Here is a 60,948-nt window from a genome sequence, read left to right on the forward strand (position 1 = left end):
ATATATATATACACATACACACACACACAAAGGCGTCCGAACAATTTTCGCCACGTATATCTCAAGGAATTGAAAGTTTGGAAAGAGTTGGATAAACCAACAACTCCTTCAATGACTAATTAATGGTTCATCAACTTTTGAGGAGTAGATTGGAAAGCAATCGATTATAAAATCAATCAATTGTTTGGGTTACTTGTACATCTTTCAACAACACACGCATCTAAATTTTAGATTCAATAAATGAATATCACTTCGGTAATAAACAAGAAGATAAACACGATAGAAAACAACTGTATCAAAAATATATATAATCCTCGATTAACGTGTTGTTTGGCTAATTAAAATAAATTTGGAACTCCTGAAATTCCAACCTTTCCCTCCTTCAATTCACATGATTCAACATATATATAACATCTATAATTTAGTATTCAACAACCAAGAATTCCCTACATATATGATAATATAGAAACATTTCAATAATTAGCAATATTTTAACTTTGAAGTATTCATGTGTAAAAATATGTGCAATAAAATTTAAATTAACATGTTAGTGTTGAAGTGAAGAAAGACGATTTAGCGATTGATTATTCAAAGATTTATTCGATTAAACTAATCATTTTTCAATAGTCTTCAAAAGTTTTTGATGTGTTTTTTTGTTGAAAGAAGCAAAGACATAATTTTTGTCGACGCTTAAAACCCCAAAAGCTCGTTCCTCCAAAAGATTTTTAGATATATATATATATATTATAATTTCAATGGATTATTTTGAAAAATCCTACTAACAATTATCCCACGTCAATAATCAAGATGTATTTGTTTGACAACAAAGATGCAGTGAATTCATTGCACTACTGCTCCATATACTACTACGTAACCATCGTACCACACAGTATCCCTCTTGAATGTGGACGCAGCAGGGACATCCGGCGGGAATAATATCGTGTCTTCAACAGCTACGGCACAAAGTAGCAAACGACAGGTATCTATGTTGTCATCCTAAACAAAGAAAGTAGATTCTCTAGAAAAATAACTTATGACTTCTTCAAGTTGAAGACAAGATGCAACATTTCCACCCCCATATCGAGTGCAGAATTAAAGATCTCTCTCTATTCCAAGAATTTTGATAACCATGTTTGATTACAATACTGGAGATCCAGGAAGGGGTGTGGACTTACCGAATCCGGGAGAAAGTAGCACCTCATAACCTGGTCCTTGTCGCCAAATGGACGAGGCACACGGTTGAAGTTGAGTCTTTAACCGATGTACAGGGAAACTTGTTCGGATGATGCCATTTAGCAACATTTTTTTGGTGTACCATTTGCCTCACCTCGTGTCCTAAGTACTGGTAAACTACCTCTCCTAGAGTTATGTTAGCATGATATTATATATCTTTGTAATCATTCACCATCATAATTTATTGACAACAGTAAATATTATTTCAAATTATGGGTTACATGTCAATAAATGTGCAATTTCAAGTGGATTGTCAGAAAGTTTCAGGGCTAAGAATAATAAAGTTGTAAGTATTCGGTATGGAAGATAGCTAATAATATATTAGCCATCAAATTTTTGTACATTTACAATGTAAAAACATGAAATAGAACTGCATTTACCAAGAAAAATAACATTGAACGCCCGGAGAAGCCAGGAACTATGCCGTGTTAACTTTTCAAATGTAGAGCTTAAAATTCCTTGAGAAAATGAATTTTGTACAGCTGCGGACGATTTTCAGAAAGCACCCATTCAAAAAAGTTTTATTTGAACGTGTTCAACAGAAGAAAACACATTTCAAGCTAAAACCCACAAATTCAAAATCCATACCTCATCATTTTACGAACGTACTAGTCGTTTGTCGCATGTCAAAATCCTATAACTGGCATGAGGACCCTCAGATGTATCCCTCATTGATACATGCCAACCCAAGGCTGTTCCAATCTCTTTAAGTTCATCCATTATAGCGAGAGTATCACGAATATATACACGTCCATCAGGCCTCAAAATTCGATCCATTTCAAGCATGATGGTGGAGAGATTGCATCTGATGTATGGATATCAATCAAATATAAGGGTATAACATGTCAGTGTGGTATTCAAGGCCTATATTGAACGTAAAGCACAGAAGATTATGATAGTATCAATTTTCTAACTGTAAAGTACCAAGAATTGCAAACGTGACATACTCTAATGCTTGTGTCAACTAAAGAATGCAAAAAATTCAATGACATATAAAGCATTATGTTCTCCATAGTAACACCAGAGAACGTTATACAACATAAATGCAGCAGAAGCGAATAGAAAAGATGCAAGGTTGTGCTTAGATTGATGGATCTAAAATGATGATTTGATTTCAATTTCGACTTGTTCAGATCGACAAAATTCAAATGAATTTCAAATCTACTATATATTAAATTACTCGACCCAGTAGTAGTTATGGAGAATTTCAAGTACATCCAAGATGAGTGACATGTGAAATCCATTTCTCAAATCATCCCCCGTCATCCAAACCAAATCCATCAATTCAAGCACAATCCAAGGGAGATATGTGATACAAGTTAGGCGTACCTTTTTTGCTCAACTGATAGAAGTCCAGAAGCATGAATTAAGTCATATGTTCTCGGATATGTGTCGAATGGCTCACACCTGACAAGTTGAATGTATTTTCATCATTCATTATAGCTAAAGTTTAATGTACATTTTTAGCTTTATTATCAGATGCAGTTCACTGCAAATACAACTCATTCCACAGTTACTCATCATTTCTTTACATGGTATTCATTTATGGAAGGAGGAACACTACAGAAGAAAGTTAGCAGGCGGGTATGTTGTAAAGAAACTGATTTTTAATTAATTAACATGTATCTGATACATGTCTTAGTTAAAGCGATGGAGAAAAAGTATGGACATATTCTTACCAATCGTGCATAACTCCTATGAGGCCACGATCATATATGACAGGCAATGTATTGTGTCCACTAACTGGGACAACATTGAGCACCCAACAATCCAACTGATTTTCAATTAGTGCTGCTGCAAAACTGTCGGTAATTGAACCATTAGTTTGTCTAAAACAAGTGGCAGTAAAACGAAGATAAAAATTCAAGTGTAAAAGATTACCCTCCAAAGCCTGCTCTCATATCCAACACATTTCGAAGTTTGAACTCACGCCAATGTAAAGCGCGTACATAACCTTCAATTGTTTCTTTCCAATATCTTGATTCTGCCTTGAAAAGCTCTTTCCTTGATATGTATGCATCAATTTGTATGCTCTGAAGCCTATCTGGAGGGTTCTGCAAGCGTTCTGGCCAAGCGGTAACATTTGATCCATATCCTTCTTCAGGCAAACGTGTTATGCATGGCTTCAAATCAACATACCTAACATAAAATGGAAAAATAATGAGAATTTAAATACCTAATTTTGTTCACTTCTCACTGATTACTCTTATGTCAGGTCATAATATAAAAGGCCATTTAAATCTATGTGCAATATTTAAAATCACTCCACTAGGCCAAGCAGTTATCCTCCAATGTAAAAAGACATTCCTCTCCCACATCATATTTTTCGGTCCCTCGTTCAATAGGAAAAATTCACATTAACGAACATTATCTCACAATAAAAAACATGTGCCAACCTAATTTCTTTAATCGTGCCTCTCACTGAGTGACACACATTACTGCAGTAACAAAGTAAAATCTTCATGCAACAGTCGCAAATTATCATAAACATTCTCAGATTCATACCATAGCCTATACATTCTGCCAATAACATTATATTTATCCACCCTTACATGTGTTTAGAAGGATAGAATGTAACAAGAAGGTAAAACGACGCTATCAACAACATATTACAATCTCCTGCTGTTAAGTTGTTTATCTCAAGGCAGATGCACTTTGTATGAAAAATAATCTTATAGCAAAAATTTAAACCTTGACTGCCTACATTTCTTCTACAATGACAGTAAGAGAAAACCAAAATGTTCGGATTTGTACCAAACACTATCTGGATCATCATCAGGTTCACACAAGGGTGGTTGGGTTCCCTCCTCGCGGCTCAAATAGCAGCTGTTATTCAAGGGCTTCTGCCATATCGCAATGTAACCCTCCTTCTTTACAAGTTTCCAACAAAGACGACTGGTAAGGTTAAGCATCTCTGGGAACAACAAAAAGTTAAACGGGATTAACAAAAGACTGCTCTTTGCTCATATATGATAGCCTGGAACCCTGAGACACAGATAAAGCAAGAAGACATCAAATATTAATGTCTCCCACAAGCACTAACAGTGTTACCAGTTTAGTATATAGCAAATAATTTTCATACACAGTTAATACACCAAAAGTCAATGAACTGTCGGATTCTATTGGAGAACATGTTTCGGAAGATTTCAGAATGGGCGATGATTCAAGTTCATATCAAAATTCCACATAATTTACCTTCCCATTGTTCTTCAAGGGCTGTTTCATGCTTATAAACAGGTTGTGCAGCCCAAGCAAAATATCCACCAGCTCGAAGCATCCTATTGACCTCAAGTAGCAAGATCCCATCTACAAAGCGACAAATGTATGATAGAATAAAACAAACGAGAGAGTAACATTATTGACTTGGGTATCCATAGAAAATCTTATGACATTTGATATTTCAATGAAGCACATTTTACAGATAGCAATATTACTACTAGGGTGGATGTAAGTCCAATGAGGCAGTAAATCCAAAGAAAAACTAGAAATCAGTAACTTATATTGCAAAAGATAATGGCCTAACGTACAGCACAAGACCACATAAATAGGTACCAACTATGTTCAAGCCTCCCATCCATCCCATCTGTGATGGTTCCTCATCTACAACGAGAATCATGATACAATCTAAAGCAGATTTTTTCAATTAATTTTACACCAGAAATTTATGGAAAAAGCTACTGCCTTAAACATAATTACATGGGTAAAAAATGCTAGTCATAAAGACGTCTAACAAAACCAAAAGGAACAGCAGACAGACAACATAAGCTAATCATAACAAGCCTTCAAACAGGCACATAAAATTATAAAACCTGTTAAATAAACTTCATTCTAGATTTCCCAATTTTTAAAGCATAAACATTCACTAAGCTTATGTGACTGGAGTTGAACATTATTTCAGAAACCACGAAAGCCCATCTTACAGAGCAAAATTTTACAACACTTACAATAAATAATAAATGTGTTGACAATCTTCACAAACATAACAAGTTATAAATGTAGATTGACTAAAAGATTCTTCAACAAATTCAGGAATGGAATGATATAGAAGCTAACTAATCATACCATCCCGAGTCCAGTTGATCCTACACCTGGAACAATGTATCAAGTCAAATGCCTGACTTGGATAAAGCAGCCGTCGAGTTGCGAATGCAGCCACCATTGCAGGTACTCCACGCTCAAGTGCAAACTGAATTTGGTTCTCATGAACATCTTTTGGGGCCACAGATAAGGTGGTGACATTCCTAGAAAATAAGTAAGCGCCAAAACTTGCAACGCCACAGCCAACATCCAGAACAACTCGAGTATGTCGGCCAAACGCAATCTCCGGGAGCATCTAGACAATATAACCAAATGCGAAAGTATTATACGTAAATTGATAGTTTCCTTCTTTGTTAAAGCCAATTAAATGAATTAGAAGTTTGGAAGCTACATAATATCATAATTTACTACCTTTTCAATCTGATCCAAGTACTGATCTGCTCCGTGAATGAACTGGGTACCACCTCCAGGAAACTTGAACTTGTCCTTGTCAATTGTGATCCAATTCTGACCCCCTTTATCCTCAGCTAGACGAGCATGAGGAACATTGCTAAACCACACCTATATAGGACAATAATTGGATTATAACTCCCATATATAGATTACTGATTATAGCTTGTGTTATCTAACCGAACTTCGATAAACTATCCCAATTTTTAAGCTTTCTAATCCACATAACAGTGCAATCACAGACTGAATAACATTTCTATTAAGTGTATTCTTTATAACTCAATTAGCACCTAGAACATAACAATTTTGACCCGGAAGTCAAGACACCAAGAGAAACAACACATCTGCACAGTGATAAATAATTCACGTAATTGAAACAAATAGCTTCAACATTATCGAAATCATGATGCTCGCAAACAATTAACAAACACGAGGAAAACACTAAAGGATAAAACATGTTAAAAGTATCGAAAAATGATAACCTCATCACGACTTTTGGGCCATGGAATGGGAGCTCTGTACCCTTTAGGAGCAGGGATCACGCAATTCAACTCCTTCCCCTTCTCGGGGCAATGCCGCTCAAATTTCTCACCTTTCTCCGTGGAATTCAGCTTCTTAATCGCCTCTTCGTTGTCCAAACACGGTATATATTCCCTCATTATCTCCGGACATATCTGAAACTTCTCAATTCTAACCCTAACCCTGTCATCTCCTTTCCCAACATTCGCCACACCCACACTCACGTTATCACTCCCCAAATCCTCCGTCACCTTCGGGTCATAATCCCCCACCTCAAAATCGTCCGTCATCTTCCCATTCTCATCCACCACCCCCGTCCTATCCAATAGCACCGGAGGCGGAGGCGGAGGCGGAGCCACGGTCTGCAACTGCTGTTGATTCCCATCTCTCGGCGACGAGGCGGTACCGTTTATAAGCGAAGAAAGATCGAAGCTTTTGTTGAGATTTGGAGAGAACCCAACTACTGCGGAATCCGGTGGCTTTTGGGATTGCGGGCTTTGGTGAGAGGAGAAGAACGTGAGCTGTAGAGAGGAGCCATTAGAGAAATGGTTGCCTAAGTAGAAGAACGCGAGTGAAACGAAGACAAATGCGGAGATTTTGATCACAGCTGCGGATTTGAATGGATTGGATCCTCCTCCGCCATAGCTCAATTCCTTCATTTTTCCGTAGAAATCTGCAGATCTCGAGTGTGTGTGAGACGTCATTCAACTAGTATCCTCCGAGTTTTGTTTCTTCTGTTGCCACGCTGTATAATAATTATCATTATTACCGTTGCATATATTTTGCACTTTTTACATTTTTTCTTTCATGTTAATTGTAATCATCTTAGTTAACTAATTTAAATTTTTTTAAAAGAACAACTCTTTTGTAAGACGGTCTCACGATTTTTTATCTATGAGAAATGTCAATCCTACCGATATTCAAAATAAAAAGTAATACTCTTAGCATAAAAAATAATATTTTTTCATGGATGACCCAAATAAGAGATATGTCTCATAAAATACGACTCATGACATCATTTCTCACAAATTTTTGTCTTTCTAGATTTATGTAGTACAGTAAAGGATTATGTTTCACTGAAAATTATTGATATCGATATCTGATATAAGTCATCATTCTCATTAAAAACTAAAATTGAAAACGAAATCAAATTATTATATTAACATTATATACTAATTATTATATAACTAAAAATGCAAATGTGTCTTTTTTGAACACAAAATGTAATTTTTTTTATATATAAAACAATCAGCTTTTATTTTATAATATCTTATCTTACCGTAGAAGTAAAGTTACTATCGAAAAGGGGTATATTAGAAGTTTAGGACAAACATTGGATAGTGATTTCTATATTAATATAACATCAATATTTGTTAACTTAAAAAAAGAAACAGAGTATTTTTTCCTTTTTTAATAGAACTTTTATTGAAACATGTCCTATCATTTTCATGACCAAAAATTAATATGGTGTGAATGTCGTTTAGAACATACATATTTGTGGTTCAGAGTATAAATACATTAATTCGTCTAGAAATGATCAGAAAATTTTAAATTATGCAAATAATTTGTTCTGAATATCAACTTATGGACTTGGGTATTGTTGCTTCTTATTATTTATACACCATAAAAAAGAACATGCTGATTTATTGGTACACATGATGGCAAACACGCAAGACAAAAACTTATGTGAGACGATTTCAACTGTCGTATTTTGTGAAACAGATCTCTTATTTGGATCATCCATGAAAAAATATTACTTTTTATGCTAAGAGTATTACTTTTTATCGTGAAAAAGAACAAAAACTTATGTGAGACGATCTCACGGGTAGTATTTTGTGAGACGAATTTCTTATTTAGGTAATCCATGAAAAAATATTACTTTTTTTATAAGAATATTATTTTTTTATTGTGAATACCGATAGGATTGATCCGTCTCACAGATAAAGCTTCGTGAGACCGTCTCACAAGAGACCTACTCAACATGCAATTACATCTCGCATACATACATACACACATATAATATATACACACACAAAAACACAGTTACTTTCCTATTCAAGATCTACCTATTTCTCGGAGAAGATGAACATGTTATCTACAATAATTTGTGTAAAAAATCTGAAAATCAAAACATGCAAGAACCAAGCTAACTCAGTGTCAGTATATCCCTCCACATCATAAATTTTCTTGTGAATTATAAGTAATGATTTCACGCCTCCTGAATATTTCGATGGTTATGTTCGCCTCCTGATCCATATTCTCGTTAATCTACATCGAACAACAATATCGTTTCCCTCCATCCCCACAGATATAGACGTGAACATCATATGCCAGGCGATGTGTCCACGACGCATGGATTAAATCAACAACAAATCATCAAGTCGCACTTAGAATAAGCACAACAAACATCGGTTACAAACCCGACAATGGCATGCATACAACAATAAACAAAATTCCAATGTTCGGAACAAAGTATTCGACTGATACATGTAAAAGTTAACTTCTATAAACACGATACAATAGAACTAGAGTTTTTTAGTATGTTTTATCAATATGCTTGCTTCACAACATTAGATCCGCCTACACAGCCGCCTACCACTAGGATTACCAGATTCTGCTACACCACCACCATCGGCAGCCAAATCTAACCCGAAAATACTGCTGCCACTGCGTTTCTTACCTGATACAAGATTTGACTTCTCATCGACTAATGCAACCGTTTCCAGCAGTTCTGATAAGAGCGAGGGGCAGCTCTCTTCTAAGTGCTTGAATCCTTCCGATTCCATGACCACTGTTACAAATAGTCAACGTTTTAGAAATGTTGTGAATAAAGACATTCTAATTCATCAAATTTTAAGCAATGGGGATAAAGGAGAAAAAGCCAACGGGATTATACTGCAAAGTGTATTCTTTATAACTCTATTTTGAAGCTTGAAGAAGATTCTGTATATACGTAATACTATAACTACATTCACACCGGTTGGATGCTTCGATTCTCTACACAAAACAATGCACAATCATGACACAACTCACAAAAAAAATATCATTAAAAAAAAATATCCACCGAACAAAAGAAATAGTATCCTTGATCAAACCTTTCTAAGAGAAATACACTCTCGTGATGTTTATCCAATCATCTATCTGTAAACTAATAATGGATTTTGCAAGTAAAGTCACACAAAAGCAAAAATTAGTAGAGAATCCGAAATTTAAATTATTTTACTATCCATCATAAAACCAATACCAGACATCTTTTTCTTAAACGCCAATAGTAGCAAACATTTTCCCAACTACAAAAAAATCCAGATTGGATCTAGCCTTTTTACAAGATACATACGAAGTCTTCAGCAACGAGACATATGATACCACTCATATCCAACTGTTGAACAGTGTTGAAAAGCTGTCGCAAAAAGATTTAATCTACCCCAAGGTATAGATTTCTGTTCCATGTTAAGTTCACAAGAAATGAAAGAGAAATTATTCACAACTCCCCTCCACCCTGGCATGGAAAATTAAAAACCACAGGTTTATATAGACACATCTTACCAAATAGATAAAATCGAAGCATACATTTCTAACACCATATAATAGATCAAAAATTTCCTAGGATCATGACAAAGCACCACTTGAATGCTGCAATGGTACACTAACAATTTTTCGTAACTTATTAGACCAAAACTTCTTCAGATAGATAAAACAAAATGCCTTTAGGATAAATCTTGCCAATCCCAAAATAAATGTTTCAAGATATACTTCATACGTAGAATTAAACAGAGCTAAACCACTTCTGCCTTTCGTTGGGACAATAAGGCAGAAATGCTGTTTCTACCAGCAATGAAACAACAGTCGCATTGTACAGAAGAAGGGATTACCAAATATGGCTCTACATAAGATTCTAGATCATACTACATGTACAGAAAATTGATGTTTGTGTCGAGTAACACATCATTCTCAAAGCTGGACATGACACTTGTAGCTTTGAATAATAAAGTCACAAACAAAACATGCTTGCGAAATATATGAAACCATACCACTGCAGAAAAACTCTATGCAGCCTCTAGATTTATAATGATAGACGAATCAAAAACTTTCAATTGTTATGATGTGCTTCGCATAAAGAAGAGCCACATTGCATTGGTTCTCTAAAATAATTTGGATTAGTTTGGAAAGATGCAATCACTCAATAGGACTTGTATGGATATTTAACTGAGGATTTTCCTCTTCATTGTCACATTCATGTAGAGGGATTGGATATAAGACTTCCTCACTCTATCAGATCCTTTTGTTTTACACATCTTTTGTTTTGCAATTTGAAAATGTCACGCATTTGCCGGGGCCATTGCAAATCCTCTGCCACCAGATATCAATTTCTTTGAGGATAAAAAAAAGAATATAAAGACGAAAATAACCCAAAGCACAAAGCACACTGAGACTTAGATCGATTAATAGAAATATGTATGGAAACTAAAGAAGTGTCCCATAGTGCTAGAGGCCCAGAACATTTTCCTTAGTCACACATTAGTATATTTGGAAACAAATGAAAACTATTAAAAAAACCACAATTGAGCTGAAATGTTTTTTCTAAAAAAGAAAACACTTTTCTAGCGCTAAAATTAGCACATCAAGTGTAAGATGTAAGTTTTCAAACAATTTCACCACAACCAGAAGCTAGAAGAACCTCCATAGACTTTTTTTTAAACCCTCCGTGGACAATTTTTATATACTATATATTAATTTAAGATAATTTAAAGTAGATGACCGAAAATACCACCATTGATGGGAGATTGAGCAACTTGCTTTGTAAACTAGTCTATCATTAAGTGTAAAATGTAAGCGTTCAAAATATTTCCAGGAAAAAGAACAAATTCCATGATATGTCTTCTATATACAAATCAGGGAGATACAAAAACACTTTCCAGACATTTAATAGCAGATGACTACAACAGTAGATGACCATAAAATCTCCCTAGTCAATGGGCATTCATGTCATCGCATCAAGCATACCTGCAGATAACAGGCTGAAGAATTAAAATGGCATAACCTGAAACATTGGACCACTCAGATCTACGGACTACACGCACCTCCCAAGTTTGTTGCCGCAAATTTCAAACATATGGACTTCAGCTGCGAGCAGTGATGCTGCTCTGCTAGAGAAAGAGTTGTCGCTACTGTATCAGCACTAACATCTTCACACAATTTTGCTTCACATAGCTGTTTCAATCTATCTAACCCAAAACGGTCTGCAGCAGCTAGTAGATGCTGCATCATGATTGCATAGGTGGACATAGATGTGGAGTCAATTATTTCATGAAAAATGGGAAGACTGTCAGAGTAAATGAAGTGTAGCAGTGCCTGCACAAAATTGGATCCTCGCAATTCAATGTAGTTCATTAAGAAAGACCTGATATTTCAGATATTTCACGGTATCAAACATTTTGAAATTTTATTTATTTTTGGGGGTGTTGGGAAGAAACAAATGCATTACCTTGAAAATAGAAGGTTCAATATCTTCGAGTTCTACTTTGTCACTATTAGGATTTCCAACATGACCAAAAAATTGTGCTCTAAATACAGGAGAACGAGCAGCAAGTATCAATTTATGGGCCTTGAATGTCTCTTCCCCAACTTGGAAAACTACATCACAGCTAAGTTCAGTATCCAGCAAGTACTTGAAACTCTGACCCATGTCTGATGGTGGGACGAGAACATTGTAAGATTTTGGTCCTTCTACACGAGTTCTAACAACTCCCACAGTACAATGCATGGCAAGACAATCATCCTTCAGAAAATCAGAAGCTTCTAACGAAGTCCTCCTAAAAAACCGTTTGTATCCCCTGCAAAGCAAGCAAGTAGAGCTTATTAATAGTTGGGAGCAATAAGCCATTCAAATAGATCAAAGAATTCGGTATAAGGAGAATCAGATAATTTTTTTTTCAATTCCATCCAATCACCAATTCCACACACAGTAAATGCACTCTCTTTACTTAAAAGAACAACAAAAAATTATCGACAAATAAGCAGAAACTTACAAAAAATTATCCAACGAAAAGTAATACTTCTTTTCCTGTATCAAATAACATCAATTTTTCTTTTTCTATTTTTTAAAAAAGTAATTGAATTCCAAATCATTGCAAGTGTAGTGCTGAATGAATGAGAATTTCAATGCTACTAACACTAATAGACACAGGTATTTGTGGGTTCTGTTGAGCTCAATAATTCTATCACTCCTCAGCCTCAACTACACTTCTGCGTAGCTAAATTATGAATACACAAACAACTCAATTTTCGTTTAGGATAATTTGATAAAATCAGGTGGTTAAGCAACCCCCCAGGGTTAGCACTCAATCGATCCACTTAGTTGGTAAGAGATCTTGGTTTATGAGATTACGTTTCAGAAAATCTCTTAGTTTTGGAGAACTGATAACCATATAGACAACCCACTATCAGAAATGTGCTAAGATGATCGTGATAATTTGATAAAATCAGTTTTTTTTTAGTACTTCTTGATCATCTTAAACCCACACGTCCTAAAATCATAGATCACAGTATCAATTAAAGATTTAAATAAAATCTAAATAGTATCGCTCCAATCCAATAATCTCCATTTCGCCAAAAAAGGGAGAAAGAAAGAGCCAAAACAATTTATCATGAAAATCACAAGAAAATCATGAACCCAAAACAAAACACATACAAAATCAAGCACAACAAGAAGATGCATACCACATGCTTCCCCTATATTTCAGAGAGTAAGGCCCGCTCTCCAGAGCCCGATCAAAATGACTGTGCACTTTATGCTTCCCTTTGCCACTCTGGTCCAAAAGAGTCAGTTCAAAGAGTGCTCTCACATCCGTGCCCTCGCTCGCCAACGCAATGAAAACAGACACATACAGCGAGGAATCCTCGACGTTCTTCCCGTCAGGGTAGAAGTAGATAGCCCATTCGTAGCCACCCACGCTGAAAGTATCGGACGAAATGTATTTTCCTGGACCCATACCCTTAGCCAAGGAGTACCCACGGATGGTAAAGTGGTGCGAGCCATCCACCGTCTCATTTATTGATTTTGAGCTGGAATCGAGGGAGTTATAGGGATTGACAATCATCTCTTGAAATGAAATAAGGGGACTCGGACACTGAAAACCCTAGAAAGCGAGCTTCTTGGGATCTCAGGTGAAATTCAGCTGAGAATTGGTTTGATTCGAGGCCAAATTCGGGGATTTGGTCTCGTAATCGAGGATGATTTAGTGGAATTTAAGGGGAATCAAGATTGAAATTTGGTGTTCGACGAAAGAATCGCGCTGAATCATTTATCCTTTCCCCCAAAATGCAAGTTAGTCCACATTATTAATTTGGGGCACTTTAAAGCCACTTGCGCCAACAAAATTTGTCCTAAGTTGAAGTATTTTTATATTATATATATAGATAAATGGGAAAATGTTATTACTAAATAAAATAAATTTATCAACCTTTCCTCCTTTAAATCGGGTGATGAATTTTAAAAACAACGGAGGTATTTTATGTAAAATAAAAACCAAAAATTAATTAATAATAATATATTTTATATGTATATACACACATATAATTATCATGAATTTTAGTACCTCGGTGTGATATTATATCTATCTAATGAATGACTACAACTTCCTAAGCCCGTATAATAACATCGTTTGAAACTATTTCACGGATTTATATTTATGAGATGGGTTGACTCGGTCTATATTTACAAAAAAAACGTAATAATATTTTATATAAAAATAATATTTTTCATGAACCAGATCGAATTGCATATCCATATCATAGGAGTTTTTTTTAATGCATTTATCATCATTTCACATAAGATTGAGGAGTCTGGGCAGTTTTCCTAATGATCCGAGCTCTCTTATCATCTATAGTTCATTAGTAAAAATACCTCATATAGACCTAAAGGGCCCATACTTTTGAACTCCCAAATTCTTGATGGAATATTTTTTTACTTTATGCCTTGAGGTGTTATCGAGATCTTTGAATCACATGTAGCACAGGCTTCTTCGAGGTTGATGACTTCAAATTATAGTATTCTTGTGGATGCGATTAATGCTAAAATAAGCTCTTGGCCAAGACATTCTTTGTCGTATGCCGGGAACATTAAATTGATTTCGCTCGTTAATTCAAGGAGTTGAGTGCTTTTGGATTTTTATACTACCACTTTCCTTCTAATATTATTGATAACATCTAAACAATTTGTAGGAAGTTTGTTTAGCCCGACAAACACCATCTTATTTCTTGGAACATGTTATGTAAACCGAGGATGAAAATTGATGGGTTAGAGCAATGCACTTCTTGCTTAAAATAGTGGAAAATCCATATGTAGAAGGATATTTTATGGGTGAAATGGATTAATGAGATGCACTCAAGGGATGGACAAGGATGCATCACCACTAATTTTTACAAATTCTAAGGATACGACACACTCTTATACAGAGATAGCACATGGCCGAGAGTGCAGCTATGTTGCTGGAATATTGGTTCAGTCACGATGGATGGCTTACCAGACCTAATGACTTCTTTATACAGAAGGTGGGGCATTGGCCATGGAAACCTCTTGTATGGAAGTCTTTCTCATGGTAATTTTCTTATTAGAGACATATAATGTTACATTGAAAACAAGAATAATGTATTTTGTAATCAGAGTGAGGAATCTGCCGCACATTTATTCTTCGCATGTCATATTTCTAAAAGCGCATGGAATGTTGTTCGAGATTGGTTAGGAATGCGGAAGCTTATGGGATCCACAACATGGTCTTGAAGGCATATGAAGAAGTATACAGAGGCAACTCTGCCCTGTCCAAGATATGTTGTACAGTTCTGGAAACTGCTGTTTATAACATATAAAATGCACATAATAGAGTACTGTTCGAAGAAGAAGCACCTTGTATTGACAACATCATCTGGAAGATTAAGATTTTTACTTTGCGTTGTACTCTTAGTCATGTGGCAGAATCTATGTAATTTTGAATTATCATGTATTATTGGATTGTGGAATTGTGCAACTGTCAACCTGTTGTTTGGTGTTGACGTTCTAGATGTTTGGTTATTTCCTGGAGATGTCCAGTGTAGGCTGTACAAAAACTTATGCAAACAATCTAGGGAGGAACTCAAGATACATCGTCACTTAATATAATAAATTTCATAAAAAAATCCCAAATTAATTTCCGGTATCCGGAAAAACGTTTAAATTACATCAATTATTATAGAATATTATTATTAAATTAAGCTTTTATAGATTATAAATCCATTAAGAAATTGGTTTTATTCTCTTTAGCATAAAAATTGATAATTATAGTCAATCATGGATTTTATGCCAAAAAATTAGGCCGTTAATTCACCTATAAATACTCATATTTGCTAAGGTAAAATTCAAGTTATCAATTTTGTTTGTCTCTCACTTAGTCTACATACTCCTTAACGGGGCTCAAATTAATTTTTCTTTCATATTCGGCTCGATTCGCTTACTTTACGCCTATATAACCGCATATATTCAAACCCAAAAATATAGTAAAACTACAACTTGTACTAGACTTGTTTCCCAAAAATTACAATCAGAACATATGTCATGATCAAGGTAATTCACTCCAACCTGAAACCAACAATGAAAACTCTAAGTACAGAAGAATTCCTACATATCAAAGGATATGTAAGAATCAACTCGATGTTCCATGATAAGTTCTTTTCCGTTTCAAATCTCAATTCCGCAACAAGATTTTATCCCTGTTAAAAAGTTTTCAAAAGACAAGAATTGCAAGGAATTAACATAACTTGGCATTGCAGAGTGCTAAAGTAAGTGATATACCATAGTAGTACTATTTGGTAACAATCTTACATTCTTAGCTGCAGCAGATCATTCTTAATAATTCTTTCGCCGACGATAGTATGTATCTATTACATGGGGAGGTTCTATTACATGGGGACGTTCGGATAATCAAATGTCTGGCTTGAAAAAGCAGAGATAAAGATGCAGAATCTTACATATTTGAATCCCAATATATCGCCACATTTGACACAGTATATATCAGAAATTGTGTGAATCCCAATATATGGTCGCTGTTGATCAGTTGACTTCCACGTTCACACTGCATTCATGTGCAAGATAAATAGATAGCATTGCCAAAGTTTTCAAGCAACTTAATCTGTAAGTACAAACTTGCTTCTCAGATCTAACTGAAGCCATCAAAGACTAAGATTTTTTCAAGTTTGAGATAATTTCTCTTGTTGGACTCGGAGAAAGTAACTTACACGTCGAGGAAGAGACCTTCAAGGGAACCAGGCTCTATCTGCCAAAAAGAGAAAATGAAAAATATAAGGAAAATCAAGACATGTTGCATCTGCCGTCACAATGCTTAATAGAGAGAAACCGGTGTACATGGTAGACATGTGATCTTTATAAACACAATAGCATCTCAATGATCCGATGAAATTACAAGGATAGCATCTAAAACAGCTCGAAATAACAAGCAACATTTCAAACAATCTTTCTGCAATGTGTATTTCACTCAGAAACTTTAAGTGCTATCTTTGACAGCACACCAGCTAATAATGCGATCAGGTCCCCGGACCCAAAAATTATATTGGGGAAGAGAAACTAGTATTTCTTGAAAAATTTCAAATTTTTTCGAGGGAGCGGGGTATATCGCTCCATCACCCTCGATTTCCCGAGGCTTTGATTTTTGAATTCGAGTGGAGGGTTTGCAAAGCCGATATCTTTACTGGTATAATGAAAATTCAGTCCTAACAAGAACTTCATGTTATAATGAAAAGACAAAAACAAGAACTGTTTGTAAGATGATGCCATTTCCTTTCATGATCACTCACCAGACCAGTACATAATTCAATATTATCACTACCTATAACCCAAACATTAAATGACTACAGGAAAAGAAAACATGGAACGACACGTACCTCTTCCTCAGCATCGTAGCTTTCTTGTAGGGCGATGTGGGTTCCGCAGGTCTTGCATATAAAGTAGTCCGAATCTTCAAAATAGACCCTAAATAATCTTCCCATTCGCAGAAATTCACGTCTAAACAAGAAATTAACAAGAGTCCAATCTGCCAAAAGAAGAAGGGAAAAATAAGTTCAAGAAAGGAACTGTTCTTGAGATTTAGATTACCTGTTATTGAACGGAAAAGGGATTGAAGAAGCACCAATTCTTGAAAATGGGGACAATTCCGAACGTATAGGTGAAGAAAGGCGGGCTTTCAAGTGAGTTTGATTTACCGACTAATTGTGGAATTTCAATTGAAATGATATTTGACTTAGCAGTTGAAAATGCTATTTTTAGATATTAACATAATAAAATTAATTAAACTTATACTACAAATTATGAGTATCTAACTTTTTATTAGGAAAAAAGTAATAGGTCAAATAGTTTAAGCTATATGATTCAAGATATATAATCCCAAAATTTAATATACTATAATTTATGGTCCCATTCATGATTAGATAAAATTACAACTATGATTAATGGTTTGGTTTCGATTTCTTATTTTTTGGAAGACAAAAACTTATGTGAGACGGTCTCACGGATTGTATTTTGTGGGATGAATCTCTTATTTGGGTGATTCATGAAAAATTATTACTTTTTATGCTAAGAGTATTACTTTTTATTGTGAATATCGTTAGAGTTGACCCGTCTCACAGATAAAAATTCGTGAAACCGTCTCACAATAGACCTACTCTTCTTGGAATCGATACCAAACATTAATTAATCGATTTTGATTTTGAAACCAAAGTAAAAGAATATTTTGGTTTCGGAAATGGTTCCTATTTCGATCGACGATCTATTTTGAATGATACTCATACCTAATTTAAAATATTTTTTTATTATAATTTTTACAGAGAAGTCCTATAGAAAAATTCTTCAAGATATAATATTTTTTAAAATATGTACCAAAATTCACATTCTACCTTTTCTTTTTTCTACCAAAACTTACTTCTATAAGACATGGTAGGATAAATTATACGCAACAAAAAGATGAAAAAGTTAAGCCGATCCCACAAAATTTGATCTTTCCCCTACAATCTTATATTCTTAGCTGCTGCAGCAAGGCATTCTTAATCATTTTTCGTCCACATCAGTCAATATCTATTACATGGGAATATTCAGATCAGCAACACCAAGTGCCTAGTTGTCTAATTCGAAAAAAAGAAAAAGAAATAAAAATGCAGAATCTTACAAATTTGAATCCCAGTTTATCGACACATCTGACTCAGTATACATCAGAAACTATGTGATCCCCAAGGATCCCAAATGATCGAGATACTGATCATTAACTTTCAAACTGACACTGTATTTATGTGCATGATACATTGGCATTACCGAAGTATTTCAAGCAACTTAAATCTATATTCTATATTTTTTTTTGAAATCTAACTGAAGCCCTAAAAACTAACATTTTTCGAGAACGAGATGATTCTCTTCTTGGTGTGGAGATAAGATCTTACATTGTGATGAAGAGCCCTTCCACACGACCAAGCTCTGGCTGCCAAAAGAGAAAATGGAACTTACTAGTAACGAAACCAAGAAACATAGATTGTTCTGTAACAATGCATAATAGAGAGTAACAGGTGTACATGGTATATATGTGACTTTGTAAACATCATAGCATCTCAATGATCTAATCTTATCCACAAAGTGAAAGGGATAGCTTCTTAAATAACACCAGACATATAGACATTTCAAACAATCCTTCTACAATGAGTCTTTGACTCGAAACTCAAGTCTGATCTTTAAAACTACACCAGCAAATAATGTGATCAGAGGCGAACCCAGAAATTACACCAGGGAGGCAAAACTAGCATTATTTTGAAAAATTGAGTTTTTACATTTGGTGTAAAGATTCGGCAGGGGGACATCACTCCTTCACTATCGTTGGCTCTGCCCTAGTGCCCTGGATATTATTGGAGGAGAGTTTGCAAAGGAGATACCATTAGTAGTACTATGAGAATTATCTCCAAACAAGTACTTCATGTAATAGCCCAATTCCAAGAAACGCAATCCCAAATCATTAGAGAAAAAAGATTATGCCATTTCATTTCATGAACAGTAGTCAAACAGAACCATAGTTTGTTATTATTTTAATATACTAGCAGCCTGTAGTCCTGTCTATAAGCAAAAGAGTATAAGAAAAAAGGTGAAATGAGATGTACCACATAGTTAGATTTGCGGTTTCTGGTAAAGAAATGTGGGTTCTGCAGTTCTTGCACATAAAGAAGTTCGGATCTTCAAAATCGGCCTTAAATACTCTTCCCAGTTGCAGAAATTAGTTATCGAATGGAAAAGATATTGCAGAAGCACCGATTCTTGGGGGACAGTTCCAAACTGAGGAAAGTTTGAGCATCATCAACAATGCAAAAGGGTTTCGATAATCACAAGTTTTTTGCTTTGGATGGCCAAGAGATACCTTGGCGATACATTATATTCCTGCACTCTTATGGGTTGAATTTTCATAGAATTTCCTCATAGGTCAGATGAAATGGGATTTTTTTTCATTTACTCCAAACGCTTTCAAACCCAGCTATAACCTGGTCCCTTGGCAACTCGCTGTTTGTTCATTATACTTCCAACATCTTTCACATCATCCCATCTGTCCAACGATGAATACATACTGACTAGAAGTGCATATGGGGCAGAATTCTTTGGGTTCAAGCGGAAAAGCTCCTCTGCTGCCCTTCTTGCTAACTTCACATTGGCATGAACCCTACATGAACCAAGCAAAACCTCCCAAATAATAGGATCATCTTTGCAATGCATCTTACCTATGAGTGCCTCAATCTCACTGAATCGGCCAGCACGGCCCAGGGAATCAATAATGCAAGTGTAGTGATCCCTAAGTGGTTTTATACTATGTTCTTGCTGCATTATATTGAAGATTTTAACCCCAGTATCAACCAATCCAGAATGACTGCAAGCGGTCAAAACAGAGACAAAGGTTATAGAATCAGGTTTTACTCCAGCTTGAACCATGTTTTCAAATAAATTTACAGCTTCATCTCCATGCCCATTGTGGGCATAACCGTGTATCATCTCATTCCAGGTTACTGTGCTTCTACATGGCATCATATCAAAAAACCGCCTAGCCCCATCCATTTCACCACATTTACAGTACATAACAATTAGAGAAGTTCCCACATATACATCACTTCCATATCCATTTTTGAGTATCAGACCTTGAACCTGCTTCCCTTGAAACAAAGATGTCAGTAACGAACAGCAGTTTATTATGATAGCATAAGAGAACTCAGTTGGAGGCATCCCTTTGCCTAGCATTTGTTTGAAGAACTTAAAAGCTTCGGTTTCCAAAGAATGAAGGGATAAACCTGCAAGCATTGAATTCCAGCAAACTATATCAGGTTGGGGTACCTCACGGAAGATATGTTTTGCAACTTCTAGTTTACCACATTTTGAATAAATGCAAATAAGTCCATTGGCAACATAAGGGTCAGCATAATGCTCAGTCTTCAACAATGAAGCGTGGATTTGCTTTCCAGCCTCCAAAAGTCCCATTTCTGCACAGGAAATGATAACAATTGCAAAAGTTGTGCGATTGGGTCTCATGTTTCTGAACTGCATTTCTTTGAAAAGGATCACTACCTCATGATGGTACTCGTTTTGTGAATACCCCGAGATCATAGCGTTCCAGCAAGTCAAACTTGGTGATGATATACAGTCAAATATCCGACGCCCGGTATCAACATCCCCACTTTTGACACAAGCAGCAACCATGTTAACATTAGTAACCTCATCAGGCTTAAACCCACGTCTCTGCATCAGTTCAATGTACTCCAGTACACTACCCATATTATATTGCCGGCCATATCCAGCAATCATAACATTCCAAGAAACGACATTCACTTCAAACATACTGTTAAACAACATTTCAGCCGACTCCATGTTACTGTGTTTTGTGTACATATCTAGCAAAGAATTATTTACATGGAGATCTCTTTCGAATCCCAGTTTAATAACAAGTCCGTGTATTTGTTTCCCATGCAGGTTATGCAAATTCGTCTCACCAATCATTATTTTCAAAAGAAAATTCAGCCACAAATTTAGAACAGACACTCAAAACACCGGAGATCGAGATACTATCGATGAGACCATTTCTATGCATTAATATAAACATGCCAAATGCTTCATCAGCATGATTCGCTTCCACTAACCCCTCCATCATTATAGTAAAAGACACTTCATTATGCTCCAGCATGCCCCTAAAAACCACAGCAGCTTCCGAAACAGAATCACACTTCACGTACATTCCTAGCAAAGCATTGCCTACGTACACATTCCCATCTAGGACAAGCTTCATAGCAACTCCATGACACTCCCTGCCACACAACACATCGCCCAAACTCCCACAGACGCTCAAAACAATTGCTAAGGTAAAACGATTGGGCACCAAACCGCCCATCCTCATATGATAAAACCACTCCAAGGCCATCCCTTTCTGACCATTGCGTGACAAGGCGCCAATCATCAAATTCCAACAAAGGGTGTTCCTCTCGGGCATGTGACTAAATATTTCATATGCACTCGACAAGTCATTTGCTTTGCAATACGAGTCCAAAATAGGTTGATACGAGAACAAGTTTCTTACAGGCATTAGGTTGAACAGGTTGTGCGCTGCTGCTGTATCGCCACATCTTGAGTAGAGCTCAATGAGACGATTGATAAGATAAATGTTTGAAAAATGGCTGGTGCGAAGTATATAAGCTTGAAGAAGTTTACCAGCCCTTTGTGCCTTATGAACAACGCATAGCTGCAACAACTTTGCAATGAAAGATGCACTCTTTTTCTTCATTCGAGTTGATACGCAGGGCTCCACTTTGGAGCCATGCTTTACCTATCTGCCACGTCTAAACTGAAAGTGAACCTCAGCATGGACGGCGGCGGGATAGATTAGGACGGGCATGAATTCAAGAATGCAATGGAAGAATTGGGGAGAAGCTGAAGAAATCCCAGCTGCTTTAATGGCGCCTATACATTTGTGTTTAAAATCAATTTATTTATTATATACTTTGAGAAATTTATTTTAAATTTAATTAAATGTTTTAAATTTTTATAAATAGTTTTCTTTCTCTAAAAAATCAAGATTTGGTATTTTCTTCTCAAATTCCTTTTGGATAACTTTATTTGTTTCACTTAAAATATCTAATAAAAATATGGGTTTTCTTCTTCTTGATAAATGAAATAATATTATTTTCAGTAGTATATAATTTTTGAAACATCAAATTATAAAATTATTAACCATCAAATCTAATATTCTTAAATAACATTTTAAAGTTTCACCAAATACCAAATTGAAATTCTGAATCCATAAATTTTCCAATTCCAATTACAGATCCAAATCTTATTTACTATTAGCAAAAACTTGTGTGAGACGGTCTCACAAGTCGTATTTTGTGTGACAAATATCTTATTTGAGTCATACATGAAAAAATATTACATTTTATGTTAAAAGTATTACTTTTTATTGTGAATATCGGTAAGTTTGATCAATCTCTCAGATAAAGATTCGTGAGATCTCTTGTACTCTTTCCTATATACCCAAACGTTAGGTGGAATTTTAGCAGAATTTTGACTAAAATCTATAATGGAGATGAGATTCAAGATGGAGAAACATTTTCTGATACATATCATGTACTAGATTTGTTTCAAGATATTACAATCAAACCATATATCATGAACAAGCAAGATAGAGCCTAACAAAGAAAGTTCAAAGTTCACAACAAAAAAAAAACGAAGAAAATTTACTGATCCTACAAAATCTGATCTTTCCCAGACAAAATCACAGAATATGTAAAAATCGAGTGTCGAACTCCTATGCTCGCTCAATGATAATCAACGTTTTTGCATCGCGAATCTCGTCCCCCTTCCTCCACAAGAATTTTTGTCTGTCAACAAGTTTTCAAGAGACAAGAGGAATTAACATAACTGGCATTGCAGAGTTAATAAGTAATACACCACAGGACTAACTACTTTGGTAACAATCTTACATTTCTAGCTGCACGAAGTCATTCCTACGAATTCTACCGCCCGAATTTGTCTGTATCTATCTCATGGTAATGTTCAAGTAATCAATAGCAGGATCTAGTTTGAAAAAGAAAGAGACAAAAAGAACGCTGAACATTACATATTTCAATCCCAAATGATTGCCACATTTGATGCAGTATATATCCGAAACCTTGTGCATGATATCCCCATTGATCCCAAATAATGGTCGTTGTCGACTGTTCACTTCCACATTGATGCTGCATTTATGTGCACGATCATAAGTGAGCATTACTGAAGTTTTTCAAGTAACTTTAGTTTAAAATTATAAATTGGCTTCTGAAATCTAATCGAAGCCATCAATAAAAGAGTACGAGATAAGTTTCTCTTTTCTGGTTTGGAGAAAAGATCGTACACTTGGATGAAGAGGGCGGCCAACCGACCAGCCTGTGGCTGCCAAAAGGAAAATGAAAATACAGGTAAGGAAAATCTAGAAACATGGCATATGCCGTCGCAGTACGTGAAGGAGAGATGCTGGTGTGCATGGTATACATATGTGAGCATGGTAATGTAATAGTTTGAAATCTAGCCTCCAAACAACAATTTTTTTAGAGTCAATTTCCCATAATAGCATCTCAATGATCTAATCTTATCAATAAAGTGAAAGGGATAGCTTCATGAACAGCTCAAGACATATAACAAAGAACATTTCAAACAATCCTCCAGCAATGAGTCTTTGACACAGCAAAACTTAAGTATGATCTTTAACCGTACACCAGCTAATAACGTGATCAGGGGCGGACACAGAAATTATAGGCCCGGAGACGAAATCAGCATTTTTGAAAAAGAAAGCGCGAGTTTTTTCGTTTGGTGCACGGGGCAGGGACATCACTCCTTCACCCTGGTTGGCTCTATCCTGGATTTTATATTTGACGACTTCTGATTACCTGTTTCGGATTAACTTTTCGCAAAGCTGATATATCATAATTAGTATCATCAGAATTATCTGTACTAACAAGAACTTCATGAAACAGACCGGCCTATTCCAAGAAACGCGATCCCAAGTCAGAACAAAACTATGTAAGATTACACCATCTCATTAATTTCATAATCAATTACGAAACAGAACCACGATTCATTATTACTTTCTACACAGCGGCAGCCATTGAGTTCCTAATCCTAATCCAAACATAAATGACAGCAAGAAAAAGATTGGAACGAGATATACCGCATTATCGGGGTTTAGTGGTAAGGCAATGTGGGTTCTGCAGATGTTGCACATATAGTAGTTCGGACCTTCAAAATCGACGCTAAACACTCTTCCCATTTCCAGAAATTCAAGTCTAGACAAGAGTTTGATCTATATATCAATAAGGAATAAAGAGAAAAGAAAAATAAATTCAAGAAAGGAACTGGTTCTGAAAATTCAGCTTACGGAGAAGAGATTGAAGAAGCGCCGATTCCTGAAACGGAAACAGCTCGAAACTGAGTATTGCGTGGGAAGAAAATGAGAGGTTGATGAAAAGGAAGAAAGAACGTTTACGTATGAGTTGCATGATTATATATGGAGATTTAACTTCGGTTTTGCTAGAATCGAGACGTGGCTGTTATAACCATAATAACTTCTCCTAACGAGGGATATCACCGGGATACCATTCAAAATCGTGGGATAATATCGATTGGATTAGAAGTATAAACCAATGTGATATGAAAATAGTTTTGAGTGAAGATATATTTCACATTTTTGCTATAAAAAAGATAAGAGAAGTTGCTATCTTTTATAACTATATATTTATAGATACATATATAAAAAAAACAATATATTTTTAATTTTTAAGTGCTGAATTTTTTTTAAAAATATTTTAACTAATAAATATCAAGAAAGAACAATTTGAAGACCGTCTCTTCGGCTACAAATAATTTGCAATTTTATATTTTAATGACCAAATAAATGAATTTTTAAGTGCTAAACTCTTTTAAGACAGTACAAAGAATTTCATGGGTTGCCTCCGCTGAGTAAGGTCATAGGAATTTCCAACTCTATTTTTGGGACAACGAGAACGAGCTGCATCATAGAATGACAACTATTGATGGAGCTGGTGTTGATGAGAAAAGTATAGTTCTGTTCATGAACATAATGAAAGTTAATCCGTATGCCAATATCCCTCTATCAAAGATCTTAGATTATATATTTCCAAGAATGTGACTGTTGACCAAAGATTTTAAAACAGCCCTTCTGCTGATCAAGTTGCTGCTATTTGGGTTGAGGGTAATAATGATGCTAATGTTCTTTATGATAGAAATATAATTATTCGTGGAAGTGATGGTCATACTCATCCAATAAAACCTTATTTTGGATGCTATGATCTCTTGCAATATCAGCTGTTTTTTCCTTATGGAGATAGTGGTTTGTAGCAACATATTCCAGTGTCAACTCAGGTAGTGATCGGTTGGTGTCCACAGATTTTTCTTCTTTCGATGGTGTATGTTGGTAGGTTGTTTCAACAATTTTCATAAATGATATCTGAGTTGTACCAAGGTATTGTTGATAGCGTTGTTAGTGGTGAAGTTCGGGGAAGTCAGATTGGACAACGTGGAGTTTTGCCTGCATCATTTATTGGTGGCCTAAGGGACATGCATAGAAGATATATTGATGCAATGGCATTGGTGAGGTCGTTTGGAAAGCCAGATTTATTCCTCACTACGTCTTGTAACCCGGAATGGAAAGAAATTATAGAAAACTCATTTCGTGGACAACTTTCTCAAGATCATCAGATTTTGTTTCAAGAACATTTCCTACAAGGAGTAGATCTCTTGTGAGACCGTCTCACGAATCTTTATCTGTGAGACGGGTTAACCCTATCGATATTCACGATAAAAAGTAATACTCTTAGCATAAAAAATAATACTTTTTCATGGATGACACAAATAAGAGATCTGTCTCACAAAATACGACCTGTGAGACCGTCTCACACAAGTTTTTGTCTTCTACAAGTTCAGTCTGTTGACTTTTGAAACGATACATTGAATCCCCAATGGGTCGTTCCTTATAATAATTATTTGTTATATAGATACGACTGTTATATCAATGTTGAGGTCTGTTCGAAATTGAATGCTGTCAAATATCTCTTTGCAAGTATATTTACGAGGGACGTGATAAGATAGTTGTCCATCTTTCATAGAGAGGTACAGATACATCTGTTGATGAAATCAAGGCATTCCAAGATGCTTGGTGGGTTTTGGCTCAAGAAGCAGTGCGGAGAGTTTTCGAATTTGATTTGAATGAGATATCTCCTCCTGTGATCAATTTACCTCACAATAATAAGAAATCATCACATCTACATGTATGCATTCTTGTTCAAGTTGGATGGCTCATCAGACATAAGTAACGACGTGTTAACGATCATAGCAGAAGCTATTGAAAAACCAGACAGTTGTTTAAAAAAGAACGTCAATATAAAAAACAACGAAGAAGCTGGCCGAAGATTATCAAGACAATTTAAAAAATCAATCTTGCACCGAAGGTTGAAGAACCACATACATAAAAAATGGATAACAACAAAATGGTTCGTGAAGATGATAGAAATTGAAGATGGAGAGACAATCTGATATCAATCATATGACCAAACATTTGTCTTTTTACCAAAAGATAGTGCCACTCAAATTTTTTGAGCCATAAAGCAATCTAAACGCCAAGTTTGGATCTTTTTCGTGGTAGAAACAATTATTACACAACCACGTTCTTATAATATATTTTTCATTAAAACATAACTTTCCGATATAATCATTATATGATTCAAATTTTAATCCATCCTAAAAAAACATTATATTAGTATATAATACTACGAACAAATATAATCCATACCCAAAAATATCAAGATAATTTTTTTGTTATTTTTTCCTAAAATCTTACCAAGTGTCATCTTTTTCGTACACATCTCGATTATGTTACTTCTTCATTTAGTTATTATGATATGATTTTGTAAAAGTAAATTGAATTCTGTTTTGCTGAAAATGGATTCCTCCATTTACTCGAATTCTGTGTAAAATTATTTAATGAATTTAATCAATTAAAAAATAAATTTGATTATTTTTTGTAATTATTTTTATAAATTTAATTAAATTAAAAATAAATCTGATTATATGACGTCTGAGTCGTGCAAATATGAGTGGACAAAGAAGCCCTTCCTTAAACCCTAAATCTTCCCCATTTCCTCTCCAAAACCCTCTCAAGCACCGAAAAAATGGCTCTCACCAACGTGCTTAGACGATCTGCTTCAAGATTTGCACCGTTGATCCTCAGTCACAAGCATCTCCGCCACAATCACCACCACATCTCGGCCCTGTTGGCCTCTGTCAACGACCGTGCGTTGGGAATGTCGCGAAATCTCCTGCAGCGGTCATTTCTTCACCGCTACTCCACCAAGCCCAGCTCTGACGGGTCACTGCTACGAGTAATCGAGTCAGAGATTAAGTGCGCCGTGGAGTCTCAGGAGGAGGATCAGGTCTATTTTATTGCGAATAGTAATAGAAATTGAAATCGCGTATGTTTGGTTGCTCCGTTATGGTGGAATTGACTACGGATCATGTTAATGTTTAGTTTCTTTTGATTTGTTACGCTATGGGTTCCTTTCTTGGAGAAAAGGTTTTCTTTTCTTTTTTGTTTTTTACCAAATGGGTTCCCCCGTGTTCCTTTCTTTGTGAACTGGGTTCTTGCTCCTTTTGATCTTACGAAGTGGGTTCTGATTTATAATAATTTGTATCTTTTTCGTTGTTTTTGTGAAGATTTCTGTGTGTAACGTTTTGTGTGTCATTTGATATAAAGATGAAGTGATGTTGATTGTTGAATGATTTCAAAGGGTCAACTACCTGACTTTTATTTTTTTCACTTGTTCTCAACGATCTGTTATGGTCTTATTTCTTAGATCCATTTCTGTTGAGGGTTTGTTGAAGTAAAACTTTATACAATTATCATGACCCATTAGTCCACTGGATGGAAAATGTAGTCATAAGGTTTAATAGGTTGGGGATGTTTGATTGTATGAATTTATTTACCTTAAAATATCCGCTCTATTGCTTGTTGTGACTGTCTTTATGGAGCCGCACCTGAGTTGTTTCTGCAATAAAGTCAAGATTCTACTCTTTTAGTATGAGCTGAACATCTTGGGTGAAGGTAGTCTCCAAGATACAACACTTTCATTGGCTTTTACTTTAACTGAGGTTTTACATTATCTTGTCATTATACGACATCAGATTTTATTGTGGATGACTGCTTTAGTATCTCTAGTTGTAATTTATTTCTTTCTATCCAGATAATTGAAAGCAAAAAAGATCATTGTTTTACCTTGTATTTGCAACATTTGACAATTTGAACCATCATGGTTCTCTCATGTCCAATTGTTTTACAGGCTGAGGAGGTTCCACAGGGTTTCCCTTTTAAAATTCAAGACTATCCCGGACGGCAGACTGTGACGCTAACCAGAGAATATCAAGGTGAAACCATATCTGTTGAAGTTCACATGCCTGACGTTATTACTGGTCAGCAGGATGATGCCGATGACAATAATGATGAAGGGGAGGAGAGCGCAAGCCAGCCTAGTATACCATTAGTAGTACAAGTTTCCAAGAGTAGAGGACCCTGTCTCGAGTTTAGTTGTACTGCTTACCCTGATGAAATTGCAATCGACAGCTTGTCTGTCAAAGATCCCGAAGCTGCTGAGGATCAAATACCATATGAAGGACCCGACTTCTCGTAAGTTTCACATTCTTCTCTGCATGATGTTTTTTCTTAGCGCAGATTAGGTTTTTCATTTGGTGGAAGGGTCACAACCGTATCAATGTATTATAATGAAAGATAAAAATTCAAGTGAAATTTCGCATACAAGTTTCTTATTTTAAGTTGAGGGGTATGGAATGCCCCTACTTCTCTACCACTCTTCCGGCTGGGTCTACTCCTCCTTTATGATTGGTGGTTTGTGACTTCTGGTGATATGCTAATGTCTCCCGTGTTTTTTTAGGGATTTGGACGAGAACTTGCAGAAGGCTTTCCACAAGTATTTGGAGATCAGGGGAATTAAGCCCAGCACAACCAATTTCCTGCATGGTTACATGGTCGACAAGGACAGCAAGGAGTATATAACATGGTTGAAGAACCTAGAGAAGTTCATTAAAGCAGGAACCTAGAGAAGTTCATAAAAACGCATAAATTTTACCAGTTTTTGAGGGATTTTTTTATGAGCAAGTATTCCAGTATTATGATTTAGAATCTTCAAATTTAAAACGTTGAGAACTGAACTAGTTAGTTCCCAAACTATGAAAATTTCAGTTGGTAACTGTAATTTGAATGGTGAACTGAAGTCTTGCAATGAAGCTTTATTTTGCAAATTTGGATAACTGATTTCGATTTAATTTGCTAAGTTGCAACGCATACACGATATTCAGGTACTATGAATGTTCTTATACCTTCTTTTGTAGTTCAAATTATCTTGTTTCATATGATTCAGTAATCAAGTCAAGCACAACCATTTTGATGAGCCAGTGTGGTATACAAGGCCTGATCGTGTTCTTTATGTTATGCATCATGAAATATTAAAGAAAATGCAAAAGTTATATTGTTGATTATCTCCTTTCTTTGATATTTTATGATATGTTAAACAATTATTCTCAGTTTATAACTTATGCAACAGTTTACTGATCTTTTCTCGTCATTTTTGCGTGATTTTTTTCAGCAGTCACAGAAAAGCTTCTTTAAAATTAATTAAGCTACTGAATGGCCAATGAAATCGATCTGAATTATATTATTTTTGTAATAATAAAAATAATAATTAATTTCTTTGCGTTGCTTTCTCTTCATATTGTGCAGTTACTTATGTAATAAAATTTATAACGAAGAGACTTTTTAACAAGTAATAATTGTCAACTTGTATAATGGTACCACCCACACATTTAAAGATTTTTCCCCATCGTGCTTATATATTACAAGAATAAATAGTTTTTATTTTTAATATTTATACTTATTAAATAAGCAAAAAAAATTTTATTATTAAATAAGCAAAAAAAAGCATTATTTATCTTATACACTCTACCAAGTACTTAAGTTTGATCTATCGTGCCAGTGTTTTTCATCTGTATCTTTTATGTCATATAATCTATATCTATATAAATATATATAAATATATGAATGTGAATTGTGAATTTACGTAAATATATTTACCTTCATTTAATAATAATCATTGATACATATTTTTTTTTTCATATATTCTTTTAATAATAATCATTAATACATTTTTATTTTTAAATTTAAAATTTACCTTTTTCATATATTCTTTTAATAATATTCTATATATATATCTCTATTATCCTTACCTTCATTTAATAATAATCATTAATACATGTTTTCTTTTTCATATATTCTTTTAATAATAATCATTAATACATTTTTATTTTTAAATTTAAAATTTACATAAATTAATACATGTTTTCTTTTTCATATATTCTTTTAATAATAATATATATCTATATAAATATATGAATGTGAATTGTGAATCTAAATATATCTACAATTCACATTCGAGATCAAATTCACAGAAAATCACTATCATAATGTTATAAATTGTTAGTATTACGAACATTAAGGTAATAATGAGAAGACGAATAGAGATGAGTGTGATTAAATAAAATTAAATTATTAATAAATATTAAGGTCATATAACATATTTTTTTCCCATTTAGAATGTAGATATATTTAGATTACTTATGTATCAACAAAAATACGTGATTGATAGAAAATATTTGTATGTAAGTGATTTCATTGCAAACATTTAAGTTATTTAATCAATTTTCAATATATGATACTAAATACATATTACTAAATAATATATTATCTATTAATCTATTAAATATATGACTTTCATTTGTGAGCTTACTATTATATTATTTTTTTTGTTTTACAATTTGTCATGTTAATGGTGTTATTTAAGTCATTTTTTATCTTAGTTTAATAAGATCATTAATAGTGTATTTAACTCAATCAAACTAATTATTATTTTAATTTATTTTTAAATTTAATTTTAATTACTTAAATTTATACATTGCCGTCAAATAATAATAGGAAGACAAAGGGAGATGAGTCGGATTGAATAAAAATAAATTATTAATAAATATTTAGTCAATTTTTTTTATAAATGATGCTCAATAAATATTACTAAATAATATGCTCCATTTGACCATTTTGTATTCTTGCAATGAGATGAGTTTTTTTACCCTAGCGTTAACATGTTTGATTGTTATATGTCATTTGTATTGATCATGTAATTGTGTTTGGATTGTTTATGTGATTTGTTTGTTTGCACAAAGAAAAGAGAGAACAAAATCAAATATCCAACAAAAATGATTATTTTTCAATTTTTTATTGTTGAGATATTTTGTTAATTTTTAAACATATAATGCATGTTTTCTGTTTGCTTAGATTACTTGGTTTGAAGTGACTTAGAAAATATTAAAAAAATTGAAATATTTCTTCGTTTTACCTTATGTATCAGAATATCAAGAGATAATATTTTTTATTTATTGGGGCAATTGCAATTAGAGGAGTTTTTTTACCCTAGCGTTAACATGTTTGATTGTTATATGTCATTTGTATTGATCATGTAATTGTGTTTGGATTTTTTATGTGATTTGTTTGTTTGCACAAAGAAAAGAGAAAACAAAATCAAATATCCAACAAAAATGGTTATTTTTCAATTTTTTATTGTTTAGATATTTTGTTAATTTTTAAACACATAATGCATGTTTTCTGTTTGCTTAGATTACTTGATTTGAAGTGACTTAGAAAATATTAAAAAAATTGAAATATTTCTTCGTTTTTACCTTATGTCTCAGAATATCAAGAGATAATATTTTTTATTTATTGGGGCAAATGTATTTCCAAACTTCTGTCTATAAATCAATATTTAAAATTTTTACGACATTATTATATTCTCTAATCAATTTGTTTTACTTAGATTGATAGAAGGCATTTTAGTTTGAGTTTTTATGTATTTGCTTATATTATTTTTGTAATATTATTTATTATGAAAATAATAGGTGAACTACAAAATTTGGTAGGTCTAAGAGTCCTCTGGTGAACGACAAATATGGATAAATTATTAAAATATATAATATCCAGTAGATTTTTGGCATGCGATTTTGTTATAATTCAATGATTATGCCTGATTCTAAATTTTTATTATATCACAAGTTAACACATGCCTAATATTTTTCTATGGTTTAAGAAAAATTGTGTGACTTTCTCCAATATTATCTCGATATATTCAAGGTGACAACAAGATTGTTTTTGTCTCTTTTTTTAGTCAAAGTGTATAACCAGCTAATTCATAACATATATGATGGTAGCATAGAAAACCCCTCGTCAAATAAATTCACTTAGCCAAATATTGAAATTCAAATAAAATTCTACAATATTTCATCAAATTAATTTTGACTATCATAAAATGCTCATGAAATCTAAATGGTTATATTATTAGATGAGAATCATGAGATATTGAATGAGACAAATACTTTGACATATATTTGAATGATATCTCATATGCATATCTTAATTACATTATCCGTATCTCTTCTCAAGATTTTTAAAATACAATAATTAATTTTGTATATCGTTCCACAAGATATAAAATATTATAAAACAAAATATAAACTCGATAGAAGAAAATTTGTTTAGTTTCAATGAATAATATAATATTATGTTCTAAACGCAACAAATGAGATTGAAACTATATCATCCTCATGACATGATGCACGCAATCATTATTTCAAAGCTTCCAAAAAATGACGATCAAGATGACTTTCTTCAATTGCGTCAAATTAAATGAGGACACAATTCTAAGATATAGTCATTTGAAGAGATTTCAAGTATTTTTCTCACAGTGATTGAGAAATAATTGTTAAAAATTTATTAACCTTATAGCTATATGTTGATAATATTGATACTAAATATATAAAAATGATATCACAAATATCACAATATTTGAAGAAGGTGCAACATCATTCATTGGTTATGTTGTTGAAGAATATATAGGTTATACATATTTTTAGTCACAAGTGAAAACTTATCACGAGTAAATCATTTTTTCTTAAGAGTTATAGTTGATGATTGTCAAAAGCGGAAAAATCATTTAACAATAAAAAAATAGTCGGGAAAATAAGATTATCAGATAAAAACAATGTAGAAAACAGAAAAAATGGCGTGATAAAGAAGCAAACTACGAGCATGTCAGATCCCCGATAAAGATTGTAAATAACATAATAGATGTTAAAGACGATCAGATACTTGCTGAACATACCAAAATAGTTATATGCATATTATAACAAACTACGACAAAGAGTTGTTGAGTTGTCAAAATCAACCAAGAATCATATTGAAAAGTGTGTCAAGTGGATAAGATAATTTATCTGATTCATATACCATCTATGATCATGATTTTTTATTTTTTATGGCTTAGTTTGTTTCAGTTAATAAATGTTATTAACCATGTTTTAATTCATTTAAATATTATCAAAATTTCGTACATATATTTTCAACCGTTTAGATTTTTACGTGCAACGCACGTACATTTTTCTAGTTTACAAAATATTTAAAAATGTACAAATAAAATAAATATTTTTTTTGGAAAAAAAAAAGATTTAAAAACAAGCAATAAGTCACACTCAGACATTGAGTTTTACAAAAATATCAGTCATGCAAACACAACACAAAAATCAATTAGACTCGCAATAATAAGGCTGAATGAATTCAAAAATCTCAAGAATTCAAATATATTTCGAAATGAATATTCTCAAACCATTTGATTTCTAATACATTACTGATCCTGCAAGTTCTCATTCTTGCAAAATTTGATCCTTCGCAATCTCAGTTATAATACACTATGACCACTAAATTCTTCTCGTCAAAGATCAAAGTCTCCTTTCATACTATTCACGCTAAGCGATTTCCGGACAATTAACAAAACTGAGGGTCGGACACCATTTCTTCATGCTGTAGCTTGCTTGGCCTCAAGATTTCAGACTCAAGTCTTTGTGAGTATAAACAATGCCTTTATCACCGTTCACCACCTGGCCATTTCCTCTAGCAATCCTATTATCCAAACAAGAACATTCAAGTTCAATTGTCACAGGAGTTTTTCGGTAAGGTGCTCGGTTGCAATTCAATTTGAGTTTTGAAAGAAGAATTAGGAAAACACGAAGGTATTTACCATCAGCACTCGTTCATATAAATAATATTTTGAGATATTCTTATCTTTTTCGACTGGACACCGAATCCAATTCGTTGTTGAATGATAAGTAGAATAGTTCAAGTTAGAGTAATACAGAAACCCACACACATGGAATGATTTTTATGCCAGTTACTGTCTTATCTGGCTCCAAACGTGCTTTTTTTTTTTTACATTTTCTTTTGTACAAATTCAGTGGTATTTTTACAAAGCACCAAATGGCTCTGGACCTTTGGCCGATGGTACAACGAAATGCTCTTTATTAACGTTTTCATTAATCTCACTCACTCGTCTGGCACAAATCAAGGTCAGTCATTTAAAGGAAATAAACCAGGAATCTAAACCGGTCAGAATAGTTTACAAAGCCTAGGGCATTCTCAAGACCCACATTACTATATTTTTTTCTATTGTCAGCATAGGTGTCAAAATTCAGATGTAAATGGAGCAAGTGAAGTAGAAAAATCAGTGCAGAAATTTCAAATGTTCAAAGTCCAGAGGAAGAGATATTTTATCAACTAATGGAAAGACGACGAAACTGCAATCAGTACAGCTATATATATGCAAGTATTTTGAGTATTAGTGATCTATCTCCCAAAGCAATCATTAGAAACTTCCAATTCAAATCGCAGATAGAGATATTGACAGTAGAATTATTTGAAAGAACTTTTAGTTCATGTACAAAAGAGGTAAAGTAACTAGTCAAGACATATACTGCAAATAATTTTATCTATTATTCAAGCTTGATTCGGACAAAGGAAGTGTTCCGTCGAACTACGCTAAGGCCAGTCCGTAGAGTGACAATGAACATCATCAGAAAAAATATATTAAATTTTGTCACAACAAAAAGTCTTTTAGGCATACCATCTTATTGTAAGCAATCCTTCAACACCCACAGGACCTCGAGCATGGATGCGACTAGTACTAATGCCAACCTGTCAAGGACAACAAATACGTGTGATGTTCACACGTATCTACAACTGATTCAACAGAATACTAATAGCATACCTCTGCGCCTAGTCCAAATCGGAAGCCGTCAGAAAATCTCGTGCTTGCATTGTGAAATATGGCAGCACTGAAAAAGTAACACTTAATGCTTAGTTAATTGAAGTGTACAAAATGTAATCATACTTACACCCTCATCTTTCAGAATTTGCCTCAATTGCATGGTCCATTACCTGTCAACTTGACGTAAAAAGATTTCTGCAACTTCGGTATCTTCAGTTATAATGCTGTCTGTATGCGCACTGCCATTGAGAGAGCCTGATTATTTTATCTGCATCCTCTTACAATAACAAAAACAACCACCATACAAAGCCCAAGAAGTCAAACACAAAATAACTAAAGGATTTCAAAACGCTAACATGCCTTCCATGAAGATGAATATGATCAATGGCAGCATACACATCATCCACAATTTCAACAGTGCATGCGAGTGAACTATATTCATGGTGCAATGAACGAGCCTGTGGAATATTTAGTATAGAGCTTGCTCGAGGTCCACCAAATATTGCGACACCTGAGATGTATGCACATCATTGTAACATTATAGCCAAGACAAGAATCGTTTCCAATGTGTTTAAGATCCCTTGCACACCAAATTAAAACACTTATTATAAGCTTAAAGTAAGAGAATGATTCAAATTTTGTTATCATTAATTTCCAATCACCCCAGCTTGAAAATAAGGACAATTATAAAATAGTCGGGTGATAAACATGATACTGGAATTCAGAACATGTTCATACAGATCAATAATGAACTTTTTGTCATCAATTTCTAAAACCAATAAACTCCAATTAATTTAATCACTCACACAAAAAGGATTTTGGGGAGTGGGGGTGGGAGTGTTTGGGAAAAGCCCAACCTTTGATTTGAAGTTCCACAATAAGTTCATTTAGACCCTGAGTCTCTACCAACTCCTTATGAACAAGCAGTGTTTCCTTCAAAATATAGGAGCACTGTGGTAAGGGGTCTCTTAAATTTTCAACAAATGTGTAAGAATGAATAAATGAACACACCATTGCATTACAGGCAGCAGGATAATCTGTTTTTGCATCTAAAACGATCTGCTTTGCCATATCCATATTAGCTGATTTATCTACATAAACATGACATATTCCATCTGCGAAGAAAATAAAATAGCTATTAGATTTTCCCAAATGCAATGCATGCATGATTACTTGATCAAGAGTAATTAGCATGTAAATTACATCTTACCAGCATGACCGAGAACAGGAATCTTGGTTGAAGCCTTAATTTGAGAAACAAGTTTATTGCTGCCTCTCGGAATAACCAGATCAATTACATCATCCAGCTTTGCCGGGGAAAAAAAAATTTAGTTCCAAACTCATCATCCAGGTTTTAGTACAATAAAACAAAAAATTAACTCAATCCACCTTAAGCAATTCAGGGATCTCTTCTCTGGAAGTTACAAGTCCAATAAGCGGTCCTCCAACACTTTTTGGGATGGCGGAAGTAATAATCTAACCAACGAAAAAGGACACGACAAAATGTAGAAAATGAAACAAATAAAAAATGTCAAGACACGGATAAAAATTAGGTCAGAGAACCCAAAAAAATCTAGTATTCACATGATTAAAACCTTATGCAGGATTGTATTTGTTCGTCTCGCTTCTTTTCCACCTTTTAAAAGCAGGCCATTCCCACTCCGAATTGCTAATGAAGCTATCTGTTAGAATTTTAAAGATGGAATGAATATACATTCTTCAAGTCCACAACAAGTCCATAATTTAGATGCCTATAATAAACTTTTTGTATGCCACGACAATTTTTTTTTTTTTTAAAAAGTAGTAGGAAGAATCATGCGAAGCATAAAACTGGATAGGAGGAAGAAGATATAAGAAAAACAATTCATGCAATTTCCAAAACTAGCTTGGTATGTTCATAATAAATTTTTCTTGACAGAAAAAGATTCAAATGTTAAAAAAGATAAATGCGATAACAAGTAGAAATTTTGGAGTTGTTCAACATGGTGAAACAAGGTAATGAGGATAAGGAATGACAAAGGTTTAAGGTTTTAAAGTCATTCAAATGGAATAGATCATAAGAATAAATCATAATACGATAGCAAGGTTCAAACTAATACAGGACGTATGTCGAAGTTCAACTTTTTCCTTTTTTTTAGTTGATAACACAAGTTATTATTTCACATTAGTTGAAAATATTGGAAGTTACATGTAGATGGCCTACACGACAGAGTTAAATATCTTACCTGAACCAGTGCATCAGGTCGAGACTCGAAAATGATCAAGAGAACACCCAATGGGGAAGACATCTTCTCCAATATAAATCCTTCTGAAAGCTGCAGTAATAATTGCCAGAAATTCACAACCATTTGCCGTTCCAATAATATGTTCAGTACAAAGAGACACATAACAACTTGAAGCTCTCAACCGCCAGAAGAAAACCCAGCCAACTAAGGAGCTCTTTGGTCTCGGATCAAGATTTTCATCAAGCTCAAGTTGGTCACTTAGTCCAAGAACAAGTAAGATAAAATAGAGAATTGATTAATTCGAAATTTTGATAATGATATGTAATATGGAGTGCAAGTGTGCCACATTAGAAAACACAAGCACACAATGCCTTAGTTTGAGTTTTTTCTAATGTCTTAAAACACATTTTAACATGTTTGTCACTCATTCTTGATTATAACACAGTTTGGTTTTAATTTGAGATTCTGTTCAAGGACAGCTTATATAAGATTTTACGTTTTCCTTCACGGGAAGCTGGGGTGTAGTATTTGGACAAGGTTTACAGATCATAAACCCAGTCAGCACATAATTTCTTTCATGCTATAACCACCAAGATCTACAATAGCCCATTTCCTTACCTCTGTTTTCTTCAAAACTCGTCCGATCGGCTCCTCCATGTTTGCAAGCACGCGAATAGCATTTGAAAGACTTGAAATCTACAAATGATATAATCTTTTATAAAGAGATAAATGAGATCTAAAGTCCTACACAAATTTGAATTTACAAGCAGTATCTTACCTTACCAGGCTTCAAAGCCAGCCTGGACACCAAAGCCTTCTCATATCCAGCTTGCTGTGCCTCAGAAACATCAGTTTCATTTTCAGCTAATATCAGCTTTTCACTCGCTTCCAGCGCATCAGCTACATCCAGCAAAATTTTACTCCTTTCTTCTGAAGGCATAGCCTACAAGGTTATGAGGTAGAAATAAACATGTTCAATTATAGCACTTGCAATTTTTTTAGTGAAAACTAAAAAAATTGTGCAACTTCAAATGATTACCTGCAGTCGTCTTGAACTTTCCCTAGCTGAAACTGCCATTTCACGTGCTCCAATATCTCCTTGAGGGACCCACTTATGAGCATCTCGATGAAACAACGTGCCAATACGCTTTCCATTTAGAACACTTATAATACTGTCAGCAGCAAAACCACTACAACCACAGAGATAATGGGGAAGAGTGGGAGACACAAAATTTAAAATCTTGTAAAGAGTAATTTTCTATCATAATGCACAGAATCCAAGTTCCTTTCAATATGCCATTTGTGTATATAAGAACAATTTAAATGTAAATTCTATTTACAGCTTGTTGCAGTTGATGAAGTGATAAACTTCTAGATTTTACTGCATGACACAGTATGGTTACTATAAGTGATTCATTTTCCAATTTAAGAATAAACCAAATTCAGATTCCTTTTCTTGCAATTGATGAAGAAACAAAATTAAGATTTTACTCCATCGACAAGGCAGAGTTGCGAGAAGTGAGCCATTTTTCTCCCATCAATAATTATTTTATTGATAGATGTTGGATCTCAATTATATAAAAGTTGAATCCCAATGAACTTGTTTATGCAAATTCTGATTTTTTTTATTTCAATAATCCAAGCAAACAAAAGCAACTGGATATTATAAAGCCTAGGTGTAATACATTGGGGAAGGCACATTACTTGGGCGCATAAACGTACCATATCCTAAATCTTCAAAATTCTAAAAATCATCATCATGTACCACCTAATATATACGTCTCAACTCTCAAACCACTGGACGAAAGCAAAACAAATTTTAATTGTTGTATAAGTGAAAATGAAGAATGGCTACCTAGCATTTCACCTTGGATTTGCCATTAGTATAGTTAAGATGTGGTTAAAGTTGCTTCGAGTCTATAAAAGCACACAAGGGATTGTTTTTGACAGCCAGGCATATGGTTTATTGAAAAACTAAGCCTTTGGCTCAAATATAGGCACAGAGATCTAGCATTGGTGAGCCTTGAACTACCTACCTTGAGAGTTGTTAAAAACCATGCCAAGAATCTTGAGAGTTATTAAAAACTTTGACAAGAATGATATATTATTGAATTGAAAATCTCAAATTTCGAGTTTTGTACATTTTGGGATCCAATGATTAAGGTTAAAATAATTAATTTGACATTTTTTGAAAAGAAGCAGTTTACCTAGTAATAACAACTGGAATGCCAGCATGAGCAGAATAAACTGCAGCTTTTACTTTGGCAGTCATACCCCCTCTTCCAACCCGAGACTTGTCTCCAAAAGTTATCACTCCCTCATACCTATCCTTAATGTAAGTGTGAATTAATTCGGAATGTGGATCACTTGGAGGACCACTATAAAGACCATCTACATCACTCAACAATACAAGGAGGTCAGCTTTTAGCTCCATAGCTAATAATGCCGATAAACTGTCATTGTCCCAAAATATTCCCGAAGAGTCCTGCAAAATGCGATAAAGCAGGAAAATTGTATGAAATTGAGATTGTAGAATAAAAGTTGTGTAAATACATATCTATATCTGTAGGAATATTATAAACAATTTTTAATCCCCTTGAGGCTGTCAACAATCTCATGAATGTGAAAATGCTGTAAATATAAATGCATACTTCATAAGGAGCCTTCCGGGTACTGACTGCATCATTTTCATTGAATATTGGAACAACCTTCAGAGAGAGCAGTGATTTCACAGTCTCATTCAGCTGCTTCCTAAAATCTGGATCTCTAAAATCGTTATCAGTAACTAGAAGTTGTGCTGATGTCACATCCAACTGCATGAGAAAAGCGAAATCATCCAGAATAACTAACACGTGTGTAATGACTAACACAACCATTGGAAGAAGACAGAGCATCCTCGAAAGCAGACTAAAAATAAACAAAAAATCGCATTAAGGCAATGAAGTTGTGATTTCACCTGACTAAACAAAGTATCATAGAGAGCCATAAGGCCATTTTGTCCAACACCTGCACAAGCTTTCCCATCAAGCTCTACTTGTGGTTTTTGCAGATCAGCAAAACTGGACGAATAAAAAATCAAAGTTCACAGTAACTGTGGAGAATACATGGAAACATTGGTTAAAAACATTGCTAAAGTCAAGAATTTTCGAAATAATGCCATCCTAGGAATTTGTAAATTTGACAGTCGCATGAAGTTCAGAATCAAGATCCTTCAAAAAATTTAGCAGTATAATACGATCTACAGAACAGTTCCGTAATATGTCCACAAAAATGCTGAATCGAGCACTGGGATTACTACAAAAGCACATAGCTACGAATTCCTATATATAATTCTGAAGGTGAAGCTTCTTTCACAAGTGCTTAACACTGTAATCTAAATCTAAATAGCAAGAAATATTAAAAAAGGACCTGCTGTTGAGTAATTTCCTATATCTCAGCCGTTGACGACCAACACCAACAGCACCGGATGTCACCAAAATAACCTCATATCCCTGAGAATTCAGCTCATGAATCTGTATTCGAAACTCAATAAATGAGATCAAGAAAATAATTGTCAACTCATAAACCAAATATTAAAAATTTAAGCCTTTTATAATCCTCTTATTCACCTGCTCGCAGAGTGCCCCTAATCTTCCAAGAGCTAACCTTCCATCAACTCGTGTGACAACAGCAGTTCCAACCTTGGGTATGTAGACAAAACATCGGAGAAAACTTCAAAGTTCACATACAAGGATTTCAAAGTACATAATAGAGATAACAAAAGGCAAGAAATAAACATTAAGTTCAATTAAAACCATGATGTAAATATTCAATTTAAACAGAATGAAAGCCATAATCACATAGTCAACTGTTAATTTAGAGTCCTTCAGCAAGAAACCAAAAGGATTGTTGCTTAAAGATCATTTTTATTGAATCATTGATACTAATACGATCCAGAGTCAACACCGAAGAATTTCTCACAGCTAGGACACTATTTTGACCATATGCCACTAAGTTTGTTGAATGATAGGAAATTCCATTGTGATAGGAAAGAAACAACAATGAGTGGTCAATCCATGCCTTGCTGAGAGATCTATGCAAACCAAAAACTTACAGTTTGATGTCTAAAATCTAGAATTTACACGCTCCTACAATAACTATCCACATGCATGGTTTCTTCTGAATGAGCTTAACGGAAATCTTGTTTACTAACAAACACACGAATTCAAGTTCTTTATGCAGAAACCTTTCCCCTTTTGTCGATGAAATCTTAATCCTCACACTTACAAACGAAAAATCACGAATCTTATGCTACACAACAAAACATTTGTCACTAAGTGAAGTCAAACCTTGTTTGAAGCTTAAGGTACTATAATGAGATTCACCCCCTAATTTTAAATTACGAACATCTTTTTCCCTCATAACTAACAAAGACTAAGTCCAAAAATAAAGCAAGCCCGAATGTCCAATGATGAACAAATTAGGTTGTGATACATACATTCATAATTACCCCCAACAATCATAGCATAGCCACAGCTTTTTTTAAAAAAAATACTCAACCTTCTTTCCATTCCCCACCCCATTACAAGAACTGCTAAATTTCCAGAATTGCTACAAATGCATAGCATCTTGTTCTCTGCTTGGACCACAATTAGAATCAGCTCTGATATCCCGATCACAAAAGATTCTACCAAACAACTTAGTAAACTTAAACATTCAGAACACGACAAATAAACATCTCTAAAAATCCTATTTTTGAGTATTGACAACGACTTAACAGTCATCCAAGTTTCTTTACAAAAAGAAAGAAAGAAAAGCCAAAAGCAGACTCAAACTTCCCCGCCATGGAAAAATCAATACCCATGAATCCTCATTCAAAATAAATCAACGTCTCAAAACAAAACCAATCAAATGAAGCCCACCAAAATTAACCAAATTTCCAGCAAGAAAATGCAAGAACATCAAACAAAATGTGACCTTCACGATGACACGCTTAACGTCTCTTACAAACGAACGAGTCGAATCCACAGCCTCCATTGTTTGGCTGCAAAAAGACTGGGTTTTTAGTTGACAAAAGACAGCAGACAAAAAAGTTCAATAAAGTACTAAAAAATTTCTGGAATAAACCGAAAACGAGGAGACCCCGTGAGTTGTATTTGTATTTACATAGGGTTTTGCACGTTGTATTTGTATATGGTTACATGTATCTATACTACCTAATTACATGTAATCTTTTTTAAAAAAATTATATTCCATAGTTATTATTATTATTATTATTATAAATTTTATCCATATATTTGTTAACTGTGTTAATTAAATAAATATCTTATAAGACGATCTCACGAATATATTTTTGTGAGACGATCAACCAGATCGCTATTTAAAACGAAATGCAATATTATGTGCATAAATCGAGTCGTGTTAGAGATTTATCTTACAAAATTGATTTATGAGACGGTCTCACATAAATTTTTTTGACTATTTATATATACCAATATCCTTAGACATGTAACGCTTTTTATTAATAATTATTGTTGTAGTTAAGTTAATTATTTATTATTTGTTTAGATAGTGTGTACATTTTCCAATTTTAATATAAATTTTTTAGTAATTATATTAAATATATATGTTTAAATTATTTTGTGTGAAAGATGATAGTATTGTCATTTGAAAATTAATTTGTTTAGTGAGATACGAGTAGTTTTGCATTTAGAAAATATCCATATATTAGGGGCATGTTTTCTATATGACAGTATAAATTCACACAACTATTAGTAATATTTTAGCAATAATTATAATATATCATTGAAAAGTTTATTGATAAGTAGGTCTCTTGTGAGACGATCTCATGAATCTTTATCTGTGAGACGGGTCAATCCTACCGATATTCACAATAAAAAGTAATACTTTTAGCATAAAAAATAATATTTTTTCATAGATGACCCAAATAAGATATATGTCTCACAAAATACGACCCATGACACCGTCTCACACAAGTTTTTGTCTTTATTAATTTACTACATCATAAAAATTTGACGCTATATAAATTTTTATGACTTTCTTAGCTATAAATATTTAAAAATTTGGTTAAAAGCATTTAATATTGTTTATAAATATGATTTATAGCCTATGTGACACAAAATTTTTAAATTTGAAAAAGATATCAAAATTAATCAAAAGTATTTACAAAAATAACTACGTTATCCGTATTTTTTTTAATTTATTGTCACATGATCAATCATCTCATGTAAATAACTTTTCATGTACATGAAATATCGTTATGTGTACATTACATATAATTAATTGTTATATAAATTTAATATTTATGTAGAATCCCAAAGTATTTTAATTACATTCCTTATTTGAAATAGTTTCTTGGATTATTTTTATTTATTTTTAAAATCAACTTATTAATTTTATTTGGTGTTTTTATCTTTTGTTTTTGTTTTTTTTAAGCATCGTGATATGGTTTTTCTATTTTTTTTTAAATTCTCCAATCAACTATATTTTGGACATTTTGTATAATTAAATTTTTTCCAATTTTTTTTTAAAAAAACCGAGGAGGTTTTTTTTTTATTATTTTATATATTTGACTTGTAACTTTGAAAAATAATGCAAGTGTATGCATGTATAAGTTGGCTTCTTCTTTTTTTGAGGTGGGGAGAAATTAGTTATAATTGGGCTTTGAACACCATATTTCATCTAAAACTTGAAACTTTGGTCAAAATATACTATTTTTTTACCAATGCAGATGTATGGCTTGCAAATGATTGTTTGCGGACTATTAGTTATTGGTAAGAATGCATCCATAGCTGCTGTTGAGAAGAATACAGACATGTTTTTGATGGAGTATTTGTCGTTTATCGTTTCAAATGCAAGAAGTTTCACGGATTGAGCAACATTTATGTTTGTGAAGCCAAGTTTCAAGGAACATGCTCGCATGCTTATGGTTGAGGTATTATGAATTATTATCCCTTAGCTCGTTCTTGCCGCAGCGACAGAGGCATGGGGATTACTATCGTGAAATCATTACAAGGCACATTTGCTGCTGCTGCTGCTGGAGGTAAAGCCAAGAAAGGTTCAAAAGGTGGTGCTGCATCAACCGCTCCAAAAGCTCTAACATTGAGCAAAGAAGTGAATTCCACCACGGTTTTTGGTGCCAATATCCTGAGAGATGCATGGGCAAGATCCTAAAATCTTACCAGATTCGGAGTACCCGAATTGGCTGTGGCACTTGTTGGATAAACGCCCGGCTCTCAGCGAGCTACGAAGGAAGGACCTTGAGACTTTTTTCCCCTGAATTTTGTGTTCATTATGATTAAAATCCATCTAGTTGGTAGTGACTTCTTGACATTTTTTTATTGATTTTAATCTGTTTCAGCTGCAAAACCAATCGGATCTCAGCAATTCTTTATTGAAAGTTGAGAAAGATCGTTATGATGAAAAAATTCTAACGTGAGAGAAAAATGAAATGACAGCAAAAAGAAAACACAAACATTCCAAGAAATGAAAATGCGGCACACCTCTCTCTCTACATAGCAAAAGGAAATACAATCTTGCAAAAAAGAAATTATCTAGATCTTCTCACCGCTTTCCGACACAGGCTATCAAAGAAATTGAAATAGGCATATCTCCAAGATTTCCTGAGTAGCAAAGTACCAACAACTCCCCAGAATCCAACAATGAAACCCAACACTATCGTTATGTAAAATTCCTTTAAAAAAGATTGGTTCGGGAAGGCATCACCACTCGCATCGCCTTTGTCTTGTTTTCCATGATCACCCAATGGAGGGTTGGGGCCATCCTCGGGGCACCTTGGCAGAGGGGGGCCGCATAGCCCGATGTTTCCAGCATATGCTGATGCTGAAAAGCCCTGAAGCTGTGTGCCGGGTGGAATTTTACCCGAAAAATTGTTGTTCGACAAGTCGAGAAAGTCCAGGAAAGGTAAATCCCCAAGGCCCATAGGAATCTCTCCCGAAAGTTTGTTTCTTGACAGATCAAGAGATTCCAAGGATTCCATCTGATGAACTGCTGGATCTATGTGTCCTCTCAAATGGTTTCTCGACAAATTCAAAGAAAGCAACCCCTTCATCCGGAAAACATCTGTTGGAATATCTCCCTCTATTTTGTTGCTAGAGAGATCTATGAGTTTAAGAAGATATAGTGTTGTACTGAACTCATACTCACGCCCTTTCAATTGAACAACTATTTTGGCCATTTCTTTGTATAATAGTGGAGGGGAATCAATCATATCACGCACACCATCCGTCAGGCTGCTATTTTTTTGAATCAAATTAGTGAAATTTTCGAAGCAATGGAGGGGGGTTGTTCCTGATAGATTGTTCCTGGAGAGATCTAAAATTCGAATTTGTGTAAGATGACATATTTCTGGAGGGATACTTCCAAAAAAATTATTGCCTCGAATATTCAGATACGCCAATCTTGCATAATCTGTTCCTATCCATGTCGGGATCTTTCCTGTTAACTTGTTTCCTCCAACATCAAGAATTAATAAGAATTTATTATTATTCAAACCAAAGGGCAATTCACCAGAGAAGTTATTATTGCCCAAGAATAGAGCAACTAATCCTCTACCCAAAGAATTTGGGATTTTTCCAGAAAAACTATTGTTGGACAAGTCGAGAATGGTCAAAGACATGTTCTCCCAACAATTAGGAAGTTGCCCGGACAACCGGTTGTTCGAGAGATCGAGTAAGAACAACGCATCATAGTTGGATTTGCACAAGGATGAAATTGTTCCAGAAAATTTATTGTCAGACAGATACAGACGCGTGGTATCGTGGTGAAATAATGGTATGAGACCTGAAAGTTCATTAAAACTTAAATCTAGAGAAGGACGAACAAATACTTTTGATGACAAATCAGGAAGTTTGCCACTAATATGATTATGAGAGAGATTTAAGAATGCTAATCTTGGAAGATAATCCCAAAAACTTTCAGGTAATTCATCTGAAATATTGGCACAAGAGAGATCAAGGTGAGAAACATTACTTAGAGTGTGAACCCATGTTGGGAAACGAGGTCCTAATGAATTGTGAGACAAATCCAATATTTCTAAGTTTTGGAGTTTGGAGAGGTGAGACTCAGAAATTTGGCCTTCTAGTAAATTAAAAGAAACATCCAAAAATTCAAGTTTTGAAAGTTCCCCAACACTTTCAGGCAGTGAACCTGTGATTCGATTGTGCGATAGATCTAAACTTTTCAAACTTCTTAGATTCAGCAGTGAATTTGGAATTCCACCGTCAAATCTATTGCCTGATAGATCAAGATACTCAAGAAAAACAAGTTTATGACCAAATGCATCAGGAATGGGACAATCTAATTTATTATCAGATAGATCAATGCTAACCAAACTTGTGCTAACGTTAAATAACCAATGGAAGGCCAACGAGGTGAGACTACTTACTCCATTTAGATCAAGAAAAGAAAGAGATGAAAAAGTAGAATTGGTATATACATCTACAGAAGATGTATCGTTGGGGAAATCACAACTCATCAAAGACAGTTTCTTCAGAGAAGGGATCATCAATAAGTTTCGGAACATAATGGTTTCCAAGCTTTGAGTAAAACTTGAACCCCAAAACTCAAGATGAAACAAAGAAGAAAGATTAGATAGCCAATCGACGTTCTGGATCACCATCCCGTCATTAAAAAACTCGAGACCAATCACATGGCCATGCATGTCTCTACAACTAACCCCTCTCCAACTGCAACATTCACTTTTGTTTTCTTCACTTCCCCATGACGAAAGATCATTATCTGGATCAATGATTTCTTGCTTGAGTTTGAGCAGAGCATGTTTCTCTTTCTCTATACACCTGATCCCTTCTCCATTTCCGCCTTTCAAAGTGTATATAGAAACAAGAACAAGAAACATAGACAATGATTTAGTATTACATTTTCTATCATCCATTTCTATTCTCTTCAGTTTGGTTGTTAAATAACCTCTAATGCCGCAACAAAGAATTTATAGATAGATCAGTTTGCAGCTAGTCCTCATATCAAAATAATTTGAACTCAATAATTAAACTTATGCCGAGACATATAGAAAAAAAAACCAAAAATATTAATTAAGGTGGACTGACTTATAAGAATGGATGGAAAATTATTGGAGGTGATAGTGATAGAAACGCTAGAAAATTGACTGGGAGAGACATTTGGCTCGTAAGTGGAAGACTAGGCGTTGACGCAGAAAGAAATTTATGGGAGTGGACTGTGGACCCATGGTTCCTGGAGACTGGAGAGAGTCGTATGTGAAGGTTTAATCTTCAGTTCTATTAACATTTCACGGAATGATGGTGGTAATTATTGTCAATTTTTACAAAAAAATCTACCAAAATTCAGATTTTTTAAGTCTTGAGCGTATATATCCCTAAACATGTATAGACAAGAGTGCGTGTGTTTAAGATTTGAAAACATATGGATATGTTTGTTAAAGATTTTAAAACATGAGTAGATCATTGTTTTTCATGAGAGTTTTTAGCAATCTTTCGTGCTTGTATATAACATAATTTACTCAATGATTAATATTATTTTGTTCAAATTTTGGTTTCGGTACATTATCTTTTCATAGTTGGCTATTTTGGTCAATTTTCGCCGAGACTGATTATACTTGAATATTAAGCGACATCCTAATGAAAATGTATATGAAATTACCTGCAATTTGAACGATTCTTTACTAAATCTACGGCCTAAAATAACAATGATACCAGCTTGTTATAACACCATATATATATTTACCACTAATTTCCAATCAAAGCCAAAATACATCATGTTTTTCCTCAAATTTCGAAATAAATCATTATAGCCTTTATTCAACTCGAAACTTTATTTAAAAAATGTATTTACCCGGGTTCTGCCTGGCGTAGACAGATTCTCCAGTCCCTAATTTTGAATTACAAGTTTTTCCTATTCTTCGTATCTTTTTCCTTTACATTATATGAACCAATGGAATTTTTTTTTCAAAAAGATCAAAAAAATTGTCCCATTTATCTTTTCTTGATATATCAATGGACTTGTTGAAGAGAAGAATCATATATCGAGACAGTAGGATGTGTGGTTTTGAAGACTATCTGTCAATTTGAAGATTTCCTTTACAGTCAACAATCAAAGTCGAATTGAATAGAGAATTTTTTTTGTCCCAGTTTCATTTTAAGTAATTTCATTCGGATAAATTAGCTAATATATTAATGAATATGCCAAAAGAAAGATCAACTATTTATTCATCTTTTCAATCTTGTGTATTCCAATATTCTTCGAGACCAATGAACTCACGAGAGTCTCTTTGGACATTGATGATACCCTTGGGATAGCCCGGGTTATGCCCGAGTCATTGACGATTCTTGTGCCCGGAGCATGGACGACCCAGGATACTGGATGGATGGCCAGAATCAGGACAAGTCGGCACGAAGGGTCATCAGGAGCCGGGCGGGTGAATGCCCGGGACGTCTCCTCCCCGGGCAACCGGACGTCCGGGCTCTCGTTCAAGCTCCCGGGAACTTTCTACTCGGGCCACCTCGATATGAGCACCGCACTCGAGTATACTAGCAGAATAGGATGTGGGCGATTGTCCCATCTCTGACACCAGGCCGATGGGTTGACAAAATCAGATGGGCTGGATGTGACCAGTATGAGATTTGACATGTCAGAATATACGGTGTGCTCAGCCGTTCTACTATAATTAGTAGGTAGCACGGAGAACGAGGTCATCATTACTTCTCCTACTATAAATATCAGGTTCTCTCTTTACATTTACATTCATTCTTCCACATCAATCTCACAACCATCACTTGGTTACATTGGTTTCTTGGCTTGAATCATTCACTGACTTAAGCATCGAAGTGGCCACGCCGGACACCTCTCCGGCGCCCATTCACGAGTTCATCTCCCTGTCTGCAGGTCACAGTGGAAGCAATAGCTCACAGATCCATCTACCTTGCTCATTTTCCTGAACAACATTATTGATTCGATCTGGTGGAGCACCCGACCCTGCTCATCCATTTCACCAGGATCGCACCAGACATGAATAATATTTAGCTTTCATGTGGACAAACGAATGTAATTCTTCAACACTAGATATTCGACGCCACGGAAACAATCTGGATCATGTCTGAATATTGTGCAGATGTTGAAGTCTGAAACCAAAATCCATATTCAGAGACAATGAATGATGTTGTTATGGACTATAAGCGTGCTTCAATTAATTGATGGCAAATAAAATTCTAATGTGAGACAAAGTGAAAATACCTCAATCTTCTCCAGTATAGAGCTGCTTTCAAGCACACATAATCATGGATCCGGTCAAAGAAATTAAAATATGCAAATCTCCACGATTTTTTGACTAGCAAAGTACCAATAACACCCCAGAATCCAACAATGAAACCCAAGACTATGGTTATGTAAAACTCCTGTATAAGAGATTGGTTACTGAAGGCATCGCCATCGCCATCGCCATCGTCAAGTTTTCCATGATGACCGGATGGAGGGGGCTCATTGCCGGGGCAAGTTGGGAGAGGGGATCCGCATAGTCCAATATTTCCTGCATATGTTGATGCGTTGAAGCCCTGAAGTTGGATGCCGGATGGTATTTCACCTGAAAAATTGTTGTTTGACAAGTCCAGAATTTCCAGGAAAGGTAAAGCCCCAAGGCTGGCAGGAATCTCGCCGGAGAGTTGGTTTCCAGAGAGATCAAGACATTCCAAGGCTTCCATTTGTTGAATTGTTGAATTTATACCGCCTCTTAAATGGTTTCTTGACAAATTCAAATAGACTAATCCCTCCATCTGAAAAATCTCTATAGGAATATTTCCCTCTATCCTATTGCAAGAAAGATCTATTAACGTGGGAAGATAAAATGGTTTACTGCCCTCATACTCAAATTCCAGATAAACATTTGCCCACACAACACGACAGGCCGATGCTCTTCCCCATTTCTAAAGTAACTTCTCAGCATTAATTCATCTTTAAATTGTTTTTCATTGAAAAAAATGTTGGGAAAACTACGCGATTTTTGTTCATTAAATCGAAGTTGTAAATACTAAGTTTGTCAAAGCTATCTATGTATCAAGAATTAAATAATATGAAAATCGAAAAAAAAAATTTATGTCGACGACGAATCACATCAAATCGATATTGTCTTGAACTTGTGACGAGTTTAAGCATCTGATCAAAACTACGAAAGATCTCGAAGATAAAAAGCATGATCTCTCCAATTCACTCTCGTTCTCTAGCTACTGTACATTTTTAGAAAACACTCTTGAAGTTTGAGAGGATTTCACTCGCTTTCTCCTTCGATTTTTTCTATAGAATTCGGGATGATCAAAGTTCTTCTTCCCACTCTTCTGATCAACATTATATACTTGGATTGTGCAAAGGAATATGCCAATCCAATGGTTACATGTTCTCCAGTGTTGCCAATTATTAGAGCCTCCGACAAACTAACCATAAGTTAGTTTTTTTTATTTGTATCCTTAAAAAACTTATGATATTCCATAATAGCCTTTGATTATTTTGATTGAGTAAACTTTTACATCAAATCTATAGCTTGTCCATCTTACTTTTGGAATTAGAAAGTTGAAATGGTAGAATATTATACATGAATATCTCAGTTTTCTTAATTTTAGATCTAGGAGTTCTTCAGAAATAAAGTTATATTTTATTCAGCTTTCATGTTAAATTCTACCGTTGTCACCACTTTTCTGAGTTTCATGTTTTTAACTCTTTCTATTTTAATATTTTTTTTCCTTTTTGTGGTTATTTATTTTTACTAGCATGAAGCACGTGTGGTACACAGAAAAACCAACTATTTAATAAAAATTTAATTTTCTAAAAAAACAATTTGAATCATTTTTTTATTTATCTTGATTTAATCTCTTGTTATATTACATGATAAATTAATTAAGAACTTATATAACTTACTTCCAAAAATTTTTCTCAAATTAAAATTCAATATGTTGATTTTATGTTATATAACAAATGATAATGAGCATAATATATACAACAAAATGAACTGAAATAAATTTAAAAAATATATATCCAAACACCATGTATAAGGCAGAATAACATAAAAATCAACCAAATTATGGATTTTATCAATACATAAATCATAATTTACATAATTGAAGCACACTAAGAACAAATAATTATTAATTTAAAATTCTCATGACTAACTCATCAAAACAATATAAAAACTAATAAATTAATAATATTGATAGTAAAATATAACTCATAATATTCAATTTAAATAATATTTAACAGATTATTTTTTTCACCTTTGTTTTTATAATTCTATATCACGTATTATTAATTTTATCTAAAAATCTATCTTTTATAGACTAACATTGATTACTATTGATTTCTAGTTAAATACAATCTTAAAATAATAAATAAATCAATATATGTAATAAAATACACATTCAGATAAGATTTTATGATAAATATCAAATAAACTCATACAATGATTATTAAATACAAATTTTAAATTATTGATATGATTTTCACCATTAAAATTTTAAATATAACCGAAGAAATAAAATTTAATTAAAAAATGCTATTTTTTATTTGTTGAATTAGTTAGTTTGATTTCCAAGTAATTAAATAAATATGTTAAAATATTATATGTAAAAGCTCTAGTAATTAGTATTTTGATAAATGTTAAATAATGATCATTGTAATTATATTTATTATAAGGACTATGTCATATATTTTTTTATAGTAGAAAATAACTTATGTGTCTTTTAGTCACTTATCAATATCTCTTTTCATGTATTACATATTTAGGGTTTTGATTTTTTATTGATTTTGACGATCAAATCTATGTAATTTTTTTGTTATACAATGTAATAAAATCAAAATCAAAATTATATATGTATTACATTAAATTTTCTTATGTATAGTTATTATTTTACTTGAAAGAAAAAATAGATGCAGATATATAAATTTTTTACAATCAAGTAATTTTCATATACATGTTAATAAAAAATTATTAATATATATATATATATATATATATAATTTATATTTTTCATCAAACATTCAGATTTGAATCATTGTTATTTTTTTATGTATTTGTGTGTGCTTAGTTCTTATTTATATATACATTGGACATTTCAAACTATTTATTTTCGATGATTCAATTTTTTTATATCAAATAGGTCGTAGTATTAAATATTTGGAATCATAACTTGTTTTAGAGTTATAATATAATCAAATTATATGCAATATTTTTGGCGCTTAATTGAATGTGAAATTTGTTATTTTCTTATTGTTGATTTTTTGATTTTTAAAAAATTTCATAAATAATAAAAAAATTAAAAAAACAATATATATAAATTGAAAATTATAAATCAAAAGATCTCATATTATCAAATTTTTTGATCGAAATTATAAATTTGTTTGATATATAATTTTTTTTTAAAGTGCTGCTATAATCTATTTTTTAACATCGAATAAAATAGTTATACAAGATGTGAGACAGTAAAGCTAATTTTTTAACAACTATGCCTTAAAATTTATATATTATGATAGCTGATTTTGGAACTGAAACCAAAAAAATATTTTATTTTTGATTTTGGTTCCAATCTTCTTGAAAAGCAAGGTCGAGAGTAGACGTTTCAAATATCATTAAATTTTGTATATTGAAATTATAAATTTGTCTGATATATAAATTTTTTTTAAAAAAAATTCTATTAAAACCTTTAAATTCCTTATTATAGCTACATTTCTGAATTCTTATAAGAGATCCATATTTTATCAGACTATTAATATATTAACATATATAAATTCTCTTAAATAATTTATTAAACTATTTATTTTCAATTATTTGTTAAAAAACCATAAAATATGTAAGTATTAAACCTCATATTAGCATATTATTCTATATGTATTATGTTATTCTACTATTGCATATATAGTTAATTTTTTCATGTCTTTTCTTGTGATACTATAAATTTATTATTTAATTAAAAATTGTACCAAAAATATAATTATAAAATTACATTAGAATCATAAAAAAAACATGTAGAGATAAAATTAAAAGGATAAAATATTTAATGTAATATAAAGATGTATTATTTGAGAAAATTAATATAAAAATTATTATAAATTACTACAATCAATAAATAGTGTAGTGATAATTCATTAGCGTTTGTGAATTTTACATATATCCTTATTGAGTATTTGGATTTATATTGACAAGGAGATCATTTTTATTTTTTCATAATTAAAAACAAAGCACATGATCTACACTTGGTTTTTCGACATCTCCACCGGCTTTTCACTTGGGCTGCGCTTCTCTTTGGCGTGAGAACTACCCCTTGTTTTCTTACAGTCAAGTCCAACTTTATATTCTTATCTGCTCTCTGTCACTAAAGTTTAATCCTGTCGGCAGGGGCGGAGGTAGATCCTCTTAGCCCGGGTGGTCCAAATTTTAAAAAAAAAATTTATATGTAAATTTTTGTATAATTTTGAATAAAGTTGGTATTATCCCGGGTAGATCAATTTAAAATATTAAAGGATGTTAGAGTTTAAAATTATAGCCCGGATAACACCATATTCATGGCTCCGCCACTGCCTGTCAATCTCCATTTTCCTGTCTATTGCCACTGCTTTTACATTATTGTTGCTACTCACTTTTGTTGCATGAGTTTTAGGGGCTTGATTAATTTAATTCTCGTCCATTTACAAAGTGGCCTAGCCATGCACCAGATGTCTTGGCTTATGGGACAATGAATTGATATGAATAATATAAGCTCAGAGTTGAGATATGTTTGACAGATTTTCATATTATTTCTAAGTCTGAAATACGTACATGAATAAAATAAATTTATTTGTATTTTAAGTTATGAAAAATAAATGAGGTCACACATGAAAAATATAATTTCAAAGTGGTGTTGTTTAATATATGTTAGTAACTTAACTTTTGCAAGTGTTCTGCCTTAAGTTGTATTTCAAGTTATGAGCCTTGTTCTGTTCCATGAGACATTACTGATGCCTACATGTTTTTTTCTACCAAATACTTTAATGCATTCAGCCCCATTCTTCGACTTGTGTTATGTAGTTATGGATTCACAAATGCCTTGGGCAGATATATATGTTCTGATTCTAATTGTCAGATGTATTCACGATCACTATCACAACCACTATCACAACCATTATCACAAACATCTCAAATCATTGATGCTAGTAGACAACAAACTACGAGGGTAGATTGCGAAAGCGAATTGGGATTTATTAGAATATGCGTAGAGGAGCTCGAAGCAGGGAATAGGCCTGGTACTCATTTTAACAAGATTGGCTGGAAAAATTTGATTACTAATCGTAAATATTCAAAGATACCATTAAAAGATTGTTAGGATAGCTTGAAGAAAGAATGAAGTATTTGGAAAACATTATTGAGAAGAGAGACTGGGCTAAGTTGGAACCAGGGACAGTGAACCGTGGATGCTGCTTCTGAGTGGTGGCAATGGAAGATACAAGTGAGTTTAAAAAGGATGGCACTTTTGTGATATATTTCAGCGTTTTAGTACTTATTTATTTAACACATGCTTACGTGATTTTATGCTTTTATTAGGCACATCCTGAAGCTGCCAAATTCAGAGAGCGAGGACCTTTGCTAGTACATGATCAAGATTTATTATTTTCAGATGTTGTACCTACAGGGAACAGTGTGTAGGCATCAAGCTCTGGATTATGCCACCACACTTACAAGATGAGCCCGAAGATGATATTAATATACATTCGAGTGAGGTTAATGGACCTGACATCTACCATACAACTCACACACAGCAAACCAACATTGGAAAGTGGATCATCTAGAAGAAACAACCTCAGAAGCAACCCGTTTTCTACTCCCATCAGTCATAAAAAGCAAAAGAAAACATCAACTGCAGAAAAAATTGTGAGGTGTCTAGAGCAGAGGGTTAATACAATAGAGATTTAATCACAATCATCTCGCGTGTCAACTGACAGAGTGGGATAGTGCGCTATCGAAGACTGCATGTTGGTTTTAGGTTGTATGTCTAGTTTGTGGATGTATGCAACACGGTTGTTTTTGAAACCTGTTGTCGGAGAGTTATTTTTAACAATCAAGAGAGATGACTTACGGCTGAAGTGGTTGCAGGATCAGATGGAAAGGGACATGACAGCTTTCAACATTAATAAACTGATCTTGACGACCATTAAAATTCTAATGTAAGGAAAAATAAAATGACAGCAAAAAGAAAATTTTAAGAAATTAAAAAAAGGCATGCCTCAACATATGTAGTGAAAGGAGATACAATCATGCTATAATAAACTACCTTAACCTTCTCATGTACATATGATCCTGTCAAAGAAACTAAAATAAGCATATCTCCACGGTTTACAAAGTAGCAGGGTACCAATAATTCCCCAGAACCCAACAATGAAACCCAAGACAATAGTTATGTAAAACTCCTTTAAGAAAGATTGCTTCATGAAGGCATCATCATCGTTCTCGTCGCTATTATGACCGGACAAAGGATCGGGTAATCCTCAGGGCACATTGGTAGAGGGGGGCCACATAGTCCGATATTTCCGGCATACAATGATGCATTAAAGCCCTGAAGTTGTGTTCCAGATGGAATTTTGCCTGAAAAATCGTTGTTTGACAAGTTGAGAAAAGCCAAGAAAGGTAAAGTCCCAAGGCCCGTAGGAATCTCCCCCGAGAGTTGGTTTCTGGACACATCTAGGCATTCCAACGACTCCATTTGATGAATTGCTGGGTCTATATTTCCTTTCAAATGGTTTCTTGACAGATTCAAATAAACCAATCCCTCCATCTGGAAAATCTCCTTAGGAATATTTCCCTCTATTCTGTTGCTAGAGAGATCTATGAGTGTAAGAAGATAAAGTGTTTTACTGTACTCAAACAAACGCCCTTTCCATTGAACAACTACCTTGTCCACCACGTTGTAAACTATTGGATAAGAATAACCTGAAGCCAAATCACCATACGGTGTTCTGCTACTTTTCTGAACAAAATTAGTGAAATTTTTGAAGCAATGGAGGGGGATTCTTCCTGATAGATTGTTCCTGGAGAGGTCTAAGATTTGAATTTGTGTAAGATAACATAGTTCTGGAGGAATACTTCCAAAAAAATTATTGCCTCGAATATTGAGAATCACCAAGCTTGCAAGATTTGTTCCAATCCATGCCGGGATATTTCCTGTTAACTTGTTACTTCCAACATCAAGAACTTCCAATGACCCACTATTTTTTAAACTGGACGGTAATTCACCAGATAAGCTATTGTTGAACAAGTGCAGAGTCATTGGTGATGCATAGCCCAAAGTATCTGGAATTTCACCAGAAAATTTATTGTTCGACAAGTCGAGAATGTCCACCACCGTGTTCTCCCAGCAGTTAGGAAGTTGTCCTGACAACTGGTTGTTTGAAAAATCCAGTAAGCCGAGCTCATCATATTTGGACTTGCACAAGAATGATATTGATCCAAAAAAGTTATTATTGGAGAGATACAAACACGTGGTATTGGGGTGAAACGATGGTATGAGACCTGCAAATTCATTAAAACTTAAATCTACCAAAGGATGACCAGATAATTTGGATGATAAATCAGGAAGTCTGCCACTAATCTGGTTATGAGAGAGATTCAAGAATTCTAGCCTAGGAAGAGAATCCCAAAACCATTCAGGTAACTCATCTGAAATATTAGCGCTAGAGAGATCAAGCTGGGAAACTTTACTTTGTGTTCGAAACCATGTCGGGAAACGAGGTCCCATCTTGCAAGAAGCTAGCTTTAAGAATTCCAATTGGAAAGGAGGATCCCAATCGGGGGTCAAGTTGAATACTGATACCCCTGTAAAAGTCCGAGTTAATGATGACCCATTTCCGGGTTAATGATGACCCGGGTTATCGGTTGAATAGCCCGGATCAGAAGCCAACTGTCCGAGTACTTTTCCTCCACCCGGTCTCTCATACAGGTACCCAGGTAACCAACTACCCAGGCCACCTCGAGAATTGCACCACACTCGAGTGTGATCGATACAGGCAGTCTAATCTGTCAGAACCACTTGGGTTTGGAGTGTCCGAGAAGTCATCAGAAGCTAGTATGGTAAACCGACTTAGTAGGTAGTGTGATAATCGAGGTAACTACTCATTCTTCCACTATAAATAGCAGTTATTAAAGTCATTTAATGATTCTGAAATCTTTGAACTAAAAGCAGTTACATATTTTCCCTCAAATATTGCTTGTGTTCATTTAAAAGCCTGCTGACTTAAGCATCGGAGTGGCCACGCCGGACATCCCTCCGGCGCCCATTCACGAGTTACTTTCTTGTTTGCAGGTGTTGATCTAAGCCATTATCTTCACTCAAATTCCCAAACACTATAAATTATTGATTTGGTCCGTTGGAGCCCCGTACCCGGCTAACCCATTTTAACGAGATCACATCATTGGCGCCGTCTATGGGAATCACTGAGTTCGAGACGTTGATATGGCTCGTACGAGAAGAACCAACCAGGGTAATTCTCACGCCCAGGGTGATGGGGGACAAACTTCAAGACAAGCCGATGTTAATAACATTGGAACAAACCTCATTACCCTGACCCCTGAAGAGTTAAAGAAAATGACGGTCGATGCCGTCGTGCTAGCTATGGCCAGGAAGGAGGTCTCTCACCCTGTCACACCACCCGGTGATAAACTGGGTGATAGACAGGGACATGAGCAGGGATTTGAGCAGGAGCAGGGGCAGGGAAGGAGGGATAACGAGATGGTAGGAGAAGACGAGGGATCCAGCGCTGGGTCCAAATCTCCTACCGTGGCAGAGGAATTGTTGGAATTAAGGCAGAAGATGAAGGTCTTGGAAGGACAGTTGGAAAGACGGAGCGTTGCCCAGGCAGTCCCGAGAGGATGCCCGTTTTCTGATATCATCGTCCGGGAGCCTCTTCCTAGAAATTTCAAATCTGCGAAGGTGAAAGACTATGATGGCAATGCAGACCCGGAGGAACACCTAGCCAGGTTTGAAAATATGGCCATGTTGCACTGTTACACTGATAGAATCAAGTGCAAGGTGTTCCTAACAACACTGGTGGATTCAGCTCAGAGGTGGTTCGAAGGCTTGACTTCCCAAAGTATCAGTTCCTTTGGAGACTTCCAGAAGGTGTTTTTACACCATTTTAGCAGCAGTAAAAAGTACAAAAAGACTGCTTTTAGTCTTTTTGAAGTTAAGCAGAACCCGGAAGAGAGTTTAAGGGCCTATATCAGAAGATTCAACAGAGTGGCCCTAGACGTCCCTACTTGTGCCACTGAAACAAAGACTACTGCATTCACCCAGGGTTTGAGAGAGGGTGAATTCTTCAAGTCACTGACTAAGAAGGTGCCGGGAGATTTCGAGGATCTATTGTCGCGATCAGAAAAATATATCAATATGGAGGAGGCCCAGAAACAGAAGATGGAGGCTGTGAGAAAGGAAAAAGGAGACCGGATGTCTAAGCCCGAGGAGAGGGGACAGAAAAGAGGCAATACAGGGCACTTTTCTCACCACGTGCCTCTGAAAATTGCTCGGGAGAGGGAAGTGCAGGAGTGCAGCAGAGATTTGGCCCCGGATCATCAGTTATCCCGGCCAGAAAAGAGTGGATTTTGCTCTTTTCACAAAGTGTGCCACCATAACACTGAAAACTGCAAGGCACTAAAGGGGAATTATGTCTCACCCTCCATCCCGGGACCCAGTAACAATAGCCAGAGGCCGAGAGTGCCACCTTGGACATCTCGGCCACCAGGATCCAGCGCCCGAAGAGGAAGTGTGAGGAATATCCCGAGGATTGAGCCCAGTAGAAGAAGGGAGCCTGAGCCCGAGAGAAAAAAGAATTCGCCCCCTGCCACAGGAATGATCAAAATGATATTAGGAGGCTCTACTGATGGAGACTCTAACCGGGCAAGGAAGGGGAGAAGCAGGAGGGAATGTTTGGAGGTAGAGGGAGCAAGAAAGAATGAGGCGATCATTAGTTTTGGCCCGGAAGATTTGAGAGGGGTGAATCTGCCCCACAACGACGCCCTGGTGATCCAAGCCCGAGTGGCGAATTATGATATTCTACGGGTCTTTGTGGACTCAGGCAGCTCTGTAAATGTAATTTTTAAAGATGCCTTTGTACAGATGGATTTGCAGAGCTACCACCTAGAGGCTGTGGAGACTGCCCTCTTTGGTTTTGTTGGCCATATGGTTTACCCGGAAGGGGAGATCATGTTGCCATTAACATTGGGTTCTCAAGATCTTAAGAGGACGGTGATGACTTCATTCACCGTAGTGGATTCCCCGTCATCATATAATATCATTTTGGGGAGACCGGCTATGAACGAATTGAGAGCCGTAGCATCCACATACCACCAAAGATAAAATTTTCAGTAGGAGCTCGGGTGGGAGAAGTCCGAGGAGATCAGCCATCCTCTCGAAAATGCTATGTGGAGGCAGTCCGGGCTGATCAGAGTAGAACAAGGAAGGAAGGGAAGAAGGCAAGGGTGGACGGGGAAAGAACGATGGGGAGAGGAGAGGTGCATTTTGTGGCAGAAGAAGAACAAGAAGTAATAGAAATCGGACCGGGCCAGCAAATCCGGGTGGCCCGAGATCTCAGTATATCCACTCGGAACACCAATTGAACATCCTCCCGGGATCTCACCCAGTAAAACAAAAAAAGAGGCACTTTGGCCCTGAAAAGGACAAAGTGATTGATGCGCAAATTAAGGAGCTTCTGAAAGCTGGCCACATTTGGGAAATTCAATTCCCCACATGGCTTTCGAATGTGGTCTTGGTACCCAAATCTACCGGGAGGTGGCGCATGTGTGTAGACTTCCGCTATCTCAACAAGGCGTGCCCCAAAGATCATTATCCTCTGCCCAGGATTGATCAGCTGGTGGATTCCACCTCGGGCTATGAATTGCTAAGTTTCATGGACGCATACCAGGGGTACCATCAAATCCCCCTGGCTAAAAATGATCAAGACAAAGCCAGCTTCATCACCTCGGGAGGTACATTTTGTTATATTGTAATGCCTTTCGGGTTGAAGAATGCAGGGGCTACTTACCAGCGTCTGATGGATAAAGTCTTTGAGAAGCAGCTGGGACAGAATGTGGAAGTCTATGTGGATGATATTCTATCCAAATCCCGGGAGGGTGCCAGCTTTATTAGTGATCTAGAAGAAACTTTTGCCACTC

The 60,948-nt window shown here is 34.7% G+C and overlaps 8 protein-coding genes and 1 long non-coding RNA gene across 17 annotated transcripts; 2 read left to right on the forward strand and 7 right to left on the reverse strand.

Annotated features, from left to right (window-relative positions):
• Nucleotides 1-798: 798 nt before the first annotated feature.
• LOC142524315 (putative methyltransferase PMT12) lies at nucleotides 799-6,973 on the reverse strand. Of its 4 annotated transcripts, XR_012814867.1 has the most exons (11): nucleotides 6,204-6,973; nucleotides 5,683-5,832; nucleotides 5,296-5,566; nucleotides 4,429-4,539; nucleotides 3,988-4,147; nucleotides 3,115-3,372; nucleotides 2,913-3,035; nucleotides 2,563-2,640; nucleotides 1,822-2,038; nucleotides 1,176-1,359; nucleotides 801-996 (listed from the first exon to the last, which is right to left on the reverse strand). XR_012814867.1 is itself a non-coding variant. In XM_075628243.1 (10 exons), exons 1-9 carry the CDS (start codon nucleotides 6,942-6,944, stop codon nucleotides 1,831-1,833), a joined length of 2,100 nt encoding a protein of 699 aa, XP_075484358.1. In that variant the 5' UTR covers nucleotides 6,945-6,973; the 3' UTR covers nucleotides 799-1,359; nucleotides 1,822-1,830. The 4 variants fall into 4 exon arrangements, 3 of the variants coding, with proteins under 3 accessions (XP_075484358.1, XP_075484357.1, XP_075484356.1); XM_075628243.1 differs by having other exon boundaries at nucleotides 799-1,359; XM_075628242.1 differs by lacking the exons at nucleotides 801-996; nucleotides 1,176-1,359 and adding an exon at nucleotides 1,532-1,715.
• Nucleotides 6,974-8,633: 1,660 nt separating this feature from the next.
• On the reverse strand, nucleotides 8,634-13,601 carry LOC142524097 (BTB/POZ and MATH domain-containing protein 3-like). Of its 5 annotated transcripts, XR_012814828.1 has the most exons (6): nucleotides 12,961-13,601; nucleotides 11,726-12,074; nucleotides 11,322-11,592; nucleotides 10,329-11,244; nucleotides 9,127-10,295; nucleotides 8,634-9,031 (listed from the first exon to the last, which is right to left on the reverse strand). XR_012814828.1 is itself a non-coding variant. In XM_075627833.1 (4 exons), exons 1-4 carry the CDS (start codon nucleotides 13,338-13,340, stop codon nucleotides 8,811-8,813), a joined length of 1,221 nt encoding a protein of 406 aa, XP_075483948.1. In that variant the 5' UTR covers nucleotides 13,341-13,599; the 3' UTR covers nucleotides 8,634-8,810. The 5 variants fall into 5 exon arrangements, 2 of the variants coding, with proteins under 2 accessions (XP_075483948.1, XP_075483949.1); XR_012814827.1 differs by having other exon boundaries at nucleotides 9,127-11,244; XR_012814829.1 differs by having other exon boundaries at nucleotides 8,822-9,031; nucleotides 9,137-11,244.
• Nucleotides 13,602-15,536: 1,935 nt separating this feature from the next.
• On the reverse strand, nucleotides 15,537-17,503 carry LOC142524798 (uncharacterized). 2 transcript variants are annotated; one of them, XR_012814968.1, is made up of 6 exons: nucleotides 17,418-17,503; nucleotides 17,173-17,321; nucleotides 16,510-16,547; nucleotides 16,243-16,346; nucleotides 16,097-16,152; nucleotides 15,537-15,984 (listed from the first exon to the last, which is right to left on the reverse strand). It is a non-coding gene; the product is annotated as an uncharacterized LOC142524798 (long non-coding RNA). The 2 variants fall into 2 exon arrangements; XR_012814969.1 differs by having other exon boundaries at nucleotides 17,384-17,483.
• An 813-nt stretch (nucleotides 17,504-18,316) lies between these two features.
• On the reverse strand, nucleotides 18,317-22,241 carry LOC142524797 (pentatricopeptide repeat-containing protein At4g20770-like). The gene is given in 3 exon segments (XM_075628901.1): nucleotides 18,317-18,755; nucleotides 19,423-21,290; nucleotides 21,292-22,241. Coding segments are annotated over 2 exon segments (2,292 nt in total). The 5' UTR covers nucleotides 22,074-22,241; the 3' UTR covers nucleotides 18,317-18,755; nucleotides 19,423-19,780.
• A 5,182-nt stretch (nucleotides 22,242-27,423) lies between these two features.
• LOC142525277 (uncharacterized protein At2g39795, mitochondrial-like) lies at nucleotides 27,424-29,660 on the forward strand. The gene is made up of 3 exons (XM_075629513.1): nucleotides 27,424-27,768; nucleotides 28,672-29,015; nucleotides 29,281-29,660. The coding sequence occupies exons 1-3, from the start codon at nucleotides 27,508-27,510 to the stop codon at nucleotides 29,444-29,446; spliced, it is 771 nt and encodes a 256-aa protein (XP_075485628.1). The 5' UTR covers nucleotides 27,424-27,507; the 3' UTR covers nucleotides 29,447-29,660.
• Nucleotides 29,661-34,064: 4,404 nt separating this feature from the next.
• On the reverse strand, nucleotides 34,065-42,940 carry LOC142525078 (delta-1-pyrroline-5-carboxylate synthase). The gene is made up of 20 exons (XM_075629249.1): nucleotides 42,720-42,940; nucleotides 41,372-41,443; nucleotides 41,172-41,275; nucleotides 40,720-40,822; nucleotides 40,415-40,576; nucleotides 39,971-40,248; nucleotides 38,803-38,953; nucleotides 38,542-38,706; nucleotides 38,382-38,459; nucleotides 37,764-37,853; nucleotides 37,134-37,220; nucleotides 36,928-37,014; nucleotides 36,749-36,845; nucleotides 36,550-36,653; nucleotides 36,396-36,471; nucleotides 35,899-36,049; nucleotides 35,709-35,777; nucleotides 35,539-35,605; nucleotides 35,395-35,465; nucleotides 34,065-34,397 (listed from the first exon to the last, which is right to left on the reverse strand). Exons 1-20 carry the CDS (start codon nucleotides 42,777-42,779, stop codon nucleotides 34,316-34,318), a joined length of 2,154 nt encoding a protein of 717 aa, XP_075485364.1. The 5' UTR covers nucleotides 42,780-42,940; the 3' UTR covers nucleotides 34,065-34,315.
• Nucleotides 42,941-45,121: 2,181 nt separating this feature from the next.
• Nucleotides 45,122-50,635, reverse strand: LOC142524968 (receptor-like protein EIX1). The gene is made up of 2 exons (XM_075629134.1): nucleotides 50,010-50,635; nucleotides 45,122-47,731 (listed from the first exon to the last, which is right to left on the reverse strand). The coding sequence occupies exons 1-2, from the start codon at nucleotides 50,543-50,545 to the stop codon at nucleotides 45,313-45,315; spliced, it is 2,955 nt and encodes a 984-aa protein (XP_075485249.1). The 5' UTR covers nucleotides 50,546-50,635; the 3' UTR covers nucleotides 45,122-45,312.
• A 5,333-nt stretch (nucleotides 50,636-55,968) lies between these two features.
• On the reverse strand, nucleotides 55,969-57,575 carry LOC142524551 (receptor-like protein EIX2). Its single transcript, XM_075628588.1, has one exon. The coding sequence runs from the start codon at nucleotides 57,518-57,520 to the stop codon at nucleotides 56,213-56,215; it is 1,308 nt and encodes a 435-aa protein (XP_075484703.1). The 5' UTR covers nucleotides 57,521-57,575; the 3' UTR covers nucleotides 55,969-56,212.
• Nucleotides 57,576-58,234: 659 nt separating this feature from the next.
• Nucleotides 58,235-60,133, forward strand: LOC142524969 (uncharacterized). Its single transcript, XM_075629135.1, has one exon. It carries the CDS (start codon nucleotides 58,235-58,237, stop codon nucleotides 60,131-60,133), a length of 1,899 nt encoding a protein of 632 aa, XP_075485250.1.
• Nucleotides 60,134-60,948: the final 815 nt, after the last annotated feature.

The sequence above is a fragment of the Primulina tabacum genome, chromosome 14, assembly GCF_025594145.1.
Source record: "Primulina tabacum isolate GXHZ01 chromosome 14, ASM2559414v2, whole genome shotgun sequence".
Classification (NCBI taxonomy): domain Eukaryota; kingdom Viridiplantae; phylum Streptophyta; class Magnoliopsida; order Lamiales; family Gesneriaceae; genus Primulina; species Primulina tabacum.

Excerpts from the sequence above, each read along its gene's own strand:
- LOC142524315 (XM_075628243.1), bottom strand. The coding sequence starts at position 6,944 with ATGACGTCTCACACACACTCGAGATCTGCAGATTTCTACGGAAAAATG. Across the intron at positions 4,148-4,428 it reads CCTTGAAGAACAATGGGAAG|AGATGCTTAACCTTACCAGT; the intron begins GTAAATTATGTG and ends TGTTGTTCCCAG. Across the intron at positions 2,039-2,562 it reads CTATCAGTTGAGCAAAAAAG|ATGCAATCTCTCCACCATCA; the intron begins GTACGCCTAACT and ends TCCATACATCAG.
- LOC142524097 (XM_075627833.1), bottom strand. The coding sequence starts at position 13,340 with ATGATTGTCAATCCCTATAACTCCCTCGATTCCAGCTCAAAATCAATA. Across the intron at positions 11,593-11,725 it reads TTGAACCTTCTATTTTCAAG|GCACTGCTACACTTCATTTA; the intron begins GTAATGCATTTG and ends AATTTTGTGCAG. Across the intron at positions 9,032-11,321 it reads TGCGGCAACAAACTTGGGAG|TGGTCATGGAATCGGAAGGA; the intron begins GTGCGTGTAGTC and ends TATTTGTAACAG.
- LOC142525277 (XM_075629513.1), top strand. The coding sequence starts at position 27,508 with ATGGCTCTCACCAACGTGCTTAGACGATCTGCTTCAAGATTTGCACCG. Across the intron at positions 27,769-28,671 it reads AGTCTCAGGAGGAGGATCAG|GCTGAGGAGGTTCCACAGGG; the intron begins GTCTATTTTATT and ends ATTGTTTTACAG. Across the intron at positions 29,016-29,280 it reads TATGAAGGACCCGACTTCTC|GGATTTGGACGAGAACTTGC; the intron begins GTAAGTTTCACA and ends GTGTTTTTTTAG.
- LOC142525078 (XM_075629249.1), bottom strand. The coding sequence starts at position 42,779 with ATGGAGGCTGTGGATTCGACTCGTTCGTTTGTAAGAGACGTTAAGCGT. Across the intron at positions 40,249-40,414 it reads CCCGGAAGGCTCCTTATGAA|GACTCTTCGGGAATATTTTG; the intron begins GTATGCATTTAT and ends CGCATTTTGCAG. Across the intron at positions 38,707-38,802 it reads AAAGTTCAAGACGACTGCAG|GCTATGCCTTCAGAAGAAAG; the intron begins GTAATCATTTGA and ends ATAACCTTGTAG.
- LOC142524968 (XM_075629134.1), bottom strand. The coding sequence starts at position 50,545 with ATGGAGGGATTAGTCTATTTGAATTTGTCAAGAAACCATTTAAGAGGC. Across the intron at positions 47,732-50,009 it reads CTATACTGGAGAAGATTGAG|AATTCTTTGTTGCGGCATTA; the intron begins GTATTTTCACTT and ends GATCTATCTATA.
- LOC142524551 (XM_075628588.1), bottom strand. The coding sequence starts at position 57,520 with ATGGGACCTCGTTTCCCGACATGGTTTCGAACACAAAGTAAAGTTTCC.
- LOC142524969 (XM_075629135.1), top strand. The coding sequence starts at position 58,235 with ATGGCTCGTACGAGAAGAACCAACCAGGGTAATTCTCACGCCCAGGGT.